At 41.0% G+C, this 72,089-nt stretch overlaps 1 protein-coding gene across 1 annotated transcript; it reads right to left on the reverse strand.

Moving 5' to 3' along the window:
• Window positions 1–330: 330 nt before the first annotated feature.
• On the reverse strand, window positions 331–48,659 carry JAK2 (Janus kinase 2). Its single transcript, XM_009899816.2, has 23 exons — window positions 48,428–48,659; window positions 40,828–40,951; window positions 40,036–40,153; window positions 39,326–39,471; window positions 37,988–38,309; window positions 35,476–35,595; window positions 31,987–32,144; window positions 30,602–30,713; window positions 28,919–29,105; window positions 27,239–27,366; window positions 26,567–26,701; window positions 24,674–24,761; window positions 22,778–22,905; window positions 21,915–22,053; window positions 20,582–20,733; window positions 18,797–18,947; window positions 17,734–17,870; window positions 16,375–16,564; window positions 14,881–15,005; window positions 9,436–9,608; window positions 8,080–8,197; window positions 6,739–6,852; window positions 331–1,332 (listed from the first exon to the last, which is right to left on the reverse strand). Exons 1-23 carry the CDS (start codon window positions 48,645–48,647, stop codon window positions 1,225–1,227), a joined length of 3,393 nt encoding a protein of 1,130 aa, XP_009898118.1. The 5' UTR covers window positions 48,648–48,659; the 3' UTR covers window positions 331–1,224.
• Window positions 48,660–72,089: the final 23,430 nt, after the last annotated feature.

The following is a 72,089-nucleotide window of genomic DNA, read 5'->3' on the forward strand; positions in this document are numbered from 1 at the left end:
CTCCTTCCAGTTCTCAGTAACTGGGATCGTGTTCTTGCCTCCTGCTGAGCGTGGAACAATTGCACTTGTAATTCTTTCTTCCAAGTAGTCTTATGCTGGGTATTACCGCAGAAAGAAACAGGTTACTTGGGCCACTTCAGTACAAAATAGACCTGATGTGGTTGTCACAGGCTGCGTCAGATACCGGGCCATAAGCATTCTTCTCAGTGCACTATAAGGTGATCACCTTAACGGCAAAGCAAGGAACTGTGAAATGGAGGGCGTTGTCTAGATTCTTTCATTCTGCTTTAAAAAGTTCTGAATTTGTAGATATGCTTACGGCGGCAGGAAATTCACAAAGACGGAGAGAATAAAAAAGTGGAATTCAAGTAACTTTCTCAAGTTCAGAAACAAACTGAAGACACTGCCTTGTAGAAAATGGCTTCATTTCTACTTGTTATCACTCTATCTTTAATTATAGAAATGGAATACAAAACTTAACTCGGGTGCAGAGTAAGAGAAAGTAGATAACATGCTTGCTTTTCCATTTTAGACTAAAATTTTCACACGAGTGAGGAGGTTTTCTGGCTCTCCAAATTAGGAATGATTTTCTCCCTTTCCCTCAAAATACTTACACGCAGCCTCTTCTTACCTCCTTGCATGTATTGCTGGCTGATAGCTGATTCAGACAGGCAAATTAAAAGTTTCTGGGTTACATAACCACTTCTGTTTTGTTATACATAGAGAAGCCATTTCTGTGTCAACAATGAAAAAAAACCTGTAAAACTGTATTATCACACACAAGCCCTTGTGCAACACACAAAACAGGGTGCCAAGTCACTATATACTCAGTGTGAAAACACCTCTAGAAGTCTCTTCTGTGCATCACCATTTCAACAAGGAAATACACTGTCTTTTCATTGTTTTACGTCATCTCTTTCTTTGCATTGCCAAGAAAGGCAAATAATGGTGTTGCAGACTGACCATATATTAGACTATTTTATTTAGAAAAATAATTTCTCTCCCTATTGAGAATGTTGACACGTTCTCAGCGTAACAAACACATCCTGACACAGAAAACCAGCGGGATTCCTCGGTATGCAGATTGAGACAGGGTATTTGCCACACAGATTTTACTTCCAGCAATGGTAAGATGCATATGTGTACATATGCCAGCTATACACAGCAGACCAAGTACATTTTGCTCTGGATTCCAACAAGTCCTCTGAAGAAGGGACAGTCTCCTCATCCACCCATGTTGTCCCTCAGATGATCCACTCGTTGAGCAAGATCCCTAAAGGTAGGGCGCTGGGTAACGTTACCGTTCCAGCACTCTTTCATGATCGCATAAATCTGGAGAAGTAGTAAAGAAAATCAGTAGCAGGTAAAAAGATGATACAAATACTTAATAGTTACTTTGACCCTGTCCAAAGAACATGCGACTTAGCTTTATGCTTCCAAGAAAGAGTGGCACAAGAGTGTGCCTAAAGCCTTGCTGCATCCGTTTAACTCTCTTACCCCAACGGCAGTGAGAAGGGAGGTGCAGCTACCTCTGCAAAAGCCCTTGGTATAAAAGGAGACTTTTATTTTTTAACACTAGCATGGACATTCACCCAGCTAGTCTTGGAAACTTTTAAGAGATTTGTGTTATTTTGCTAAGGTTTTCTCTTCTTGCTTGCTCTTATTTTTCTTGAAAAGCTCAGAATTTTTTTAAATTGCAAATGCATCACAAGTCTGACCCAAAATCAGATTTACAAAGACAGCAATTCTAAATTAAGCTTCCCCTGCAACGCTAAGATACACTTCTCCACATCTATTTTAAATTCTTAACCATTTTTCATATATGATCAGAAATAACACAGGAAAGTAGTTGTGTAAACTGAACCCACTTCTAGTAGAAGCGAATGTAAATGATTTTTGGAGATTTCCAATGTAATAGGAATTTGGCAAGATTTTTCTCTTCCCAAACACATACCTCACACCCACAGAAAGCCTGTCAAGTTCTTCACCTGTACTCCTCTCACTACATTAACCCAGATCATTATTACCAACTTCTCATACTTCCAAAAACATTTTACATGTTGCTTACGAACAATCTGCACAGCTCCCAGGCAAACAAAGTAGCAACAGTTCCTCATTTTTGAGCAAGTCTGAAGAATCCTGCATTGACCAAGATGCTTTCAACTAAAAGTCTCAAGCAATTTGTGAGCTATAGACAACTGGAAGATGAGTATCTGTGATGAATGGCCTTTCAGGATCAAGATAGGAAGGGCACAGTTTCTGACAAAAGAGAGATTTCCAGGTTGCTTTCATATCTGAAGAAATGTCAGGCATTGAGACCTTTGCATGAGTCTGGATACAGTTTCAGTAACGTGTTATCTTACCCGTATGACATTCAGGGTTATCTACAAGAAGCCAAATCTTTTCAATTCAACAACTGCTGTACTCATAACACAAGAAAGGTTACTTCAGAGACTTCTCTTTTGATTCTCTGTAGACTCTTTCTCTGCAGCTTCTCTCTCCCACCTGTACCATTGGTCCCCTTCTCTGCTGGACCACTTGACCCTGATCTCTCCTTTCCCTCCAGTTTCAAATGGATTATTTCTCAGCTTACTGCCAAGTGTCCTTGCCTTTACAAGGGACACCGCAATGGATCTGAACTAGAAGTTGCATGTTAAAAAGTGTAACCATTTTCTTTCCCTACTGACTCACCCACCTAGCCCTACCAATGGCTCGAGCTGGAGCGCACTCTGATCTGAAGAACAGACAGCTACAAGACTCAGATGTAATATGAAAGTATATTTTAAATATCTGTAGAGTACTAGCTAAAACAAAAGAAAACTGAACTGATTTGTGTGCTCTGACTATGGCTTTGCGTACACTTCAGTAGCCGAAGAACATAAATACAACTCTGAAGGCTCTGAACATACAAGAGCTGGGTCCTGTACTTAACTGTGCCTACAGTCAGCAGGTAGGTTTTGGCTGAAAATGGTTAGTAGTACATAATATGCATGACCACAGAATCACAGAACAACAGGGGTTGGAAGGGACCTCTGGAGATCATCTAGTCCAACACCCCTCCCAGAGCAGGTTCACATAGAGCAGGTTGCACAGATGGCATCCAGGTGGGTTTTGAATGGCTCTAGAGATGGAGACTCCACCACCCTCCAGGCAGCCTATTCCAGTGCTCCACCATTCTCAAAGTAAAGAAGTTCCTCCTGAAGTTTACATGGAACTTCCTATGTTCAAGGTTGTACCCATTTCCTTTTGTCCTGTCATTGGGCACCACTGAAAGAAAGACTGTTCCCATCCTCCTGACACCCACCCTTTTAGTATTTATAAGATTCCCCCTCACTCTTCTCTAGGCTAAAACACCCCAGTCCCTCGGCCTTCCCTCATAAGAGAGATGTTCTAGTCCCCTCCTCATCTTCTTAGCCCTTTACTGTACCCTCTCAAGCAGTTCCCTGTCCTTCTTGAACCAGGAGACCCAGAACTGGACATGGTATTCCAGATGAGACCTCTCTGTGGCAGAGTAGAGGGGGAGAAGAATGTCTCTCGACCTGCTTGGTAGATTCTTCTTTACACACCCCAGGATGCCATTTGCCTTCTTGGCCAAAAGGGCACATTGCTGGCTCATAGGCATCCTGCTGTTCACCAGGACTCCCAGGTCTTTTTCCACAGAGCTGCTTTCCAGCAGGTCATTCTCCTGGACTTGGACAAATACATGGGGTTATTCCTCCCTAGGTGCAGTACCCTACACTTTGCCCTTGTTGAATTTCCTACGGTTGCTCTCTCTGCAACTCTCCAGTCTGTTCAGGTCTCACTGAATAGTAGCACAACCTCTTGGTGTGTCAGCCACTCTTCCCAGTTTTGTGTCAGCAGCAAACTTACTGAGAGTATACTCTATCCCTTCGTACAAGTCATTAATGAAGGTATTGCACAGAGCTGCCCAGTACTGACCCTGAGGGAACACCACTTGTTACAGACCTCCAGCTAGACTGAGCTCTATCTTTCAGCCAGTTTTCAAGCCACCCCACTGTCCATTCATCTAACCCACACTTTCTAAGCTTTCTTACGAGCATGCTGTGTGCAATGGTGTGGAAAGCCTTTATGAAGTCAAGGTAGACCACATCCACTGCCTTCCTCTCACTTATCCATTCAGTCTTTCCCTTGTAGAAGGCTACCAGATTGGTCAGACATAACTTCCCCTTAGTGAACCCATGCTGACTACTTCTGGTAACCTTCTTCTCCCCCACATGCTTTGAGATAATGCCCAGAACAAGCTGTTCCACGACCTTTCCAGGGATGGAGGTGAGGTTAACTGGCCTGGACTTTCCTGGGTATTCCTTCCTTCTGGCCCTTTTTCAAGACTGGAGTGACACTGGCTTTCCTCCAATGCTCATGCATCTCATCTGTTCTCCAGGACATTTCAAAGATGATGGGGAGTGGCCCAGCAATGACTTCTGCCTGCTCCCTCAGTGCTTGTAGGTACATCCCATCAGGACCCATGGACTTGTGGATATCCAGTTTAACTGATCTCTAACTTAATCCTCCTCAACCAAGCAAAAGTCTGCCTTCCTCTTAACTGTCTCTATTACCTCCAAATTCAGTGAATTCTGAGGGCTGGGCTGAAAAGGAGACTCAGGGGAGACTTTATTGCCATCTACAGCTACCTGAAGGGAGGTTGCAGCCAGGTGGGGGCTGGTCTCTTCTCCCAGGCAACCAGCACCAGAACAAGAGGACACAGTCTCAAGCTGTGCCAGGGAAGGATGGATGTTAGGAAGAAATTCTTCACAGAAATAGTGACTGGTCATTGGAATGGGCTGCCCAGAGAGGTGGTGGAATCACCATCACTGGAAGTGTTTAAAAAGAGACTGGATGGGGCACTTAGTGCCATGGTTTAGTTGATTAGATGGTGTTGGGTGGTAGGTTGGACTCCAGGATTTCAAAGGTCTTTTCCAACCTGGTTAATTCTGTATTCAGCAGTAAAGTCTGAAGCAAATAAGGCATTCAAAAACTCCTCCTCCTCTGCATTCTCCATCACCACAGCACCTGCCTCATTCAACAGCGGGCTTACATTTTCTCTAGTTTTCTTTTTGCCTTCAATATACTTGAAGAAACCCTTCCTGTTGACCTTGACATCCCTTGCCAGGTTCAGTTCCAAGGAGGCCCTGGCTTTCCTTGTTTCATTCCTGCAAACTCTGACGGCACTTTTGTAATCTGTGTGGTCAGACTCTTCCTCCACATACTGTAAACTTCCTTCCTTCACTTGACCTTTTTCAGAAGCTTCCTGCTCAACCATGCAGGACTGCTGCTTCCCTGCCTGATTTCTTGCTGAGCTTGTAGGAAGTGGTACTTGAACACCAACCAGTTCTCCTGAGCACCCCTACCTTCCAGAGCCCTAATGCAGGGGATTTCTCTAAGCAGTTCCTTGAAGAGATGAAAGTTAGCCTTCCTGAAGGTCAAGGCTGCAATCCTACATTTTGTGCCTGCTACCCATGATCCTGAGTTCTCATCTTCTCATAACCATTACTGCCAAGGCTGCCCCCAAGCTTAATGTCCTCCACCAGTCCATCTTTATCAGTATTAGGCCCAGTAGTACATCTCTCCTTGCTGGCTGCTCCACCACTCAAGTCAAAGTTATCATCAATACACCAGAAGAACCTCCTGGACATGGCCTTCCCAGCAGGTATCAGGGTGATTGAAGTCTCCCATGACAACCAAGACCTGTGACTGTAAGGCTCCTTTCACCTATCTGCAGAAGCCTTATCACTTTCTCCATCCTGATCAGGTGGTCTGTAGTAAACACCCATAACACTGTCTCTCATATTAGCCTGCCCCTTAATCCTTACCCACAGGTGCTCAACTTGCTCTTCATCTGCCTCAGGGAAGAGCTGAATACATTCCAGTTGCTCTCTCCAAGACCAATCCCACCACCTCTTTCCTAAAGTGGACATTGTCATCTATGACAACATTCCAGCCATCCCACCATGTCTCAGTAACAGCAATGAGATCATGGCCCTGTGACAGCACACCAAACTCCAACTCCTCCTGCTTATGCCACATCCTGTATGCACCGGTGTATAAGCATTTCAGGAAGGCAGTTGAGCACACAGTTTTTCTCCTTGAGGAGTGGCAGAGCTATTGGCTCTCACACACTGCCACACAAGTGCTGGGCTACTGCACCCAGGTGCCTCTCTGGCAAGTCTGGTTACATTCCCATGCCCCTAATCTAGTTTAAAGCTCTCTCAATGAGTCCTGCTAATCCACGACAAACACAGGTATTCCCAAGATTGAGAATGGAAGAGGAAGAGAAGGAAAATAATCAAGATAAAGAAGTTCTTTAAACCTTGCAATCAAATGTGAAAAACCTTACACAAAAGTTGCAGACTTGAAAAGAACCCACACTTCACAGCTTTGAACAAGAACCTCGCTACACGGGACTTTCATGGAACAGGCTCTAGATCTAGACACTAATCTCACTGCCTTGATAAACTCATGCTTTTGGAACACAACTGCGTGCCCCAGTACAGCAGTCAGCCAGAACAGTCCCACTTCACATATTTAGAAAGACTACAGTCTAGGCTCCTGAGGGAATGCAGTCCAAGGAATCAGGGAAGAAAAGTAAATAGGCTCATCATGGAGATAAAACAGCTACTTCAGTAACCCAAGCAGAATGAAACACAAGTTTGCATTTACCAGGTACTCAGCCTGACCAAGCGCCTTTCAGCCTACACTAACATGAATACAATACTTCACCTCATCAGGGCATCCATCTGGTCTTGGTAGTCGTCCATTATTCTTCAAGAGCTCTATCAAGTGAAATACAATCATCTGCCCTTGTTTATCATTGCCAATCATGCGCATGAATTCCTGAGACAAAAGGCAAATTGCACAAATAATTTTTAAAGGGGGAAAGGATTCTGCAATATTCTTATGAAGGGAGACTCACTAAAACAAGATCTCCATGCACTGAAGAAGTCACAGTCAAACAGCAAACATGTTGTATCACACTGGTGTTTTAACAAACCAACCAACCAACAACTAACGTAACCTACAAACTAGATTAAAACCTTGCTCAGATTACCAGAGATGAAAAGCAAATGAGGAAGTACCTTTAACTGAAAAGTATTTGTAAGCACAACAGAAAGGAATTATCTTTCTGCCAATGTTACAAAAATTTCTTTAATGATCCTTTAAGTGAAAACATGAAACAGCTGTTGGTAGGAAGTGCAAATGGCCAAAGCTGGGGAAACAGTGTAACAATAAAGGCTAAGGCAGCTAGACTGCTTTCTCAACACTCACTGATGGAATGATAAATGCACATGTAGAGTTGACCTATTGAAACCATATTCCATCTAAGCCCATAACTTACTCTACCACTTTCCATTTCATACTCCTTCTGAAGAGGAACTCCAGGTGTCTGCAATGTTTATGTTGTTATGGAGGAAGAGCTGTCGCTGCCTTAGGAGTACCTCCTTGATAAGTTAGTCATTGTACTGAATTACTAAGAGGTACAGTGAGGTCAACACAGAGATATTCTGAGTGCACTTTTGCTTATCATCACCGATCAGCTCAGTGGCCAAGGGTGAGGACAGTTGCAGTAAATATGTAAGGCTCAACTCTCCTCTCTTACGCCTGCAGAGGACTGCTAAGTGAATCCCATTTCTAATTGGAGAACTGTTATTCATTGTACAAGTAGCATTTTTCTATGCCCACTAGACACCTGTCACTAAAGGTGCCTGTTAACAGTCTGCAAAAAGAACCCACTTCCTTTTCTTCTTGAACTTAATAAAATAACTGCATATTACCTTATTTAAATCAACTTAATGTTTCCATGTTTGTTTGGCTCAGGCTCAGGTTTGGAACAGCATTTAAAAACATGCCATGATGCAATGAAATCAATCAAATCTGGAATGCCTCTCCATGAAGGACAAGAAAGAATATTCTATAATAAAGGATTTTAAAACCTTTTTCAAATATTAGGAGTTACAGGATGGATAAGATCTTTGCAGACTATTAGACAGTTTTCAGATCTCCCTTCCTTCTCCTTAGTGTGTTGCTGTGTCTGCTTGGAAAAAACATTAGCTATGTACTTACAGCTGGTGGGCTTTTGCTCTTGTCAATGTATGTGAAGAGTTCATACAAGACCACACCAAAACTCCACACATCTGAGGCCACAGAAAATTTGCTTTCTGTCAGAGATTCTGGAGCGTACCTGCAACACAGTGAAAGGAATGTTGTTCTGAGCAGCACGCCTTTTTGGTTTTGAAGGTACTTCTTTCAAGGAGACTGACTTCTTTTCATGAATTAGTGTCTTTTGTCCATAGGTATTAGCACGTTCTCTTCACTAGTAACAAAGTTACAGCTATCACTAACTGTGTTTATTTAGGGTGGTTTGTGTTTTCAGTACCAATCAACTACTATTGAAATGCAGTTAATTATAAGTATATCCAGGTCTGTTTCTTTTTTTTTGTTCACTGAAAAAAATGTTGTAGGCACTCTTCTCATCAGATTTTGATGTGATGAAGCGTGGAAAGAAAGACAATTAAATCAAATAAGCATCATTCCGTCACTTTCAGTGAGTCTTGAACTCTGCTCCGGCTACTCCTGGGCTTAAGCTTTACAACTCCCTGTAATATCTACTAAGATGTCATTTTGTATTATTTATTCCTAAGACATGACATTTTTACAGTGCCCAAGCAAGACTAAAATAGCTTAAAATCAGATGTATGTAATTTTCTTTTGGTATCAGCTATCAGGATATAAAATGGGGTTTATAGCTGTTGTCTGGCAGCTTATTTTCTAAGGTATTTGTATGCCTTTGTAGAATGAAACTGAAGTACATATTTTGCATTCTGAGTGCAGTCTACCAATTTCCACTTCATAGTCCTTCAGTCTCCCACAAGGCCACAGAGATTGTTCTTTCCCTTTCCAAATTAAGTGCAGTCCATTGGAGTATTACTATTTTGGAGTAACTTCGACCTCCTCTGGAAGCTCAATGTCCAAATACAGACATCTGCCCAAATGGTCATCTTAGCACTTTATCCTTGCTAGGTACAGTCAGTGAGATTTAATTCCACTTAGTCAACAGAGGATCTATCCAAGAGATCTCTGATCAAAGACGTGAATGAGCAGAGTTCAGGGAACCAAAAGCATCTTGCAGAATAGGCTCTTTAAGATTTCTTTTAATATCTTCCCTGTTTCATGCTATTTATTTGAAATATTTTGGTAATTTTATGTTTTGGTGGTGTGTTTGGACTTTTTGTTTGTTTGTCCTTTTTGGGTTTTTTAGACACATTGAAAAATCCTACATCTTGTTCTTAAAGTCAAACACCATCTTCACAATGCTGGGCAACTGACTTGGCAGCTGAGATAAAAAATATGCTAAACAACTGGCTGAACCTGCCAAAACTGAAAACATAGCATGACTTCATATATCAAGAGACAACTTACCAAAATATAGGGCTTTCACCAGGTTCTTTCACTTTGTAGTATTCTTTGTCTTGTGGCAAGACTTTTGTCAATCCAAAATCTCCAATTTTAACTCTGTTCTCATTCTCCACCAAGATATTTCTTGTTGCTAAATCCCGGTGAACGTATCTTTTGGTACCCAGGTACTCCATGCCCTAGGTGTAAAATTCACAAACGAGAAGAGTTACTTCTACCATTAAGTAGCTACACTTTCCCTAAAGGGATGACTTAATCTCAAAGTTAAAACCAAACACAAAGTGTTACAAAAACTGGTGTGCTTGAACACTTGGCTCCTCTGAGGAGCTACTTTTTTCAAGTGCAGTTACTTCCCTTAACTGAAGGGAGACAAACTAAGCACCTGTCAGACCAAGTGTTTCTTCATGTAGCTGGATAATACATAACAGCTGGTCAAAAGCAGTGCTAGCTAACCCACACAATACAGGGCAGATGACAAGAGTGTCCTATTTGTCTATTCCATTCAATCTTTTTTCTTCACTTTGTACAGCTGCTTCCCCATTGCTTTATGAAACTTTAGATCATGATTCCTTGAATTTGACAACTATTCTCTGTGTGTCTTGCTTCTCTTCTGTATGGACATTTATTCTCCAACACAGTACTGCTCACTTATATTTCCATATTTCCACGGCTTGCTGTAGCAAAATATCAGTTAAAAGCCATCTTGACCTTTGCTGCTGCACCCTTGTTACCAGCACACATAATTCTTTCTGTTATAAGTGGGTGTAGTGGCATTACTAAAAAAGAAAGTCTTGCTTACATAGCAAAGCAGGCGAACACAAGCTGACACTGAACAGTGTCAGCAGATACCTGACTCCTATGTGAAAGGAAACACAAAGCATGCTGTCAGTTTCACAGCTTCCCTCCTCCAACACAACTGAAAACCAGCAGGTTATGTTAAGATCATTGCTGAATGCAAAGTTTTGAGAACCAATGTTATAATATTAATTGCAAAAAGATTTATATATATGTGGTTTTTTGGTTTGTTTTTTTTTTTTTGTTTGTTTGGGTTTTTTTTAAATGTAAGAAACTTGAAAAATAGTTTGACTCAAGTCTAATCTTCCTCTTGGACTCGTTACCTCCTTGCTCCACTTGGTGGCACCCAGGTTTGCTCGCATCCCATTCCAAAACTGTTCTGCACTAGCTGCTTATCCCATTGCTGCCCCAAAAAACACTGAGCTCACTTTTTTAAAGCGAGACTCCTGTTCTTCTGATGCAGTCTATGTAAATGCTATAACTTTCTGTTACTATTAAACAGTCTATTGGAAAAAAAAAAGGTTTATCTGATGATAGCCATTTTTCTGTTACCCTGTGAAATACTTACTGTGAGATACTTACTTGAAATGATGCATAGAATTCTGTGACACTACTCTTAACAACGGAGTTGAGTCTAACTATGTGGTATCAAATGTTTCTATCATTAAAATTCTCCAGCATGGATACCTAAAGCACTATATGTGCTAGTATGTGGAGAAAAGAATTTTTTTCTTAGTTTCCTTTCCTCTAAGCCAGCATTAACAAAATGCAGGGCCAAAAGAGCATCCATCCCACATATCATATGCATGGAGAAATTAATTTCTGTATTTGCCATTTTATTATTAGGGTTCTTTGAAGTTGAATCGAGAATCCTATTGCATGCCACCAGACAAGCTGCACCAGATGACAGTTGCACTAATTTGCAACATCAGCAGTAGGGAATACCATCTCTGAAAATGGTGGGTTTTCACCATGTATGATATAAAAATTGTCAGAACTGGAAGGGACCTCAAGGATCATCTAGTTCCAACTTCTCTGCCATGGGCAGGGACACCTCACACGAGATCAGGCTACTCAGAACCATACCCAGCCTGGCCTTAAAATCTTCAAGGGCTCCCCACCTCCCTGGGCAAACTGTTTCAGTGGTCTACCACCTCCATGGTGACGAACTTCTTCCTAACATACAATCTGAACCTACCCACTTCTGGTTTTGCTCCATTACCCCATGACCCATCACTACCTGACATCCTAAAAAGTCCCTCATCAGCTTTCTTGTAGGCCCCCTAAAGATACTGGAAGGCCACAGTAAGGTCATCTCAGAGCCTTCTCCTCTCCAGAATGAATATCCCCAACTCTCTCAGCCTGTCTTCATTAGGAGAGCTGCTCTAGCCCTCTGATCATCCTCATGGCCCCTTCTCTGGACATGCTCCAGCATGTCCAGGTATTTCTTGTAACAGGGGCTCCTGAACTGGATGCAGTATTCAAGGTGGGGTCTCACCAGTCTGGGGTGGAGGGGGAGAATCACCTCCCTTGACCTACTGGCCACAAAAGCATACCACTTTTATGTCAGGAACCCCTTCCCAGTACAGTAGCAAGGAGGCAAAACACAGCAAGCAAGCAAACACATGCATCATAACCCTAGGTATGGGTATGTCTTCATTTCTTGCAGACATTTGAGAAAAGAGCAGAAAGACTCAGGAAGAAAGACTTTTAAAAGTTATTTTAAACCAGAAAATGACAGTGACATAAATGCATAGCAGAGACATGTGGGAAGAATGGACAAACAAACATTGTGAGAAACAAAATAAGCTAAAAGAAAGTTGGAAGTGTGGTCAGCAATATGAATAAGAAAAAATCATTTGGATTCTGTTTTTGTAAGACTAGGTACTCACTATGCTTTTGATCACGTAATTTTGAAGCGACAGAACGCGGCAGACAAGAGTGAAATTTTAAAATGATGAATATAACCCATGTTGTGCAGGTCATACAGCAACCACCATGCACAGGAAGGCGTACACACTGTAATTCTTAGCACTCTGCTTGCCTTGGAAGTGAAGACACTTCCTGAAGGGCAAGATCCATTTGCAAGCGTCCCACATTCTCGCACTGTGTGTATGCGTGCGCTTGTCGCATGAGAGGAGGGTGCTTCCCACTGAAGTGTCTGCAGAAGGCAAGTTCTACGTCATTTCCTTTTGGATGGTGCTTGGTACTTAAGAAGCAGTCATTTAATTTGCTCTTTTGAATTTTCTTCACCACCTTGATGACCTGTAACATTTTGATGCTTCTTTTATGTATGTGCATGTACACACATAGCTCCCTTTCCAAAGCTTCCTGTCATACTCGCACTCTCTGCAAAGGCTGAAGTTCACCTTCCAGTACTCCTGTCAAACACTTCAGTCTCAGAGAGTAGGGTCCTGAGATATAGCAACACTGGTGCTCCCTCAGGCTTTGGTTATAGCCTGAAGACCTAAGACAGGCAAGCTTCATGGCTTCTTATGAGAGTGAATATGGCAGGCACCATGTGACCATTCAGATCATAGGCTGAAATGGCCACAGAATAAAACAGCAAGTGGTTGCAGCCTTTGCTGCAAAAATCCCTGTAGCATCTATTTTTTTTATCCACTTCCTGGATGAAGAATTGGCTGGATGGCTGCACTATCAGAGTTGTGGTCAATGGCTCAATATCCAAATGGAGACCAGAGACAAGCAGTCTCTCTGGGGGTGGTACTGGGACAAGTGCTGTTTCATATTCTTGTCAGGGATATGGACAGTGGGATTGAGTGTGCCCTCAGCAAGTCTGTGGAAGACACTAGGCTGTGCAGTCTGGCTGACACTTCGGAGGGAAGGGATGCCATCCAGAGGGACTTGGACAAGCTTTTGAGGTGGGCCCATGCCAACCTCAGCAAGTTCAACACCACCAAGGGCAAGGTCCTGCACCTGGTTTGGGGCAATCCCAAGTGCAAATATAAGGAATGGCTTAAGAACTATGCTTAAGAACCATGGCTTAAGAACCATGGGCTGCATCAAAAGAGGTGTGACCAGCAGGATGAAGGAGGTGATTCTCCCCCTCTACCCTGTTCTCATGAGAACCCACATGGAGTATGTATCCAGTTCTGGTGCCCTCAGCATAAGAAGGACATCGAATTGTTGGAGTGGGTCAAGAGGAGGGCCACAGAGATGATCAGAGGGCTGGAGCATCTCCTCTATGGGGACAGGCTGTGAGAGTTGGGGCTGTTCAGCCTGGACAAGAGAAGGCTCTGGGGCAACCTTATAGAGGCCTGACAGTACCTGGAAGGGGCCTACAGGAAATCCTATTTTACAAGTGCTTATTGTGATAGGATGGATTTAAACTTGAGAGGGCTACATTTAGACTGGATAGGTATTAGGAAAAAATTATTTACAGTGAAGATAGTGAGACACTGGAACAGGTTGCTTAGGGAGGCTGTGGATGTTCCCTCCATGGAGATGCTCAAGGCCAGCCCAGATGATGCCTTGAGCAATGTGGTCTGTTGGAAGGTGTCCATGCCCATAGCAGGGGCTTGGAACTAGATGATTCCTAAGATCCCTTCCAATCCAAAACATCTCTGAAAGATTCACTCTTATTGTCCTTCTAGGTGGTGCTGAGTGTTAGACAATTTCAGTTCTTTGCCTGAAGGAAAAGTTGTTTTCAGTTTACCAGCACTGATAGTTTATTGCAGAAATAATACTGAGACAGTATCTTATGAACAACTTCTTGTTTTGGAGACACAGATTAAAGGGGGTTTTAATCCTCTGAGTGGGTGATCACTAAAATCCTTCCTATCTGTGAAAAGACTGGTGAATATTTTCCAGCCTCACTGCATATTGCTTGCCCATCAGACAGTTTTTGCTGGAGACTACCCACCTAGCCTTCAGTGAGGTACATCAAGAGGCGAAATCAGTGGCTAAAGCTGCATGCAGCACCCAGGTATGTGTCCCAGGTTCAGTTGGTAAAAGGTTTAGAGTCAGTTCAGTTTCAATCAGGGAGCTATCAAGCTCTCTTCACCAGCTGAAAGTCTAAATGCCTAGACAGTATTCTGGCTCTGGCAGAGACTTTTCAGCCTGATTCTTGTCAGGCCTTCTCTGCAGATATTGCTGAAGGGAAGTCTGCTCTGAATATGGCAGGGCACAGCTGCCAAACGTAAGAATAACCGTGTGCTACATACCCTGAAGAACACTCGTTATTATCAGTATTTCATGCTGCTACAGTGGATTTATGGATGAATGCTTTGAGTTCCAAAAAAACAGTTACAGTCTGTCACCAACAGTTTTCCTGGGTGACTATATTAACTCTCGCAAAAAAATTTTTCAGTTGTCATTAGGGAGAATAGAGGTTTTAATTCTCCTGGACAAAATGTAAGCTAAGCAAACTATAAAGTAAGCAAAAATAAAGAAGTATGTTCTGCTTCAGCCAATAGATGGGCCAGTGTCAGCATCCTGTACTAAGATACTCAGGAGCTGTCCAACTTGAGTACATATTTGTTGCTACTTTCACTAGCATTATGTGATGCTAGCAGCCCGACACAGTACTATAAAGGATGCACCAAAACAACCAATGATGGCCATTCCAAGGCAGATGAGACAAGACCAAAGAGGTAAACATCTTCTGAAAAATACCAATCATCTGAAATGTCTTACCTTGCATATCTGAGATGCATACAGCAAGAGCTTCTTGTGGTCCAGCCTCTCCTTGTGTTTCTGCAGATAATCTCGTAAACTTCCATATGGTAAATATTCCATAATTAATCGTAGATTTCTACGACCTTATACAACAGTAACAAAAAAAAATACAATTTTTTTTTTGTCATTCTCCCATGACAAGTTCTGAAATACAAACATGTATAAGCAATAGAAAATAGTCAACACACACCCCAGGATTTTTTTGTATCTACATCACTGCAGAATTTTTCAGTTAACTGCATTTGTTCAGGAAATGCCGTTTATTTAATCAAACTATTAGCGTGGATATGCTTGCTACACAGAACATCACTCATCAGAAGTGTCTCACTAATACTTCAGATATTATTGCTAAAGCAAAGCAAAAATACCAAGAGTATAGTTGTGCTTATGCAGGACCTCCTCATTGCTGAGATGAAACTCAGAATGCTAACTGACATCAACTGGTCTGCAATTTTACCATCTTTAAAAACACAGTCTGATTTTGAACCCAAGATTTTTCTTTCTACAGTGAGATCCTGGGCAGAACCCATACTTTCAGTCACCAACTTCAACAGCACTACCAATTCTGTTCCCCAATTTTTTTCTGTCTGATCTTTTACTATATAGGTTGTAAAAGAATTGGCAATATCTACTCCAGGACATTACATTGAGCAAAAAACAACAGTTGCATTTTCCCACTTAACCTGAATTTTTTTTTTTCTAGGAAGGTGTTGCAGTTTGAGCTGGGTGCCCCCCTGGTGTGTTCACTTCCTGTGTCCAGAAGTCCAGCCCAGGGGGATGGACACAGGAAATTGTGTGTATTTCCTACCATAATTCCTTGCACCACTATAAGATCCAGTGCGGGGTCTGGCACTTCCTCTTTCTTCCTCCTCCACCAGCCGGTAACTGGGGGAGATGTCTGCTGGCTTTGGGCCTGGCTAGGCCCAAGGCCACGGGGGGATGGGCAGTCTCAGGCCTGGCCAGCTGAGACTAGCCCAGCAGAGGGAGGGGGAAGAAGGAGCCCTGAGGGTCTCGGGTGTACCCTCAGGTGGGAATGGGATGCCTCTGGGTTTGTTTTGGGATCTTTCTTTGTCACTGCGCTTTGGGTTTTCTGTAACATTCACTGCTTTCTATTTAAACTTTCATCACTTTTGCAATCCGTTTGTCTGAGTGTTTTATTCCTGCCCGTGGTGGGGAGAGGGGGCTGCCTCAACCCAGCACAGAAGGCTTTTATGTTTTAAGAAACCAGTCAAGATGGTACTGAATCAATTGAATTATGAAACAAGCTGACTGAATAAATTGTCTATCTTGTGCTGAGAAGTAGCATACAACAAACACTACTTCTTTTGATTTATACTTTCTATATTTGTTAAAGTTAGGACAAGTCAGTGATTTTCTTAAACACTTAACTCTGAATTTCTCAGAATGTGAACTTAAGTATACACTTGAAGGTCTATTTGATATAGGACATACCTGCACTGTAGCATACTCCTTTGTATTTAACAATGTTGTCATGCTGCAGAGATTTGAGTATTTCAATTTCTCTTTCAAAGTCTCTAAGGTGCTCTTCTGTGCTATGTTGCAGCTTTTTCACAGCCACCACCTCCCCAGTATTATCCTGCAGTGGGTCATACCGGCACATCTCAACACTGCCGAAGTTTCCCTAGATCACAAATGGAAACATCTGAATTAAAAACAAGTCTACATCATTATCTCTTCCTTAATGCTGCTTCACACTACCGGATCGTTCACTGCACTAGCATTATTAAGGTGACCACAATTAAGTGAAATGCCACAAAATCTCCATGAGAGAACAAGAGCTTTTTAAGAGTAAGAAATATCATTCATGAAAAGAAGCAAACAGCACAAGAGGAAACAAGGACAAGGAAGGGGGTGATGTCCATTAATCTTGTTCCCTTCTTCACTAATTTCCTTTTATACATCCAAACTGTTAGTTGTCATATTTCTCCTGCACTTGCAAACCCCCCTTCATTTAGATTCCTCCTGGCTCTTAGATCTCCTCTGTTTCTTGCTGGCTCTTCCTCCATTTGTTTCAGCATTCTACCTTCTTCCTTTTCTCTGTATTTTCTTTATCTTCGGTTAGGAACTCATCCTCCACATCTTCCTACCTTTGTGTTGTGCTATCATTTACAGTCAACAACCAAACATCTGCAAACAGAAATTTGCTTTCAGGTTTGCTTTAACTAGTACTTGGAGTCAAAGGACTATATAGCTGTCATGTCAACAAAAAAACATAAACTAGCAAGGAAACATTTTGGAAAAATGGTACTTGGTAATTATTTGCCAGCTGCATTTTGCCACCTGCCTAGACATGCGTTCACACAGCTGGGGTGCAATGACTTGCAAAAGTAGTAACCAAGTACTGATTTCTGAAGCTCAAAAAATTCATAGCCTACATGTATCTCAAATCCATTATCAAATTTAGGGACTGAATATGCAGACTTCTCAGAAGACGTGTGCAGAAAACCCCCTCAGCCCCACGAGCTCTACACAGGGCTGCTCCAGAGTATTTTAAAATGAATGTAAGGTGAGGGGAAAATAAATAGTGAGAAATGCCACTCTATATTACTGAAAAAGATCTCAGCTTTTTGGTGTGACTGGACTCTTTGTAGAGGTCAGCTATCTTTTCTCCTAATGATACTGGGAAACAGAAATTATCTAAAAAGGACCTGCACCTTGTGGTCATATATGACTGAAGTTATTAATTTCTGTAAGAGAAGTTTCAATATAAATAATGTAGGGGGTCATCAGAAAATAACTGAAAAAAGATAGTTAATTCCTAGGCAATTAGAGAATTCTGAAACATGGTACCTTGCCAAGTTGCTGCAAAAACTTAAGATGTCTTTCCTCAAATTGTGTTGGGTCCCGATCTTCAAAAGCACCAGAAAATCCAAGTGCTCCAATTCTCATATTTGGCAACATATCACTTTCTGTCAGTAGCTCATAATCTGAGAGGTAGGAGGAAGAAGAAAAAAGATAAATGGAAAAGGAGGTACAGAGAAATGAACAGGCAAGTGAAGAAACATCACCACAGCATGTTCTACCTTTCCCTGGTGTACTCCAAGCTCAGCAGAATATTAACTACCTTAATTTCTATATAGTAATATGCAGTCAAAGACTAAGATGTATTCAAAAAATGCAAATAACTTGTCTTGACTTATAACAAGAGTTGCTTTCATTTCCCAGTATTCTTTTTTTGTAGGCCTACTGTATTTCAAATTTAGCAACTGCTGTGGAATGAACCAGTATGTCAGAGGGGATAAACATAAATTACACAAAGGCTTGTGATAACAGGTGTCTTCCACTTGGACAAAGAAAGATACTGATTTATTTTATTGGGGGAAAAAGAAAAACAGTCACAAAGGGGAGGTTTAGGCTGGAGGTTAGGAGGAAGTTTTACATAGAGAGAGTGATTGCCCATTGGAATGGGCTGCCTGAGGAGGTGGTGGGGTCGCCGTCGCTGGGGGTGTTCAGGGCGAGGCTTGACAGGATGCTTGGTTGCATGGTTTAGTTGATTGGGTGGTGTTGGATGATAGGTTGGACACGATGATCTTGAAGGTCTCTTCCAACCTGGTCTGGTCTATTCTATTCTATTCTATTCTATTCTATTCTATTCTAAGATAACATACTTGGTTAAGAGACTGGAGTGTTAGGGATAGACATTAATCAAAACAGAAAACTGCTTTGAATCACAATACTGACTTTTAATGTGCTCTCTTTTTGAATAAGCTAAAAAGCAGCAACCTGCTTTCTTCTGAATTTAGAATTTCCAGAGCTGCTTTGGAGAGTGGTCGTATGTCAACGTACCAAGAAGTCACCACAGGGAAATGAACCAGTAAGGATCAGCATTTTTCTTGTTGTATCACAGACTCACCTGGAGTGAACAAACTGTTCAAGTCACGTATGATTGCTCTAAACGAAGGCCTGAAATCTGGCTCATAATCCATACAGTTGTTTATAAGGTTTGCTAGTTCTGTCCAGTTGGGGGCAGGAAGCTGGTGCCTATCTTCATAAAATTGCAGTTTCTGGAGTTAAACAGATAAAAGCCATTTTAATATACAATCATGAGGAACTGTGGAACTTCTCACCAGAGCAGCCAAAAAATGCAGCTCTCAACTTAGACTTGTCATCTCACCAAATGTACATTGAACCTATTACATCAAAAGCAAAAGCTGGCAATGTATCAAGACTGGCCTAATTTAGAGTAATCAGAAATTCCCAGGCAGTTCCTTGGGGAAGATAAGAAAACAGTGAAAGATAATGAGAGGCAATGCCCCCTTTATTAGTAATTTTATAAAAACTCCAGCAGAAAATTCTACCTGTGAGCTCACCGAGCTCCTTGAGCTCTTAAAAGCTTAATGGAGTATTATGAAAATATGTGGATTAGTACAGGAGAGGAAGGCAATTTCTGAAATCTTTTAGAGAGACCAGGTCTAGGCAGACCTGGATTGCAACAGACAAGAAATCAGATGAGGATTTGTGAGAAGATTAACAGTCCATTTACAGAAAATAATACTACAAATCTTTTTTTCATCTTTTTTTTCCAGTGTAGTAAAGGAAATAATCTCTTTGCTCCCAACCAAGGGAACAAATATGTAAGAAATGCTGGTTTTAGGGAATGTGCTCCTCTCCACACCCTGCCCCTAGTTGAGACAGAGTTGGTTTCTGGTTTAGTTAAGAAAGCCAGCTGTCTTCACCGCACAAAATCTTACAGTATTTAAGATGCTCAATTACTAGCATAATGTCAATTAAAATCCAAGTACATTGCTAGGAATACTTTTTGCTTAACGCTACACATTACTGCAACAAAAGTAACTGAAAATTAACTAAGTCATACACTGGCAATTATCACAGACTCTTAGAGATTGGAAAGAACCTCCAGAGATTTGAGTCCAACTCCCCATGCCAAAGCAGGATCAGCTAGGGTAGTCTGCACAGGAATCCATCCAGGCAGGTTTTGAAAGTCTCCAGAGAAGGAGACTCCACAACCTCTCTGGGCAGCCTGTTCCAGTGCTCCATGACCATCACTGTAAAGAAGTTTCTCCTCATGTTGAGGTGAAACCTTGTATGTTCCAATTTGTATCCGTCGTTCCTTGACTTATTACTGCGCACCACTGAAAAGAGCTTGGCCCCCTCCACTTGACACCCACCCCTCAGGTATTTATAGACATTGATCAGATCCTCTCTTGGTCTTCTCAAGACTAAACAGCCCCAGGTCTCTCAGTCTCTCTTTGTATGGAAGATGTTCAAGTCCTCTAATCATCCTCATGACTCTCCAGCAGATCCCTGTCTCTTTTGAACTGGGGAGCCCCAAAGTGGGCACAGTATTGCAGGAGTGGTCTCACCAGGGCAGAGCAGTATGGCAGGAGTGGTCTCACCAGGGCAGAGCAGAGGGAGAGAAGAACCATCCCGAAACCTGCTGGACACACTTTTCTTGATGCACCCTAGGAATTCTGTACTTTGTCCCCACAAAAATCAAAACAAACAAGAAACAAACCTCAAACGGCCACTTCAGATCGTTATTTACAAGTGCAAATGTCATTTTCCCACAGGGGTATGGGCCACACCACTTTACATGCTGATGTAGTTACACCAGGAAGAGGATTTAAATTAGAAGCACCCAAAGAACTGTTATGACTGTAGAGCCAGGAATACTTACTCGTGAAGAATCCAGTGCACTCAAAGGTTTGTCTCCTCCACTGCAGATTTCCCACAATGTAGTACCGAAACTCCATTTGTCTGTAGCCAGGCTTAATTGCTTGGGATTATCTATGCATTCAGGTGGAACCCATGGTATTCTCTCAAGAAGAACTGTGTAATCACACAAAGGAAATATCATGTGAAGATGAATAACGTATGTGATACAATACCTTCCAAGTTTTTGTTCCTGACTGAAAAAAGAACCTACAGAATACAGATAGCGGAGAACCATTAGTTTCATTGTAAAGTACGCCTAGTGTTATAAATTACTTTCATGTAATTTCCATGTTGCATTTTTCCTCCAGCTTCTGTATTTCCCCAAATGTTACCAAAGGAATGAGATGGCAAAGAGCAAGGAGTGCTTCAATAATGGCTGGCACATTTTGGTAAAGATTAGGTGCCCCAACAAGGCACCTTAAACTTTTGACACTGATTACAGTAACAAGTTAAAAGGCAGTATTGTACTGATGTAGATTTGGAGCCTTAAAATGAAATCTTGTAAGATTAATGTAAGCGTCCCATTTACAAAGGGAGACTTTAAACAGTTTATTGGAAAACAACAACACTGCATTGCTTACAGTCTTTCATATACGTTTTTTTGGGGGATATGTATAAAATTACCAAGAACAAAATGCATTCATTTTTCCAAAGTTATTAAAAAAAAGGATGAGGAACAGTAAGTTTACTCCAATTTCATTAGCATAACAATTTTGCACTCTTTTCAACACTTTTCATTTAATTAATTCTGCTATTTATAAAGTATTACAATAGCCTCAATGGCAGATGTTAATCCAGTATTTTTAGTATCATCAAGTGGCTTCAGTTATTCACCAAAAGATGCACTACAGTCATCTGACAACCACCAGGCAGCATTTTCAAAAGAGCACTTACTTTCAACTCTGAAAGCTTCTCAAGCTATAAAATTGTCTTAATAACAGGACACAAAGTCCAGCAGCTATCTGTAGACACGGTGGACTTCTTCATGGTACATTATAGTATACTAATAGTACTATCAGTGAAAAAAAAAATTAAAACACATAAGCACAGTAGGAAATAAACCCATCACACAACAGAGTTGTGGCTTTATTTCCTGTAGCTATTTGCTAATAGAGAAGATACACTCAAAACTGCTGACTAGAACCTGCAGAGTTCACTGTAAAGTGATAGATGGATGAAGGAATTTACTATTAACAGAAGTACCTTAGATAGTGGTTACCAAAAATGCCCAAAACCCCTCAAATTTATTTTTCAAGTCAGAAGCCTTAAACAAGAAAGATGACATAAGGACTTACTATCTCTTGGCAAAACCGTAATACTGATGCCAGGATCACTTAGTTTTATAAATGGAAGGTTTCCAGATTTCCTATCTTCCTCTCTGATAAGCAAGATGTTTTTTGCACAGACATTCCCATGAACAAGGCCTTTATCCTCCTACGAATAGAAAAGCGTATTTTACACACTCTGAAGCACTACATTTTAAGAGTTGAATCAAGACTCTACAGCATGAGGAAAACATCAGCACAAAAAAAGACCACAGATTAAATTGATCAAATCTCAGACATTTCACCAGACCCTCTCAGAGCTATAGCTGCTACCCAATTTTCAAGTTCAATACTATTTGACATATGTCAAACTCAGGAGAATACTGATCTATCAGTATGATCCATGTAAAAAGAATAATAGAACATTTAGACTCTGTTAAAGGGATGAGTCATCTAATCCTATATGCTGTCTCGAGTAAGGGCCCTTATGTTGAATTAACACCAAATGCACAAAAAGATTGTTACCAGCAGTTAGAACAGGACAATGTTTTCTCTGCCCAGTGGTTAACTACTAACACTACATCATGAGAGCTGCAGTGGGAACAAATGGGAAGAACCGATCGTTGGTGAGGTGGGGAGAGGAAGGAAGAATGTTTACAGGCTGTGTTTTCATTTCAGAGTAGAACATAAAATATTAAAGAAGAATAGGAAATTCAATTACACTTTGTGCAAGTCACAAAAGTCTGTCTTTGGCTATACACTCTTTGGTATATGCTTCATATATTTTAAATACACACCCCTCCCCCAGTTTCAAGAAGCTCAGCCATTCTACCTGCATTACCGCAAAACAGTTGAATTCTGCCATTAATAAAACTGAAGAATAAAGTACTTACAAGAAAATGCATGGCTAGTGCCAGCTGTTTGGCTACTTCCAGCTTCCACAAGATATTGATAATATTTTTGTTCTTTTTCAGGTATGTGTCCAAGGATCCAAATTTTACATATTCTTGTACAAGGATGTCTGATTGAAAATATTAAAATGAAGAACAATGAAAAGCAACATCAAATAATGGAATTTCAAAACAGACTGACTACTTTAGTAATACTTATCTACAGATTTGAAGCTGTAAGATCTCTGAGTGTTGCCACAAGTATTCCACCTTCTTTATACTTTTTCAGGGTGTGGATGTTTGCCTAATTTGTTCTCCAAGTTACTAGATTTAATAGTTTTGTATGGAATAGTTTTCTACCTTAATGAATCCAGAGAACATTCTTCCTCCCTAATTTCTGATAAAGTGTAGCAGTGCTCAAAATAGAGTGTTAAACAACATTCAAGTCAAATCGACATTCTTAGTCGAAAACACAATGCTTTGTTGACAAAACACACTCTTCTGGAAACCAGAGTGATATCTGCACTAAACCCAAGTGTTCATACGTATGCCATATGCCTCTCGGCAGTTATGCAATAAACAGCCCAAGAAACAACATCAGTTCCACAGTCTTCATCAGATTCAATATAACAAGATGCTCACATTGCAGTGCTTCCCATTTCGACGATAAAGACTCTGACAAGTGTTAGTATTATATTTGGTTATAACAAGCTGATTTATGTATCAAGTCCATTTTATCAACAGCAAACTTCTTACATTATGTGAAGCAATGTTCATCAATTCTGTACATGAAGTGCGTAAACAATAAAAAAATTAAAGCTGCTCTTCCTATTTCCTAGTAACTGCCTCTTACCAAAGTGTAGTAAGCCTTCAGAAATAGAACTGTCTGCAAAGGGTAACTGATCTAAAGGATTTTTAGGGGTTTTTTGTTTGTGTTTTTTAATTATACTTGATCTACCTGAAATTTTATATATAGTCCCCACGCACAGTAAAGTACAAAACCAAAAAACCAAACAAAAACAACACCCACCCCCAAAAGCCAAACCAAAACAACACCCAAAAACAAAACACCACCAAAAATTAATGGACACTTTTATGAAGAAACTGGACTAGCAAATTCTTGAGCAAACATAGTTGTGTGCCTTTTCCAGCCTCCTAAGAGAAGCAACTCCTGATACAGAATCCACCCTTCCTTTTGCAAATTCCAACTCTTAATGCAGGCAACAGTCTATATAGCATGCTTACATTGTTATGCTTCCTTTCATTTGAAATTTCTAGTCACAGACTATATTTCAGGTGCCACAAAGCAGTAAGCTAAACTGAAAATACATTCTACCTCTGTAGACAATGCAAGGACTTTACCTTTATTAAGATTTTACAGCATTTTTGTTGAAACAATGGGGCCTCAAATTTTCAGAATCTGATCTCTAAACCAAACTTCCCAATTGCATTTGTGCTCACAAAGTCAGCACAAGGGTGGGTAAGGGCAGTTTCTGTCTCTCTGAGCAGAATAAAAAAAAATTATTTTGAGTAGCCAAGCAGCTCCCTTTCTAGCTAACCACAGCTGATACAATGTAAAGATGAAATTTTTCTGGCACTTCAAAAGCTTGTTTCAGAATTTCAGCAAAACTTTTCAAAAGTGAGATTTTCAGATATAACAGACATGACTGTTACACAATTTTGCCATCTTCTTTGTTATCACCATATTAACTAGTTCTCAGACACCGAGACTAATACTACTGCAGTGTGAAGAGCACATATTGGGTGGCCAACTAGCGTGACAAGTTGTCTTGTTTTGTTTCTTTGCTGTTTTTCCCCCTGCTTTTACCAAGAACCAACGACAAAATCTAATGACAGCTGTATAAAACTAGTACAAAAAGATAATTAACTTCTACTTACTCTCTTCTCCACATACACAGACTCCGTAATTTAACACCAAATGTTTGTAAGAAAGCTGGCTCATCATACTTGCTGCCTCAAAGAACGACTTTGAGGAAGGAGAGATTGAGAGAGAACAAATGTCAGTGAAAACAAAATCCCAAAACATCAGAGATTTACAATAAATTTATTAAAATCATGTACATTAAAAACAAACCCCACAACTTTGGAACTTTCCTCTCATTGCAGAGACCCTATGTAACACATTTCATAAGTCTGTAACTGCCTCAGCTTTGGTGGTTTTTTCAAGTGTTTCTAGTTTGTTGGTCCCCTCCGCACACAAATAACTGATAATCCAACATTCCAGAGAGGTTAGAAATCTATTTTCCTGCAGGCAAGTGTATCTCAACATTTTAAAAAGGATCTTTGCTTCCATTTAGTTAACTAAGTAAAACACAAAGTCACAATGCACTCGGTTTATTCTTTCATAAAGAACCATTAAATTTCCAATTAATTTCTTCACTACGCAGTATAAAGTTAGAATAATTCTTGTCTTTTATCACTCAGCCACTACTGAAATACCTTACCCAACCTTGACAGGAAGGTTGCAGATGCTTTTATTTCCTTTGTAATTTTTAAATTCTCGTCAGTGGCACCTCTAGCTACACTTGCTTATGTACTGGTTATTCGCAGAACAAAACAAGGTCAAAATTAACACATTTTCCTTCAGGTGTCTATATTTGTATTTCTGTATTCCCAGTTCTTTCAGCAACTGATTTTCACTTATGTTTAGAATGTAAGTGTATTACTCAGCTTATAAAATGAAAATGTGGGTTCTTCATTGTTTACAATTGTCCAAGGAGTACACCTACATTGATTATGAATATTATCTGTTATCTTTTTTCCTTGCATTTTCATATAGATCCACCTTAAGTAATTTAAATGTTGAGTAAGCAATGGACAGCTAGAATAATTAGACATTTTATAAAGTTCTACAATCACAGTAAACTCAAAACTAAAAGTCAGATGATTTAGACCAGATGGAAGGAAGAAATTTTTATGCTGAGGATGGTGAAACACTGTCCCAGGTTTCCCAGAGAAGGGGTAAATACCCATCTCTGGCAATGTTTCACGTCAGAAGGTTTGGGGTTCTGGGCAGCCCCAAGCTCTAACTGCAGATGTCCCTGCTGACTGCAGAGGGCTTGGATTAGATGCAATTTAAAGGTCCCTTCCCACCCAAACCCATCTGTGATTAGTCTGTGATTCAAAATAAAAAAATAAACAACCATATAAAGTTATATTAATATATTAAACGCTTCCACGTCTTTTTGAAGTCTTTAAAGTTGAATTCTCACATACACAATCTTGGGCTCAGATGTGCTGCCATGGTATTAGTTTGTACACAAAGACACTGCAAGTTTGCTCACAGTTTCACTCAAACAGCGAAAGTCTGAGTTTTCACACGTGGCAAGTGTTTCATGAATACTTCTAAATTTTTAGGACTTGATGAAAGAATCGGTATGACTCCAAAACACTGAAAACACTCTATGGCAATAAAGTAATTTTCCGTAAGTGTTGGTCCCTCATCTGTATGTAGTGAATTCATTGGTAAAGGTAGTTCTGTAGCTGTACCACTTCTCCTGTGGTACTTGTATAGTACAAAGAAGCTGTTCTCTGTCTCAGAATGTGTTATCTCTGAATTTTCTGACTGCTGGTAGGGAAGAGGGGAAATAAAGTACATAGATGTATTTCCAAAAACCAGTCTCAAATCCATCCTTGCAATGTCACAAGGCCAAGAACGAGCTTGGCTTGAGATACAATCCTCCACCATGCAACAAATACTCATTTATTGTAAGAAATGTAATGCTCAGCATAGCATAGATAAACAATATAGCAGCCAACAACCACACTAACCTCAGAGTAGTTTCTATGCACTTTATCCAGCACTTTTAAAAGAACTTCAGTCTGATGGAGCTGGCCATAGTCTCCCACTTCTTTCCTTATACCTTTGAAAATCTTAGTGAATGTTCCCTGTCCAAGACTCTCCTCCTAAAAGAAGTATATATATGGGGGAAAAAAAAAAATCAGAAGTTCCTGCCTTTTTTGCAAAAGATCTCATGAGCCAAAGTAATTACCCAAAGTAATGCATATGCAAATCTTTACAGCTAGTGAGGCTGAGGGGACTAGGAAGCAATTGTATCAGAAACAGCTTAAATGTTTGCCTATTTTGTATTGATTCCTTAAGGATCTCAGAAAACACATCGCTGCAAGAACCAGAGAGGAAAGACTTTTAGTTAAAGATGTATTTAAACATCCCTCTAGATGTAAAGAAAACAACTCCTGTTGCAGTCTAAATGACATTTCTTATTCTTAAAAAGCAAACCAAAACGCAATTACTTATATTAATGGGAAACTCAACTAAACTAAACTAAAAATACATTTATTCTCTCTCACAAATCTAAGGAAAGGTTACAGCAAAATCTCCTAGCTGAGATAAGGCTTGTTTAAACATATTTGGAGTCTTTTTCAGCTTCTGTCTGTTTTACCCCAACCATCTGCAGTGAAAAAAGCAACAAGTGGACTTACAAATATCAAGTCCTCATTCCGGATTTTGTGAAAGACCATCTGGTTGACATTATTGTGCCTCTGTAGTGCGGGTGATGAAGGTACATCAGAAATACTATTGCTTCTGCAAACCAGGAGATTTGATTTGTCTAGGAGAAAAAAGAGGGTGGGGAAAAGAAAAACAAGGGTAAAAACCAATATTGCTTCCGAAGGATTATGAATGAGAAGCAACTCTAACAAAAAGAAGATACCACCCTGAGGTCAGTTTATTCAAAAAGCTAAACAGCATTTCATTAAGCAAATTCAAAGTCTTTTTTTTTTTTCCAGGCAGCAAAAGTACTTAGGTTGACTCTGCTACGTTACGTACTCCTACTTTTGGCAAACACTATGAAAATTCTTTCCTCCTTTTACATTTTAATTTCTCCTGTGTTTCCAGTCACAGCCGTGAATTGAAAAAGGGAACTTAAGTCACCTCCTTCTTTTATATCATGAAGTCATTCTGTTAAAAATGTGCACATTTTTCTGATGCCTCTTTAAAGCTTTTTGATATTCTTGCCCCAGAAATACTTTAGTGCCTCCTTGCCTGATAATGACAAGAACAACTATTCTTCATGTAATTTTGTAAAAAGGCTCTCCACAAAGTAGAGCTCTTAGTAAAACTAAAGCTGATAGAGACCTATTTGTGGGTATATCTGCGCACCCATGTGCAATGCCTATTTATTTAGTAACTCATACATCCGATGCATGTACATTTTTTGTTTCAATGGAAATACACTTACAAAATAATTCTCTGTAATATGAGTAAGTATTTACTTGCCAAATATTTTCTAAGCTTGTCCATCCATTGGCTAATTTCAGTAACAGTTGAAAGGGGTGAAAGTGATATCTAATAATCTCTTCTCTCAAATTTTTGTTTTAATTAGGATTTGGATAGAGAAAAATATTAACTAACTAGTACTACTTAAAAGAACCAAAAAGGACCAGATGTTACCAGAATTCATAAAGGAGAAAGAGACCATGAACATCAATGCCAGGCAAAAATATAAATTCAAGGAAAATCCTCTCCTCTGGCAGGAGGTGTTTTCCACTTACATTTTTTCATTGCTAAAAATAATTTGAAATTACCCTACGATGTGGGCCTAATTCAGTAAAGATGAACTTTCCTTATGAAGACATGGAAACACCTGTATTGCTGCACACAATCCACTGCAAATGAGAAACCATTTTGCTTGAAACTGCGAAGCTGTGAACCTTGATTCTTTACATACATAGAATAAACCAGGTTGGAAGAGACCTTCAAGATCATCGCGTCCAACCCATCAACCAATCCAATACCACCCAAGCAACTAACCCACGGCACCAAGCACCCTATCAAGTCTTCTCCTGAAAACCTCCAGTGATGGCGACTCCACCACCTCCCCAGGCAGCCCATTCCAATGGGCAATCACTCTTTCTGTATAGAACTTTTTCCTAACATCCAGCCTGAACCTCCCCTGGCGCAGCCTTTCTGGAAGACCATCTTCTAACAAAGTAAAATTTGGCAGACAGACACTAGGATGGAAATCTATGACCACAAAGATGAACAAACAACTCACACGAACATATTTCTGCTTACATAAGAGTCATTTAATGTTGATTTGTTTTATAATCTTTAATCTAAAAGTCAGAAATCTTTCTGTTCAGAAATAATCTTTCCCTTACCTTTGGGCTTTGGTGGACAGCATTTGGTGAACTGGAAAATTATGCTGTCTGAACGGACAGTTTCTGTCTGGTAGCAGGTCAACAGATCCTTGAGATTAGCAAAACTTCTCTTGGTTCCACTAAGATTATATTCTCCATTCTCGTTTTTTGTAATTAAGCAGTGCTTATAATCAGTGGTATTCTCACGCTGCAGAGATTTTTTTTAAAACAAACTGGATCAATATAGTGTATTTGAAGGCTTATTTTAATAAATAACACTCTACCAGATAGAGGAGGTATGCTTGGTATCACGCTCTCCCTGTGTAACACTGATTCAGAGAAACCATGATTCTACTGCCATCGCTGTAATTAGCATGATGATGCTAAGGAAAACAAATGTTACAAAATCTGCAAAGATGGAGCTGAGGAAAACAGGTAATGGATCCTAGGAAAAATCCTTCAGAGCCAGCAATGCAAATTGCTTTACCTTTACATCCAGTAACATCAAACCAAAATTTTGTTGCAAGTGCTAGCCCAAATGCTCACGCTCTGTGCTCTTTTGGCAAGCATCTGGAGATCTCAGATGTATTTTAATTTTTCTCTCAGCTACAGTACCATTCCAAGCAATTAGCTCCCAACACAGGTTTACAATATGCACTGAATTGTTTTTACATTGAGTCTTGAAAAGATCCCATTAAACATTTTTAAAGAAGAGAGGCTCTTAACAGTGCTTTCATGGTCCTTCATATCAACAGTGTGGAAAATGTTTTGACAAATTCTGAATCCAAAAAGCCTTCTACAAGCTTCCCAAGACTGACTCAGAACAACAACAAAATAATTATGGCTAGGTCACTTAGTAGGAGACTTAATTCACAAGCCTGATTGACTCTATGCTTGCTCAGGGACTGATCTCTTAAAACTCGCTATCAAACACCTCACCAGAGGACATAAAGTTTCTGTGAAACTGATCTTAAAATGGCTGTTTACTTCTCCATTCACACATCAACATTATTTTGTCACTTTCAGAGATGTACATATTGCTGAAAGTATTTGGCAGGCTCGCTAGCTGGCTACAAACCAGTGTGAAACCCCATGAATTACCTTCCCTATTTAAAAACCTGTAAATAGATCTGTTAATGAAGAAGAAGCCCTTCCTTGAAAAAAGACCATACAATTATGTAACAGAAATATTAGAGCACTGTATTATCACCAACTGCAGTCTCGCAGAGCAGAGGTACATCTGTTCCTTTAGCTACATATCAGATCACCAAAAACTGCATACTCAGTCTAAAGGAGCCTTGTTTGGGATGGGGAAGGAGAGTATGATAGACTGGCGGAAATTCAACTTAAAAACCCCCACACCACACCTCAAAAAACCCCCAACCTGCAAACCACTCAATAGCCCAAATATTTACTACAGCCCTAAGAGCCACGTCACCAACCCGACAACTCTCAAGCTCTCTTCCTTCCTATCTTGTTCTCCTAGGCATATGGTATGTGTCACTAGCAACTATCCACCAAACAAGTGTTTGGAGATTTTAACAAGACCCTGAAAGCTGTCTGATCTGAAAGAAGTAGCTATGAAATATACACATCAAACAAACATTCTGACAAGAAAATTCAGAATAATTTACTGATTATGCCATGCTCATTAATATAATGCAATGAAGATTACATAGGTACTATGTAAGGCAAGATACAAACCTCTATAGCAAAGGTGAGGAAGTATTTTTTAAAGTCTTTAGGACTGCAGCGAAGAACGTAGAAACCAGTCTGATTACCCGCTTTCTTCAGCTTATTGATAGCAAAGTCCATGCTACAGCACAAAGAAAACATTTAATATTGAGTCATTTCAAAATCCAGGCCTATCAGAGATCAGCCACTGAGCACTATTATCAGATGTCTAAAATAACAATTCAAACGCTGAAGTTTTAAGCTGCCTTTCAGTTAATCTTTTTGTCTCTTTATTTTCCAGTATTTAGAGTGGCTCCTTATGCAGAGAAAGCAGCATATTAAAAACTATTAACACTAAAACCACCACAATTATTTGTTTGATGAGAAATCTTACAGTCTGAAAAGGTATTTTTCCCCCTCAGCTTATGATACGACTTTCAATGTCCTAATAAACAAGCTAAATTAGCAAAATATTTGCATGGGTGACAAAGGTCATTTTAACTTGGGACAGAAATTACAAACAAAGAGGACTTAATGATTTCTAACCATCTCAAGGAATGATGAATAGAATGGCTTAGGAAAGTCTAGGCTAATTGCACATCCTTCTAAACAGTCCTAAAGAAGGGTAAATTCACAACATTAATCATTAGTGCAAGAACTGTGATTGGAAGTGCATAAGTCTGCATCCCTCTCCTCCTTTCTATCCTCTGAAGGTTACAGTAGCTATTTTTTCTGTCACTGGGAAATCTATGTAACTATTCTGCATTATATGAAAAGGCAGAGTTACTTTCATGCAACTGATCCTGCATATACCATTTGTCAAGCTTTCTGCAGCTAAAGCAAACACCCATTTATTCTGCCTAACAAAATATTTCTAGCCTCCTGTGTTTGTTTCTGCAAATGATAAGAATATTACATGAGCGATTAAAAAAAAGAACAAACAAATAAACAAGTCAATGAAGGCACTAAATTCTTCTTCTGAAAAAACAAACCCACAACAACAAAGCAAGGAGACAACATTCCTTAAAAACTGGTTAACAGTTCACTACAGTTCTGGCTGAAATACTTAAGAGAGAGTTAGCTGAATCTGCCTTTTTTTTCTTTGGCAACACAGATTATTAAAGGCTGTGGGGAAAACATGAGATCCTCTGTTTACAACACTATATGTTGCTACCATAATTGTAACTATAATTCTGTAAAATCAGCACCATGACTTCTCTGCCATTTTCCTTTTACAATACTTCAAGGTACTGAATTTTGTGATACAAAAATAAGAGGGGGAAAAATACAAAGAATTTTATGTTACATAAATAAAATAAATACACATTTTAAGATGCCCATCACTGCCCACAATAAACTAAAATTATTCTTTCAAAAATAGTATTGCCTTGTTATATTGCTAAACAATTGCTTACAAAATTGGTCCATGGCAGTTGCTTTGGATGTTTTCGAGGACTGAGGGTGGTGCTACTTCTTTACAGAGATAATGGTGAGCATCCGCAGTTAATCTGTAATATCCATCAATTAATGATACAAAGGAGAGAGCTTCTCTTAATGACTGAAATTCAGCCTCCTGTTAAATTGCCGGGGGGAATGGGTTGAGGGTGGGAAAGAGAGTGGGGTTTGGTTGGAGGGACAGGGAGGTAGAGAGACAGAGACAGAGAGAGAGAGAGAGAATTTCTGTTTTTAATAGGCAACACAATTTCTGGATATGGTAATGGTAAAAAAGATGCATGCATGTATTAAAGGTATTCTGATTGATTTTCACTACTGTTTGTACAGTTCTGCATTCCCTGTGCCGAACAAATTTGCCCATGACACTGAGGATATACTTAGTGTCTTCAAACTCCTTACTAAGAGAGGACCTGGAAACAACTATCTTTCCAGTTGCTTCAACACAATCAGAAACCCCACACAAAGAGAAAATCAGCTATCTTAATCATTCCATGTATCCTGTAACTGTGTACAGTACATTTCTGTAATGAATTCTACCAGCTGTGTAACAGGTTAAACTAAGTCCCAAATTCTAATTTACATATCCACTAATTCTGGTCTGTAAACTGTCCACAAACAAACCATAAGCAGAACAGCAGCTACTGCACTTTCCCCCTGCTTTGCCTTGCTTTTCAGTAGCTGTTTTAGACAAGCTGTTGGATAGTCACTTTTACCCTAAGAAGCATATGGAGCCAGGTACCTAACTAACACCATTGAGAATTTTTAAAGAGAATGTTGATAGCTCAAGATTAAGGAAGCCTCCTCCACCAATCAGAAGTATCATTACGCTCTCAGAATAACAGAGGCACATCACAGGTATTCCAGCTACTCTTGTGTTTGAACAACGCCTTGAAAGAATTTCAAATTCATTATTTCACTTGGGTCAGAATAATTCTCATTATCAGCACAGGCTAGGGGATGAGTTGGCAGAAAGTAGCCCTGCAGAAAGGGACTTGGGAGTTCTGGTGAATGAGAAGCTGGACATGAGCCAATAGTGTGCACTTGCAGTCCAGAAGGCCAATTGCATCCTGGGCGGCACCAAAAGAATGGCCAGCAGGTCAAGAGAGGTGACACTGCTACTTTGCTATGGTAAGACCTCTCCTGCATTACTGTGCCCAGCTCTGGAGCCTTCATAATAGGAAGGATGTAGACCTGATGGAGTGGGTCCAGCGGACCACAGAGATGATCAGGGGTTGAAACACCCTTCCTACAAGGACAGGTTAGGGTTGTTCAGCCTGGAGAAGAGACAGCTCCAAGAACACCTAATAGTGGCCTTCTAGTACCTGAAGAGGACCTACAAGAAGGCTGGAGAGGGACTGTTTACAAAGGCCTCTAGAGATAGGATGAGGGCCAATGGTTTTAAATTAACAAAGAGCAGATTTGGAGTGAATGTTAGGAACAACTTCTTTACCATGAGGGTGGTGGAACACTGGAACAGATTGCCCAGAGAGGTAGTTGAGGCCCCATTTCTGGAGATATCAAGCTTGACAAGGCTCTGATCTATCTGATCTAGTGAAAGACATTCCTGTTCACTGAAGGGGGGGGTTGAATAGATGACCTTTGGGGGTCCCTTCCAACCCAAACCATTCTACGATTTCAGGAAACTAGTGTGAATCAAAATTCCACTATAAATGGCAGTAAACCAAATGCCTTTTCTAAAAAAAAAACACATCAATACCTAGACAATAATACTAGTTAATGCTCACTGAAGCATTTTTTAATTTTTAAAAATTATTTTACAGCAAATAAGTACACAAGCTGTACACAGCTTTTACTCCAGTCATCCAAATGCCAGAGATGGGAAGACCTGAAGGCCAACATAGCAATCGTGGAGATAAATGAAGAGACAACTTGAACCAGGTTTGTGTGGCAAGGTTTTGGTAGCTGGAAGGCCTACAGAGATGGCTTATGTGAGAAGCTGCTGGAAGTATCTCCCATGTTCAGTTCAGATAATGCCAGCTGACTCCAAGATGGGACCTAGACCTACTGCTGGGCAAGGCATCAATAACAGTGGTAGGGCCTCTGGGATAGTAAGACTTAGTTGGGTGGAAAATATCTGTGTGATGGCAACTTCAGCTGGAGAGAGGAGTGAGAATATGAAGAGAAACACCACTGCAGACACCAAGGTCAGTAAAGAAGGAGAGGGAGAAGGGGATCAAGGCGCTGGAGCAGATTCCCCTGCAGCCCATGAAAAAGACAGTTACACCTGCTAAAAAGGTTGACTCAAGTACAATATTGAGGAAGGCTGTTGCTCTCCAGCCCACGGAGGTTAATAGGGGCAAAGATATCCTGCAGCACATGGAGTACCCCAAGCCGGAATAGGTGGATGCCGGAAGCAGGCTGTGACCCCCATAGAAAGCCTGCACTGGAGCAGGTTTTCTGTCGGGACTTGTGACCCCAGCAGGGATCCATGCTATAGTGGTCTGATCCTGAAGGACTACACCCTGTGGAAGGGATTGACAATGGAGTAGCTCATGAAGGGCTGCATTCTGTGAGAAAGACCCATATTGGAGAAGTTTGTGGAGGGCTGTCTCCCATGGGAGAGAGTGCACACCGGCACTGTGGAAGAGTGTGACAAGAGCTATACAGATGTGTAATGAACTCCATTCCCTGTCCTATGGAGGAAGGGATGAGGTAAAGGAGTGAAGTTAAGCCAGGGAAGAAGGGAGGTGTTGAGGATAGAAGGTATTCCTAAGATTGGTTTTAATTCTCATTATCCTACTCTTATTTGATTGGAAATACATTAATTTCCCAAGATGAGTCTGGTTTGTCAGTGGTGGTAACTGGTGAGCCATCTCTCCATGTCCTTACTTCAATACATGAGACTTTCATTACATTTTTCTTCCCCTGTTCATTTCAGAAGGAGAAGTGATAGAGCACCTTAAAGGACACCTGGCATCCACACAAGGTCAACCCAACACACAACTGTGTGACAGCTACACCTGCTAGAAAGGTTGATTCAAGTACAATGCTGGAGTTCAAATTGAAACAACTTAACTTTTAACATACATGTATAAAATCAAGCAATGACATGAATTTTATCACAATACAAATTTTCTGTGCAACATGATTTCTTCAGAGAATTTTAAAACCTTTTCAGTGTTGTGGTCACTGGCAGACAGCTTGCCATGATGGCATGAAGATAGCTAACACCACCAGCTCAGGTTTAAGACTCTAATAAAGAAAATACCCCCAGCTAGAAATGTCTATTTCCATTTCAATTCACAGAGCTCTGGAAAAAAGAGACCTCTAGTGTTCCTGCACATTTTTACTGCTGAAATCCATTTAGTTTTTCCTGCATGCTTAATTAACACAATAATTTGTTATACCATACTAGAAATACCAGAGCAGCCAATCTGCTCAAAGCAGCATCTATTTGGAAAAAAAACAACCACACAAAGTAAACAGACCAGATTCTTGCTGTCTTGTTTGTGAATGGTGACGATTCTTCTCTCACTGGAACCTTCTTGGCTTGCTTGTTTAATGCTCACATCAATGATATCAGGAAAATCACAGTATGTTTGCAAATCCTGCAATGAATATTGATCATATAATAATCAGCAATAACACAAATAGCTACAAAAATCACCACTTAATTGCAGCAATAGAATTCCTACAACTCTGAACTTGGAAGCTAGCCACAAATAGGACCATAAACTGTTCAATACACCGTTACAAATGCAGAAAGGAATTATGTGATTACAGAGCCATACAAGGAGCATCCATTGAAAAAATGCACAAAGATGCAGGAAGTTGTGAATGGAAATGACCATATACAAGTGGCTGGCTTTTCTGTGTGGTTTTCTTGGTTGTTGTTTTAAGGTTTCGTCTTGATTTTATTTATACTTTTTCTTGGTGTGTGTTGTTTTTGTTGGTTTTTCATTGTAGGTATTTCTTTGCTCTGTAGTATTTGGTGAGGATTAACAATCAAAATTAACATTTTCATTATTTTTGTGAGAGTGTTTTTTCTTTAGTGAATTTATTTACCTCCTGATTAAAGAGACTTAAAAAGCCTGTGACAAATCCAAAACATTTGGAGTTTCATTTAGAGCGATACAAGCTGCAAATTTTGCCACCAAAAGAAAGTATGAATGAAAAAAGGATCTCAGAGGATAAGGTCCTCCCATCAGCTATGGTCATCACTAAGTAACTTGTAGCATCTATCCCAATGACATGGGAAAGTCCAGGCAAGTCTTCCTTTGACAGCAAGTTCAGGTGGGTTTTGACACTGTGATATTCTGTACCACATCCTTCAGTCTTTACCAAGTCAAATTATTATGTCACATAAATCACACTTTGCTTTGTTTTCCAGTACAATTTCAGATGTTAAGTAACATCCTCAAATAAAGATAAATTTATCTGTCTAAAAATCATACTTTCAAACCAGGCAGATTTTATTCAGGTTAAAATGCTTCATCTAAACAGCTGGAAGCATATCCTAACACATAAATAGGTGTAATTATCAAGGCTGTAAGTGGGTATCAGCTAGACTTTATGGACACTGAAGTCCCTGGAGCTGTGTTTGTTCATCTGGTTGCTGGAAATGTGAACTGGCAAAACAAATTTCTTCACAATTTAATTTATATGTGTTGTTTCTGTCCTCAGTAATCAGTAATAGTTAAAAAATTGTTTCAATTCAGTATCTTAATAAAATTTCATCAATATAGTTTGATGAAACAAGAGTTATGATCACATTTAAAAGCAGCCTTACTCATTGCCCAGAGAAGTTGTGGATGCTCCCTCCCTAGAAGTGTCCAAAGCCAGACTGGATGGAGTCTTGAGCAACCTGGTCTAGTAGGACGTGTTCCTGCCCACAGCAGGGGGTTTGGAACTACGTGATCTTTAAGGTCCCATCCAACCCAAACCATTCTGAGTCTACAATGTACCAAGTTTTCATAACCAGTTTACTCACCAGTAAAACTATATGCAGCCTGGTTGCCAGGCACAAAACACTGCAGTATGCATCAAACTAGAAACTGCAAAATCTGCCAGCACAAGTGGCACTTATAAACAACTCAGAAGAGATGGAAGGCTGATACATAACAATTACGCATAACATAACTGGACCTAATGTCTCTAAGAACAACTCACTTTAAAAATATGGGTATGTAATCAGATGTTATTAACTATTAAGAAATAATAATTGTGTTTTTATACATTATTACAGCACACTGTATGTATACAACATTTTGTAGCCTGGCCTTGACTGCCATGCATCAAAACTATTAAACTAATGGATGCAATCATTTTTGATAACTGATAAGTGCTCCACTTAGGCTTTAATTTTGCCTTTGGAACATTGCACGCTCTCAATGTATACCAAAATGAATTTGTATCATATTCTGGCAAATTCAATAAAATGAATAGTCAGGTTGGGAAACTGCACAAAAGAAATAATATTGATAAAACGTAGCAGCACATGATTAACTCCTGAACGCTACAGTCATGGAAACATTGCTTTACATTTGCTAGCTCAGAACCTGGTAGGAGTTTAACTGCACCAGGAAAGAGGTATAGGGAAATTTATCTGCTTTTTGAAGTCCTTAAAATCCTGCTGTCAAAGAGAATTTGAGGAATTCATGTATTTTACCTACACCTGGGGGCAGGTTCATTACTTTTCAGGGATGTTTTTTGTTTGTTTTGTTACAGTAATGAAGGTCCGAGACTGACTTTTTCGTCTGTCAAGCACAGCGGTATTGCATGCTCAGGTACTGACTTTCTTTCAATACTTCAATTAATAATTAATTTTAAACCCCTGTATAACTCAATACATTTCTGTGAGCCTCAGCCATATGGAAACCGTATCATCACTGTGAAGTAAAATCCACCTGTCAGATTTACCTGATGTAAATCAGAACTTCTAATACCAGCTAATCACTCTGCCACGCGATGAACTGCAGAAACATTACAATAAAGAATTACCTGCTCTGCAAGTGTCTCACAGTCTTTAAGTTTTCCTCTTGAGCACTGAATTCCACCATTTCCAGTTATTACAATGGTTGCAAAACTTTCCTCTCCAGAAGGATCGCCACCAGGCTCTTTTACTTCAAAAACCTCTGAATAGAAGGCAGACTGAAGGTTTTCCAGATTTATGAGATACTTAAGTTTCAGGTTTCTGGCAGTAGCTTTGCATTGGCCGAACTGTTGTATAAATTTGCGGAACCTGTATCTTATTCTTTTTCGTGTCAAAATGTGGTAGTCTTGGATTTTAGCTCGCACACATTTAGGCAAAAACGTTTTGTAGCTGTGAATACACAATCAGCAGAAAACCCACTATTTTTATCCATTAAATATAACAAATAACTGGTTCTGTGCTAAACAAGTTAAAACGAAAATACTTTGCTCCAAACAACCTTTTTATTTTTTTTACTGTAGAACAGCAAGGATCCCTTCCTGAGTCTGTAGCATGTATTTTCTTTTGTTTTCCATTTTCCCCCCTCAGTTTCAACATATATTACATAATGCAATCTCCATAGATCCAGACATGCCTGCACTAGTCATTACTGAAGCTATAAGGTAAGGAAACAAGTTACACAGTTGCTCCGTTTGGGGTAGAAGTTGGAAAGAAGATACTACACCAACAGGGGCAACTACATGGACAGATTTCCTGGCTTGAAAATAGTGGTGCTAGAATACAACACGGGTTGGTTCTCTCTGAATTTTCAGTATGACAGTCATATTTCGTGTCAAGAGGCAAAAGACTGAACGGTCACCTGCAATGAGCTGGCCAATTCATTGCCTCATGGTTTTCACTCTTCCAGCTAGGTTCCATTAAAAGACAAACATGAAGCATGAAGCTGGGCCACATTTAACTCACCTGGAGAGGATACTGATTATGTTGAAAAATCAAACCGAAGTGATAAACTCAAGCAAGCTCAGCACACATCTGCCCAAGATAGCTAAGAGCACAGGACATGGCAGAAGAGGCATAAGGGAGTGTGATTTGTCCAGCTTGGAGAAAATAAGGCTTCAGACCCTGATCTTACAAGGGGATTGGATGTGATGACTTCCAGAAGTCTCTTCTACCTCTTCTACCTACAGCTGACATTCTTTCTCACATAAGCATCTGCTGCCTTAGCTCTTATTGAAAGAATCAAATTCATGCACCCAAAAACATGAAAGGCCATGACACAGACTTGCTATTACTTACTAGTTTACATACAGACAAATTTATAGAATTAGTATGCTAAAATAAATCGTGCAAAAATATTTGGTTTAGATATCGAAGAGATGTGATACAGTTATGAAGTATAGAGTCACCTCATTGAATTGTAAATAGCCAATGGCGTTTGATCCTTTTCTTTGGCCACTCTCATCATATCCAAAACAGCCATTCCAAGGCATTCTTCTTGAGTCTCATGAGTAACAGGCATCTGTATCCACCCATCCAAAAAATCAGCTCGCCACTGTGAGAGAAAACAAGACAGCAAATTAAATCTGTAGCACTCCTGCTCATTAATTAGAGTTTTTTCCGGGTATGGCAGGTAGGTGGATTTTTGGTTTTGTTTGTTTGGGATTGGGATTTTATGGGAGGAGGGTTGTTTGGTGGTTTGTTTTTTTTAAGACTGCATTCTTGTGAATTAACCTCTTCATCCACAAAAACTGCACATAACAGGTGCCCACTACCACCACTCTTAGAAACACTGTTTTCAAAACATTTTTGTTTCAAATCTTGGAAAGGTCCACATGGGGAGGATGTTGCTCTACATTGTGTCAGTCCAAAATTTAAGTCTCACTGAGACACTTCCACACGGAAGTGGCATACGAAAAGGGCCTTGCACTCCCTGCTCTCTTCATAATTGACATCTGACCTCACCAAATACACATGACATAGAATTTAACTTTCATCTTGAGTGGGCTTCAAGCTATCAAAATAGCCTACACAGCTGCCATCAGACAACACGAAAGGGAAGAAATGCTAACAACTTCTACCAACCTGCACTAAAAAATAATCATCAATCAAATCATACCTGTGCAAATAGGTAAGACATGACAAGATCATCAAGAACAGGGCTCTCTGCACCTCGAAGAATGCCATACCGATATGCTCTGTTAGTGCCATTGCAATACCAGTGGGGAAAATAAAACCTGAAAGGAAATATTTAAGCTAACATTAATAAACAGATACCTTCACTTACCAATACCAGGTGGTATACTGTACTGGTAGCTGTACAAGAACAAGTTGTTCTGCAAGTTTATCCTCGCTTATCAGAATACAGGGAATTGTGTTACAACTTTCCAGTTTCCTTCAAGACCGTTCCTAAAGAAACACTCAAGCCACACTATGCAATGCAAATAAATAAAATCTTTTACATATGCAAAATCAAGTGTAGCTTTTAGATGTCCACATTCAAAACTCAGTTTTGAGAAAAAAGGTTCTGTTGCAGATGTATCTGACTACACAGGATAATAATTCTGAACTTCAGAACTGCCACTAATTTCAAACAGGCAAGCTCAGGGGAGATGATTTGTATCACTATTAGGAAAAATATTAATTTTATTTCTGATGTATTTTCTGTTGTTGGTTACCTACTTTGAATATGTAGTTTTCATTGTTTTTTCAATGTGACACAGCAAACATATAGTATAGAGGCAATAAATACAGTAAGTTATTCAAACCTGCTCTGATAACTTTCATTCTTTTACCTATTTCTTATCCAAATATCACCAACAATCTGTCCATAACTTCTTATATAAAATATAGTTCAAATACCTATCATTTGTCTTACCACCACAAGCACCTAACATTAGATTTAGGTTACCTTATCCGGTAAATTAGGACAAGTCTGGTTGCTTCATCAACGTGGAAGATGTGATTTGGGGGATACCACATTCTCTCCACTTCATTCATGAGTGCAAACATGTTATGATACACTGGCATGATACCTAAACAAAGAAAAGAGAAGAAAACACTTATAAGAAACAGATTTTTGAAAGATATCAGCCTTATTGTGGGTTAAAAGTAGCAGACTGGCCTATGTTCTCCAAACTTTCATTGCAGTGCTCTATCACCGTCAGCAGCATTGCAATAAGCACCCTATAACCTGCAGATCCTTTTGGTGGTTTATTTTCTCATTCTTCCCTTTGTTCTCTGTTCACCTGTTATTCCATACTCCACTGTTAGATTACAGTATTGTTAAATAAACTAAACTGGAAAATACCTCCTTCCCTCAACAAGTCAGGAATGTGTTGTAGTTGGAGACTAACAGGCCAGCAGCAAAGCACCGCACAGCTGCTCACTGACTCCTCCCCATCCCGCAGGAAAGGGTAGAAGAAAATACCAAAAAGACTTGAGGGTCAAGATAAAGGATAGGAAATGACACAGACACCAATTGTGGTCATGAGGAAAAGACAGACTTGATTTTGGTAAACTAAAAAAATCTGTTTAGTTTAAACAAAACCACTACCAATTCACCTGAATTAGAGCAGGGCACTGACAAATACAACTAGATCTTAAATACAACCTTCCTGCCCAGGCCCTTCTCTTCTTCCTGAGCCCAGCTCTGCTACCTCCTGCTCCACAGTGGCACAAGAGTGGCAGAGAATGGAGGCTGCGATCAGTCCCAGTGTGCTCTGTGTTATTCCTGCTGCTCCTTCCTCCTCATGGGTAAAACTCCTCACAGTCCTGCCCTGTGGCAACACTGCATCCCTCCCATGGGAGACAGTCCTCCATGACAATTAGCCTGGAGAAGAGAAGGATCAGGGGTGACCTCATTGCCCTCTACAACTACCTGAAAGGTGGTTGTAGACAGGAAGGGGTTGGTCTCTTCTCCCAGGCAACCAGCACCAGAACAAGGGAACACAGTCTCAAGCTGTGCCAGGGGAGGTTTAGACTCGAGGTGAGGAGGAAGTTCTTCACTGAGCGAGTCATTCGTCATTGGAATGGGCTGCCCAGGGAGGTGGTGGAGTCGCCGTCCCTGGAGGTGTTCAGGGGGAGATTGGACGTGGCACTTGGTGCCATGGTCTAGTTGTGAGGTCTGTTGGGACAGGTTGGACTTGATGATCCTTGGGGTCTCTTCCAACCTTGGTTATACTGTGATACTGTGAATTTCTCCCACCAGCACTGGTCCCTTATATGATTCATAATTCTCACAAAAATGGGCTGCCTCAGAGTAAGGTTCCCAGAGTCATGCTCTTCTTTGGGATCAGTCCCCTGCTCCAGTGTGGGGTCCTTCACAGTTTATGGACTGGATTCTGCCCCACTGTTGGTCTCCAAGAGCTGCAAAGGCTCAGCCTGCCTCTTACCACAAGCTGAAGGGGCATGACTGCTCCTCCTTCCTCACTGACTCGGTGTCAGTGTCTGCATGATTGTGTCTCTCACATTCCACACACTCTTCTCCAAAACAAAAGAAAGCCCACAACAAAGGGACTAACCCAACGGGTCTTCCTTCTCTTAAATATATCATTAAAGAGGTGCTGTCTGGCTCAGTCTTGGCCATGTAGGAGCTGGGGGAGCTTCTAGAAGATTCTCACAGAAGCCCATGCCAGCAGCCCCTTCCCTCTGTTACCAAAACCCCTCCAGGCAAACCTGACATTGATTGTTTTAATGAGTATGGACAAGCAATTCCACTTATCACGAACTATGGAAATCAGCTGAGCATTGGCTCTTAAGTGGCACCAGAATTTTAATCAGGCTTTGGGTCTCCCAGCTGAAAGTACAGCTTAACACAAGGCAGAAGCTGCAGCACCATACTATGCTGCAATGCTGTGCTTCCATGCAATGCCAGTACCACAACTTGGAAAGCACTGCCAGCACAAAAGGATGAACTTTAACCACTGACCAACAAAGGAAGAGATACAGTTCCAGAGGTCAGAAAGTAGGATTAAAATTACAGTGTGAAAGTCACAGTAGCTCATAGCAAAAGAACACTATGCTTAACATTAAAGACACTTTGGGGGGAAAAAGGAAAAAAAAAATTGAAAAAACCCAACAGATAAATTAACAAAAGCAACTTAAAATGATATTGAGAGACAAAAGAACTATGGGAGAAGGCAAAATACCCACAATTCTGCCCAAATACTTAGAATGAAATAATTAAAATTCACACAAAAGACCAGAAAGGGATGGACACACACACACACACAAATTTCTTTCATCATATCTAAAGTGCATGTAAGAATGAGTTAGAAACAACTCATCAACTCCACATATAAAACTGCATAAACTGATGGAACAAAAAGCAATCCAGTCTCATATAACAACTGAAATACAATACAAAACGGGCTTTGTCTTTGTTAAGAGCCAGTAGCAGGGCTACAGGCAGGAGGTCTAATGTGCAGATGTCGAATTAAACTGCTGAAATCATCTGACATTAAACTAAAGCTTACCAAAAATACACCGAAACTACAGGACCTAGCACATGATTTTCAACAGAAAGGGACAGGAAATTACAGAAATGGAAAGCACTATGTAAGGCAGTCAAGAAGAGAAACCAAAACCAAGCAAAACTTCCAAGGGAATAACCCTGAAGTGACTAATAACTGAATGATTGGCTGTAAATCCAGATTTGGCACACTTATAGTGCAGTAAGGCACATTTGATCAGTTAGAGTTTTGACATCAAATTAATTCCATCTTACAGAATTAAAAAGAAATCCATCCCATGGGTCTCATTTGATGAGTAAAGTGGGGACAAGTACATTACAGATCAGTTGCCTACAAAGCACTTAGAACTGACTTAACTGTTTTAAGGCACTGGTGTCTGTTCCAAATGGCCTTGACTGCTTGATAGCTTTATAAACTAATTGTAAACACATAAAAAATGGCTTAACAGTGAAATTTAATTTGAGAGAGCAGAGAAAATGAAAGGATTTAATTTTATGTGATGAGAAAACAAATCTCTGATACTGAATTGAGAAGACATGTCTAACATAATTCTGTAATCTCTAGAACAATTTTCCCATCATATTTCATTTTCACCACCAGTTATTTCCTCTAATACTACTTCCTCTCTTTGGCTGAGAGTAAAGACTTCTCTTGGTTTTGGAGAGGCTTTTATGATTTTTCACATGGCAATTAACAGGTAACATACAAGAGCTGAGCCATGACACTAACTAGCTAACTCAAACTTAAATTCCAGACACTTCATCTCTTCATGCATTTCTGGTTAGAAAATATGATATTCAAGTTCAGAAAGTTTTTCACATGAAAATATGAACCTACTAAGATTTTAATATTACTTACATTTTTAAGAAAAACAAAAAGCCACTTAAAAATAAAATTAGAAAATACTGTCTTGGGTTGAAATTACCCCCCAACATAAAATTGCCAGACCAGCTCAGCTGAAAGCAAATGAAGCTACATTTACAAGCGCACTACAATCTAGAAATATGAAATACAGTGAAATGTAGAAAACAAACAATATTTACATGTATTTACATTTTATAAACAACACAAGTACCCCCTGGACATAACCAGGGGGTTACCGACTGCTAACCCCTCCCTGGTCCCTTCCCCCACCCTATAGAAGGGAGAAAGAAAGAGAAGAAAAGCAAAGCAGAAAATAGTTTGTTTGTACTTAGCCACAAGAAGAGTCTTCACAGAAGAGTAATTGGCTATTGGAATGTGCTGCCCAGGGAGGTGGTGGAGTCACCATCTCTGGAGGTATTCAAAAAAGGATTGGATGTGGCACTTGAAGCCATAGTTTATTTAGTCATGAGGTGTTAGGTATTAGGTTGGATTTGATGATCTCTGAGGTCTTATCCAACCTGGTTGATTCTATGATTTTAAGAGCGCACTCAAGGTCAGCAACAGCTAAGCAAACGCACCAGCTAGTACCTGCTAGAGCAAGGAAACCGAGAAGAGAGAAAAAGTTTATACAACTAGCGTTATGTTAGTTTTTAAACCAATGAGATTATTTAAACCTTATCATTTTTCTTTTGCATCCAATGGTAATTTATTTACATCCTACCACTTTCCTACCCAATCTGTGGAAAATTTTCCTAGGCACAGCCAAAACCTGACACAAATACATAGATTTTTGCATGCATGCCTCAAGCTGGCATACAACTACAGAATAATATTTAGACAGACTAATACCTGTAAGGCAGATACATGCCATATACAACAGATCAAATTCAGCACAGCCTGGAAAACCATCAATTGTGTGAACTATGTGAAAGGAACATAACAAGACTGTCTCTGTGACTGCTGATGCTTGCTTATATCCAGTCATAGAATGGTCCAGGCCTGAAGGGTCCTCTAAAAGTCACCTAGTCTGACCTCCCTGCAGTCAGCAGGGTCATCTGCAACTAGACCAGGCTGCCCAGGGCCTCCTCGCGCTTCACCTTGAGTATCTCCAGGGAAGGGGTCCTAACCTCCTCCCTGCGCAGCTTGTTCCAGTGTTCCACTACCCTCACAGTAAAGAACTTGTTCCTAACATCCAATCTAAATCTGCTCTTCACAGTATCACCGTATCACCAAGGTTGTAAGAGACCTCAAAGATCATCAAGTCCAACCCGTCACCACAGACCTCATGACTAGACCATGGCACCAAGTGCCATGTCCAATCCCCTCTTGAACACCTCCAGGGATGGTGACTCCACCACCTCCCTGAGCAGCCCATTCCAATAACAAATGACTCTCTCAGTGAAGAACTTTCTCCTCACCTCGAGCCTAAACTTCCCCTGGTGCAGCTTGAGACTGTGTCCTCTTGTTCTGGTGCTGGTTGCTAGAGAGAAGAGACCGACCCCTTCCTGGCTACAACCACCTTTCAGGTAGTTGTAGAGAGCAATGAGGTCTTCCCTGAGCCTCCTCCAGGCTAAACAATCCTCTTCTCCAGCTTAAAGCCATCACCCCTCATCCTGTCACTGCAGGCCTTTGTAAACAGTCTCTCTCCATCCTTCCTGTAGACTGCCTTCAGGTATTGGATGGCTGCTATTAGGTCTCCCTGAAGCCTCCTCTTCTCCAGGCTGAACAATCCCAGCTCCTTCAGCCTGTCCTCACAACAGAGGTGCTCCAATCCCTTGATCATCTTGTGGCCTTCCTCTGGATCTGCTCCTTCAGGTCTCCAGACCTGCACGCAGTACTCCAGGTGAGGTCTCACCAGAGCACAGTAAAGTGGCAGAATCACCTCTCTGGATCTGCTGGCAACACATCTTTTGATGCAGCCCAGGATGTGATTTGCCTTCTGGGCTGCAAGCACACACTACCTGCTCATGTTGAGCTTCTCATCCATCAGCATCCCTACGTTCTTTTCCTCAGAGCTGCTTTCTAACACCTCATCCCCCAGTCTCTATAGATAGCGAGGACTGTTCTGGCCCAGGTGCAGAACCCTGCACTTGCTCCTATCGAATTTCATGAGTCCTGCTTGCCATTCATTCATACTTGGATGTAAGCAGCTCTGCTATCAAAAGCTGGTCAGATCACAGAGAAGATTCATTACCAAATGCATTGTATTTCAGACATGCCTACTACCTGAACCACTCTCTTTATGAAGTATTCTGATTCACAGCTGAATCCCGAAAGCAGTCTTGCCAACATAAACATTACATGACTGTGTAGGCTTTGCAGACCTAGGTGTTATGCTGTACAACCACAAAACCTCCTGGAAGTAAGCAGAAAATACTAAGAAGTGGTAAATCATCGTTTAAGTGGTAATAACTGATTTGAAAGAGAATGAAAACCTGCAGCCATTTCAGCTTCTCTCACTAATTTGGAAAGAGATTAAATTATAAATTCCCTTGACAAAAAGGTTGTATGATACTGCTGTAGTAGTTACCAGGCAGAAACCACTTTGCTTCAGCTCTACTCATTTTATTTATACAAATCCCTCCTGATATACTTCAGAAACTCTGGTGAAGAATGCCAAAACAATGCAAAACCAAACACAACTTGATAAGGAGTACTACTCATAAAAGAAGTATTTTTAAAACAGTTAAAAGGATACATCTATGAGCTAGCTACCAGCTATACTAGCAAAACAGAAACTGGTACCCCAGAAAGCTAGAAGCCTTAAGAAGGATTGGTATGGTCTGACTAAACAGGCAATATACTACACTACTATTTTGTTGCTAAATTATTGTGTGATTCAGTGTTTACCAATATGCTCAGAGCTCTGTTGATGGACAACAGGAACTGGAACACTCTACTGAATGATTAATTAGAGGACAATCTATTTCTAAAGAAAAACATAACAGGAATCTAAATCTTTCTCAGCAAAAATATATGGCAAGACTTGTGGTAAATGTGGAACATTTCCCAAGTCTCAAAGAGGGAAATTTGATGCCAAGAAAAAGTTCAAATTATTAAAATCAGGTAACCATGAAGACCCTGTTTTGAAACAAAGGCAACCAGGTCAAAGGGTCTATAAAGAAGAAAGTGCTAACTTAGGGACTAATCACAACAATTGCTGGCAGAAGCCATGGGTACTGTACTCAGAAGTACAACACTTTGGGTAGGAACAACAACAAAATGCAAGAGTGAGCATGGGCATACTGATAAATCATAAAACCAAATGTAACCTTCGGTTACCTTAAGCTGGTGATAGTATCATTGTAATAAAAAACCCTACACCTTCAAGCTAGAGAAGCTCCCTACGCCTACGAACCCCTTACCCTTGGAGCATGCACAGCAATTTTAAGATGAAGAAAGAATTAAGCTACCCACTGTCCAGACAAAAGGTATTATTTTCAGGCAAAGAGAATACATTTTGTTGTATAAATACCTGCCACAAATTTCAACCTGGGTGCTAGCTTTGTGGAGTTACCAGCTAGCATCCTTTTCTGCACAGAACTGGAATAAAACAGGTATCTTCACTCTGCATATTGATTGGTAAAAGGCCCAGATTTGGGAAAACAGCATGAAGTCTTCAGATGATACCACAGGAAACATGAATAATTGGATTAGTGGGTTAGCAGGAGCCAGATTTTGTATGTTTGTGATGTGAGTGGAAAGAAAATCATACATGGCCTGGGCTGCACATTTACCTAGGAAAGTGCAGATAGTGCAGAAGACAGCGAAAAAATTAAACCAGTTATGACACTCAAGTTAAACTAATCAATTTAAGTTTCAGCAAAAAGAAGATCTGAAGATATTTTTAAATTTCTCCCTAAGGTTAGTGATAAGGAAAGGAGAAGAAAAACTTATGAACAAACCTCTGAAAACTGAAACAAGGAAAATTCAAACCAGAGCAAAAGCTAAATGAACTACCACAGTAGTTACTATTGCCATGAATTCAGACTAGGTTGAGAGATTTGATAGGACAGGGACATGCTCATGAAAGAGGGTAGTTTTAGGCTAAATACCAGGAAGAAATTCTACAGTGAGGGTGGTAAGATACTGGAACAGGCTGCCCAAGGAAATTCTGGATGCGCCCTCCCTGGAAGTAAGCATTCAAAGGCAGTATGTGGGGCATATACTTACCACAGGCTTTACAGCAAACAGCACAAATCTCTTCTGCAACATATTCTCCAGGTGGAAATTGAAGGTAATCACCTCCTGTCTTCCCAGGAGAATGATAAAGGTACACTTGAAGTGATGATTCCATCTGCATGGGTTCATTGGCATTCCCTTGGAAGTCACCATTCTGGTGGGCAGTAGAAGCTGCTGTACCTTCTGCATTTGTCATTGTAAGACAGGCCATTGTCTGGTTTAGTTCTGTTCAGTGCATTTGCCTAAAAGAAAAGTAAGGAGCACTTCTTGACTAACTGTATTCAATTTTGCTTGTAATACTCCTATTATTGAATGTACTGTTCTGACAAAAAAAACCCACTGACAGCTATGGATGAAAGAATGGCTCAGTGTATTTACTATAAGTTGAGTTTCTCTTTGATATGCTACATTGCCCTGTTCTGAAAAACAACAGACACTACAACAGGAAACCAAAGATATAAATGGGGAGTCCACCTACAGGATTTATTATCTCAGTGGATTTCAGAGTGTGTGTTCACCTGTTCAGTTGAAACATGCGAGTTTAACCTGAAAGCCAAAGTACTCCCTTTAATAACATCTGTGCAACTCATTATATCCCCAGATTAAACAAAAACATTGCACCGAGAACTCAGAAGACAAAGCAACTAGCTAGGTCACAAACTGGCAGTGATGAAGAGAAGGGTAAGAGTATCACCATTCATCAAGTTTTAGTTCTAACCACATAGAGGTGCCGAGGTGAGGATCTAAAGTAAGCAGATTTCCAAGATCTCCTCCTTTCAGACTAATCATTTAAGTCTATTCATAAGGAGCTTGAGCTAAAAATCCTTTCTAATAAATATAATCAAAGAAAATAAGAGACTGATAAATCAATATATTAACCACAGGTATATCTGAATTTTTAATTTCTTAAGAAGTAAGATTGACAGCATGTTCCAAAAGCCAGAGGAAAAACACCTTTGCTCTTCTGCAACTTCGTAATGATTTGAACCAGTATAATCCATGCTTATGATATAAGTTTGACCACAGTTTAGAAGGCTTGCTTTAATTAAAACTGATCACAAGTAACTACCACCAGCAATTAATAATTTTGTATTTTGAAAACACACAAGAGGTCTGAACAAGACACCAATTATAGAGATTCAGTTTTTCAGAATTGTAGAGTGGTTTGGGTTGCAATAAGTTTTCCCTGGGGCCTTCTTTTCTCCAGGCTGAACAATGCCAACTCTCTCTAGACTTTCTCCATAGGAGAGGTATTCCAGTCCACTGATAATTTTGTGGCCCTTCTCTGGACCCACTCCAACAGGTCCATGTCTTCCTTGTGCTGGTGATATCAGATCTGGACGCAGTGCTGTAGGTGGGGTCACATGAAAACAAAGCACAGGAGGAGAATCACAACCCTCAATCCGCTGGCCATGCTTTTTCATATGATCAGTTGGCTTTCTGGGCTGCAAGCACACATTGCCAGCTCATGCTTCGTTTTTCATCTACCAGTATCTTCAAATCCTCATTTGCAGGGCTTCTCTCAACCCGTTAATCCTTCAGTCTATATTGACGTTTGGGATTATTCCAATACAAAATGAAGACCTTGCACTTGGCATTGTTTAACTTCATGAGGTTCACATGGGCCCACTTCTCAAGCCAGTCAAGGTCCCTCCAGATGGCATACCCTGCCTCATGCTTTTCAGGTGTGCAGCTCAGTTTGGCATCACCCCTAAACTTGATGGGAGTGCACTCAGTCATTAATGGAGATACTGAACAATTACTAAAGACATGAAAAAGTTACTGTTTAATGTATAAATATGTTTATTGTTTTGCTTGGAGTGCAGCTGTCAACATCTTTTGTTTATACTGAACTATGATGCTTTGTCATATGAGAGCTCTTTGGAACATGATTTTTCAAAATTTTCTGCTCCTAATTACAACTAACGAGGAAAGAATAAGCATCCATTTGTGGGACTAAGGGTGACTTGTGGCACAGAAACAGAGCACAACAGTTAAGTCAGCAGTAGAAATAGCCTAAATACCTTAAAAGGCAGAAAACATTAACTTCATGAGCTATGTGATAGGCAAAAATCTTAAATTGCACATACAGGATAAAACTATGCTACCATGACAGTAATTCTGGGAGAAATTATTTTTTTAAAGTATTAAAAAAAAAAAAAAAAAAGAGAGAGAGACACCACTGCCAAGAGAAAAGGGCATTATTCTATTTCCCAAACTAAGCAACACACCAAGTCAGTGTACCACAGACACAAATCTGAATTCCTAGGTGCAAGTGTCACTCACTATATTCCTTGGTCCCTGATCTAGGGGGCAGATGAATTCACAATGCCTCCACAATTCACATGGAGAAGATTTTTGCTTCCAGCTGCAAAAGCAGCACACAGGTAATACCTAAGTGTTCAACAAAGGACAACCAAACAAACATTTCTCTCAACCTATCAAGAAATGTTTCTTAGAAGAAAATAACCACCACATGACTAGAAACATCACATTCAAAACATTTTTCACTACCTCTGTCAACAATATTGAAGACATAATGTTTATGCTCTGATACTTGCTTATAAAAACATTCACTGTTTTAATCCCTGGAGGAAGACTTCTTACTTCAACTAATACAGTAATTTTTCTAAAATATTATAATATTACCCTTCTGTTGAAGGCACACCTTCATGGTGACAAATCCTCTCATCTTGGTGACTTGGTATTATGTCTATCCAACACTGAATGGATTATTTACAGAATTAACTGAAAACCTGGACAATTTAAAAAATGAACTGAACAGACATCCTTGTGCTAGCTCTCCTTCATAAAGTTTATATCATAGTACCATAGTATCAGTCAGGGTTGGAAGGGACCACAAGGATCATCTAGTTTCAACCCCCCTGCCATGGGCAGGGACACCCCACACTAGATCAGGCTGGCCAGAGCCTCATCCAGCCTGGTCTTAACAACTCCAGGGACGGGGCCTCCCTGGTCAAGCCGTTCCAGGGCTTCACCACTCTCGTGGTGAAAAACTTCCTCTTCACGTCCAGCCTGAATCTCCCCACCTCCAGCTTCATTCCATTCCCTGTAGTCCTGTCATTACCTGATATGCTGAGAAGTCCCTCCCCAGCCTTCTTGTAGGCCCCTTTCAGATACTTATTTGCCATTTCAAAAACCTTCATAATGCTCTCCATGTTTCTATATAAAAACTCAACTAAAAAAAGACAAAAAGGAGGAATCTTGCTTAATCATACCTAAAACCATGAAATATCTACAAAAATGCAGTAATTTCAAAGGTTCCACGTGACAATGTGAAAAATCTCCAGAGGCACTATTTGTGTAATTGTGTCACCACTTCGATTTAAATAATTTCCAAGTTTGCCTTTTCTGTTGAAGTGCTGATGGATGAAAGCAAGAAATACCCACAAATAATTTTTTCCACTGAACACCAGAAAATGCATTTTCCTGGTCTTACACATCGAAGTAAATCGGCCGTTCTATGGACAGGGCTTCACATGAGCCGTACTTGAAACACATGGTCACAACTCACCAGTGGTATGAAAGAGCTCAACATTAACAAAAGATTAATCATTCCCTGTATTTCCCTAACCACCATTAGCAGCATCTACAATATGCCATATTTGCATGCAATTCTTAGTTGCTGTCTGCACCTCTGATGCACCTAACCGAGGATTAACTTTTCCAGCCAGAGGGCTGCACAAATTCATATGGTTCTTTTTAAGTCATCCAGGAAAAGCTTCATTAATGAAGTTGAAAATCCTCAGTTATGCAGTACATTTCATGGAAATGTGGACAACAAACAAAATCCTCATGATTTAATAACATGCAGCATTCATGGCCCCATCCAGAACATTTTTTGTCTTCTTACAGACATTTGGAGGTATGGGCTCTACCAGTTTTTTAAAAATCTAAACTCTCTTCTTGAAAATAATCTTCCCTCCAGTTTATTCTTGGGTTGGTTGGGTGTTTTGTTTTTTTTGGGGGGGGGGGTGGTTTGAGGGTGAGGAAATGGGGGGGAAGGGGAGAACTGAGTTTCTATGGAAACCTGCAGAGCTAGGATCTTAAGACATGCCACTCCAAACATACAGCTTTGGAGGTTCAAAAATCAAAGCATTCTCTCCATTCTCTCACCACAGTTAAAACCTCGACTGTTAATTACCTTTTACCATTTGGCAAAGCACTGTATGAAACATGGGAGTGATGGAGCCCTTTAAAGTAGCACATCTCAAGTCACTCACCTGCTGCTGGTATCCACAGGAGGTCAGACACAGAAGCAGTGGTGGAACATAGTGTATCTGCAATTGAAATACATGTATATTTTTAAAAAAGCTAATGGCTGTGAACTCAGAATGCATAATTATTTAAGAATTCAAATCCGTATTAGGTGCAGAGTGTGATCAACTCCTGTCTCATTTGCCCAAATTCCTGCTGCCTTTGCCAGTAACTTTTCAGTTTGCTTTTTTTTTTTTTTTTTTTTTTCTTAAACCACATTTTTGGTAGAGACTCCTCCTCAGTTCTGTGAAATTGGTGCATGACACAAACACCTGACTTACAATACAATTGCCAGTATCACTATTATTATTTTTTGCACTCACCATGTTTTTCTTTTCTGTGAATACAGCATCATTTTAAGAAAAGTGTTGACGGCATTGTATGAAGAAAAGTTAAATGGAAAAGGAAAGTCATTACAAAAAGAGGCATGGTACGCTCACTCCATGCGGTAACATCCCCTTTAGCCAGAACAACTAGGCCTTCTTTGAAAAGTGACAACATTCAATTCAAGTAGAAGTTAACATCAAGCTCCTTGCAGCAGGAAGGACAAGGGCACACCCACCCGTGTTCTCTTCGCACATTTCTGTGGTTGCAGTAAACACTATTTGAAAGCGCTTAAACACAAGAACAGCTTCCTGCATCAGTGAAAAGACTATAAATTCCCTGTTGTGATGATGCCATCACAGGAGAAGGCCTGACAAGAGAAACAAAAATTAATTTTCTCAAACTGAATAAAGGGAAAAAACAAAGTAGATGTTCAAAGTGGGCAAAATTCAGAATGGGAGAACTATGCAAGTTTTACACTTGATTCTTCAGACAGAAATCTATCTCCCTGAAGAAGAGAAAATTAAATCAACATAATTGTCTCAGCACCATGTGCTGTGTCCATCATTTCTCAGGGCCTCTATAAAAAGGAATCTGTATCAATGAGCAATAAATTCAGTTTCCCTTCCCACAGAAGTTATGGCAATGACTAGTGTTTCTCTCCTTGCAATACTGCTTTTAGAGACAAGCAGTTTTACCTCGTTTGGACAGCTGTATATTTTGTATGTATCTCTACATATGCTAGTTCAAATGCTGTCTAGTCATCTAAGTAAGATCTGATCCAAAGCCAATTTAAGTTTTCCAAGCCTGTACTGAAGTGCTGTAGACAGGAAGGGGTGTTGTCCAGGGCAAAGCAGTCTATCACTGACCTAAGCACACATTCCATCCACACCGATCTGAGAGCACTGGCTTCAAAGGAAGCCCAAAATCACAACCTGCTCACGCAGGTTTTGTACCAGGAAGCATTACTAAGTATTTTGAAAGTACTGTTCCATGTCTAGGACTGCCTTGTATTAATCATTCTCAGTTGGGTTCTTGACTTTAAGCAAAACTGCAATGGAAGTCACCTGACTGTGGCTAATTACGTAGTTTTCCCCTTAACGCCTGATTAATTGCATAACATCATTAAGCTGCTGCTGAACTGATGAGACAAACCAGGTTAAGCCCAGTGGAATGCAAGTTGCAATATTTTGAATAAGCTCAGTGACACTGCAGCTTGCATTTAAAATGCCAACATTGGATAAAGCAGCCTATTACCAAGTCTGTCCTTTTTTTGCATGACCAAAGGAGAATGACCATTTGCTCATGAAAGAGCAGCTCATAACTCTGGACAAAAAATAAGAAAATATGGAGATTAAAAACTCCAAGCTGAACAGATTCACTATGGTTCTTTAAGAGAGAGTCAAGTAGGTTTTATTCTGCAAACATTTATAGACATACAGGATCTGCATCAATACCTTGTAAAGCTGTTCAGTTTACATACTTCTAGGCTCAGTAGGTCTCACCTGATAACTTGCTCTTTTAGCAGTGCTGTTGCAAAGAATGTTGTTACCTACATTCCCAGCTCTACCAATCCCATGGTGTACCATGTTGCCAGTAACCTAGCTCTCTCATTTCCTCATTCCCTCTCATTTGTTCACATCTACATGAGCATACTTTTCTCGCATTTCAATGCCCAATTTGAAAATGAAACTCAGTCAAAACAAATTATTCTATCTCATCTGCAAAGAGCAAAATACAGAATTTGTTAGGCAGAGGAAGTTCTGCAACCTGAAATAGTCACTTCTCAGCATGCCTTTATGATTCCTATAAATATAGTCCATATTTGCTACACCTGTGTTCCTCACTACCTCGAACACTCAATTAATAAGAGATGAGAAAGATTAATACAGCATTTTCTATTAACATGTAAGGCCTTGAAGACAGGTTGTCTCCCAACAACTCAACATCTTTATTGTCAGTAGACCAGGACATCTTGTGTTCTTGTGTAAAATGCAGATGACAAAAAATACGCACTTTCAGTCTGGTTACATACACAAGTTCTTTCTGGGAATTTGAATGACATTGCAAACTCAATTAAGAAAGCCATCCCAGGTAGTCTTAGGTAGGTGGCTAAGAGTGTTCCTCCACTTTGCTCTGGTGAGACCCCATGTGAAGTGCTGTGTCCAGCTCTGGAGTCCTCAGCACAGACCTGCTAAGAGTGGGGCCACAGAAATGATCAGAGGGCTGAAACAAGTCTCCTCTGAAGAAAGGTTGAGAGAGTTGGGGCTGTTCAGCCTGGATAAGAGGAAGGTCCATGGAGACCTAATTGTAGACCTCAAGAAAGGTGGGGACCATGTTTTTTATTAACACAGGCTGTTGGACAGGGATAATGGTTTTTAAACTGAAAGAGGATACATTCAGACTAGATATAACATAGACAATTCTTTTACAATGAGGGTGAAACACTGGAACAGGTTACCCAGAGAGATGGTGTACACCATGTCCTTGGAAACATTTGAGGTCAGGCTGGAAGGGGCTTCTGAGCAACCTGATGTAGTTAAAGATGTCCCTGTTCACTGCAGAGGGGTTGGATTAGACGACCTTTAAAGATTCCTGCCAACTCAAATCATCTATGACGGTAGGTAAAAGACTAGAAAAGTCTCACAAGAAGTTCAAACCAGTCTTATATTACCCAGTAGTAATGGAAGAACACCAGTAAATTCTTAAGAGTACTGTGTCTTTTTTAAAAGCCACCAAAAGAGGGATGACCAATAAGGCAGACATCCTGGTTGGAGTCCGTTACAGACCACCCAACCAGGATGAAGAAGTTGATGAATTATTCTATAGGCAGCTAGAGGCTGTCTCAAGATCACCAGACATTGCTCTCATGGGTGACTTCAACCTGCCTGATATCTGCTGGGATCTCAACACAGCAAAGAGGAGGCAGTCTAGGAGGTTTTCAGAGTGTATGGAAGACAGCTTCTCATCCCAGTTGCTGTGTGAGCCTACCAGGGGTGAGGCTTTGCTTGACATTCTTTTTACCAATAGAAAAAGTCTGGTGGGAGATGTGGTGGTTGGAGGCTGTCTGGGGTCCAGTGACCATGAAATAATTGAGTTTTCAATATGCAGTCAAGCTAAGAGGGGCAGCAACAAAACCTCCACTCTGGACTTCTGGAGGACAGACTTCAGGCTACTTAAGGAACTAACTCAGAAGGTACCTTGGGAAACAGCCCTTAAAAACAAAGGGGTCCAGGAGGGCTGGAGATACTTCAAGAAAGAACTCTTGAAGGCGCAGGAACAGGCCGTGCCAATGTGCAGGAAGATGAGCTGCTGGGGCAGACGGCCAGCCTGGATGGGCAATGAACTTCTGAGCAAATTAAGGGGAAAAAAAAGAGGGTGTATCATCCTTGGAAGGAAGGAGAGGTAACCCATAGAATGTTTAAGGAGGTTGCTAGGTCATGTAGGAAAAAATTAGAAAGTCAAAGCCCATTTAGAGCTTAGACTGGCCTCTGCTGTGAAGGACAACAAAAAATCCTTCTATAAATATATTAATAGCAAGAGGAGGGGCAAGGACAACCTCCACTCCTTGGTGGACATGGAGGGGAACATAGTACAAATGTTGAGGAAAAGGCTGAGGAACTTAACACCTTCTTTGCTTCTTTGCTATTTAATAGCAGGACAGGATAACTTCTGGACAACTGGCCTCCTGAGCTGGCAGATGGAGTCAGGGAGCAGAATAGTTCCCCTGTGATCCAGGAGGAAGTAGTTAGAGACCTCCTTAGCCACTTGGATCCCCACAAGTCCATGGGACTGGATAGGATCCATCCTAGGGTGCTGAGAGAGCTGGCAGATGAGCTGGCCAAGCCGCTCTCCATCATTTTTCAGCAGTCCTGGCTCACTGGAGAGGTCCCAGATGACTGAAAGCTGGCCAATGTGATGCCCATCCACAAGAAGGGCCAGTTAGATGACCCAGGGAGTGCTGGTTGATAGTAGGCTGAACATGAGCCAGGAGTGTGCCCAGGTGGCCAAGAAAGCCACTGGCATCCTGGCTTGTATCAGGAATAGTGTGGCCAGCAGGAGCATGGAAGTCATTGTACCCCTGTACTCCGCACTGGTTAGGCCACACCTTGAATGCTGTGTCCAGTTCTGGGCCCCTCAATTTAAGAAGGATATTGAGACTCTTGAACATAGCCAGAGAAGGGCAATAAAGCTGGTGAGGGGTTTGGAGCACAAGCCCTATGAGGAGAGGCTGAGGGAGCTGGGGTTGCTTAGCCTGGAGAAGAGGAGGGTCAGAGGAGACCTTATTGCTGTCTACAACTACCTGAAGGGAGGCTGTAGCCAGGTGGGAGTAAGTCTCTTCTCCCAGACAACCAGCACTAGAACAGGAGGACACAGACTCAAGCTGCACCAGAGGAGGTTTAGGCTGGACGTTAGGAAGTTCTTCATAGAAAGAGTGATTGTCCATTGGAATGAGCTGCCCAGGGAGGTGGTGGAATCACCATCACTGGAGGTGTTTAGGAAGAGACTGGATGGGGTGCATGGTACCATGGTTTAGTTCATAAGATAGTGTTGGATGATGGGTTGGACTCAAGGATCTCAAAGATCTTTTCCAACCTGGTTAATTCTATTCTGTTTCTTTTCCCGTCTAAACTGGAGGCCTGTGGCCAGTGGTGTTCCCCAGGGATCAGTATTGGGTCCAGTTTTGTTCAGCATCTTTACCAATGATCTGGATAAGGGGATTGAGAGTACCCTCAACAAGTTTGCTGATGATACAAAACTTGGGGGCGGTGAGACATCCTGTCAGGCTGTGCTGCCATCCAGTGAGATCTGGACAGGCTGGAGAGCTGGGTGCAGGCAAACCTCATGAAGTTCAATAAGGACAAGTGCAGGGTCTTACATCTGGGGAGGAATAACAACATGCACCACTACAGGTGCTGGATAGCAGCTCCACCTTGTACTCCTAGTCCAAGTTCTCCACGGGACAGCAATGAGCCCTTGTGGCCCAGAGAGCCAATAGTATCCTGGGGTGCACCAAGAAAAGTGTGCCCAGCAGGTCTAGGGAGGTTCCTCTCCCCCTTTACTCTGCCCAGGCGAGACCACACCTGCAACTGTGTCCAGTTTTGGGCTCCCAAGTTCGAGTGAGCCAGGGACCTGCTGGAGAGAAACCAACAGAGAACCACAAGGATGATTAGGGCACTTAAGCATCTCCACTATGAAGAGAGACTGAGAGGCCTGGGGCTGTTTAGTCTTGAGAAGAGAAGGCTGAGAGGGGTGGGTGTCAGCTTTGGCAGGGGTGTTGGACCTGATGATCTGTGGAGGTCCCTTCCAATCCCTAGTGTACTTCGATACTGTGAAACCCAAGAAGAAGAAAACTCAGTCGTCATCTACTTGTAACTACTAGGGTTAGTTTGTTTGGTTTGCACATCAGTATACTTAGTCATCAAAATTCAGTTTGAATATACAGACAAATGGCATGCAACTTAAATTTCCCATAACATGTAGCCAGTATGGCCTGCTATGGTATGAAAACTTAAAACAAAAAAAAAAACAGTCTTAAAAGGTAACATTAGCATTCATATTCTACATATGACATGCAGCATTCCTTGCATGTCTGCTCTGGCTTGTTTTGGATATCCAGGTTTATTTTGGTAGGGTTTTTTTAAACACAAAGGAACATTCAAATGCATATGTGTTTGCATATTGACAGACAATAAAGTACTGTATTTTTTTAAATGACAGGAGGTGCAGATGTGCCACTGCTCCTTAATGGATCAAGCAGAGATTCCTGATAGAATAGAATAGAATAGACCAGGTTGGAAGAGACCTTCGAGATCATTGTGTCCAAGCTATCATCCAACACCACCCAACCAACTAAACCATGCAACCAAGCACCCTATCAAGGCTCCTCCTGAACACCTCCAGTGATGGTGACTCCACCATGTCCTCAGGCAGCCCATTCCAATGGGCAATCACTCTCTCTGTGTAAAACTTCCTCCTAACCTCCAGCCTAAACCTCCCGTGACGCAGCTTAAGACTGTGTCCTCTTGTTCTGGTACTGGTTGCCTGGGAGAAGAGACCAACATCTGCCTGTCTACAACCCCCCTTCAGGTAGTTGTAGAGAGCAAGAAGGTCACCCCTGAGTCTCCTCTTCTCCAGGCTAAGCAACCCCAGCTCCCTCAGCCTCTCCTCACAGGGCTTGTGCTCCAAACCCCTCACCAACTTTGTTGCCCTTCTCTGGACACACTCCAGCAAGTCAACATCCTTCCTAAACTGAGGGGCCCAGAACTGGACACAGGACTCGAGGTGTGGCCTAACCAGTGCAGTGTACAGGGGCACAATGACTTCCCTGCTCCTGCTGGCCACAGTGTTCCTGATGCAGGCCAGGATGCCATTGGCCCTCCTGGGTGCCTGGGCACACTGCAGACTCATGTTTAGCCTACCATCGAGCAGTGCCCCCAGGTCCCTTTCTGCCTAGCTGATCTCCAGCCACTCTGACCCCAGCCTGTAGCACTGCATGGGGTTGTTGTGGCCAATGTGCAGAACCCAGCACTTGGATGTGTTAAATCTCATGCCCTTGCACTCTGCCCATCTGTCCAGCCTGTCGAGGTCCCTCTGTGGAGCTCTCCTACCCTCTAACAGATCAACTCCTGCCCCTAGCTTGTTGTCATCTGCAAATTTACTGATGATGGACGCAATCCCTTTGTCCAGGTCATCAACAAAGACATTGAACAGGATGGGGCCCAACACTGATCCCTGGGGGACACCACTAGGGACTGGCTGCCAGCTGGATGTGGCACCATTCACCACCACTCTCTGGGCTTAGCCCTCCAGCCAGTTCCTAACCCAGCACAGAGTGCTGCTGTCCAAGCCAGGGGCTGACAGCTTGGCCAGGAGTTTGCTGTGGGGGTCGGTGTCAAAGGCCTCGCTGAGGTCCAGGTAGACTACATCCACAGCCTTCCCCACATCCACCAGGCGGGTCACCTGATCTTAGTAGGAGATCAGGTTGGTGAGGCAGGACCTGCCCTTCCTAAACCCATGTTGGCTGGGCCTGATCCCTTGGCCATCCTGCAAGTGCTGTGTGATTGCACTCAAGATGACCTGTTCCATAATCTTGCCTGCAGCTAATGCTTCACCAACAAGTCACAGCAACAGATTCACGTCTCTTCACTGTGTATTCATGAGAAAACACTCTTCTGACTAACTTCATCGAAGTATTCAACAATACCTTTAAAAATGCTAAGCAATATGAGACCTGAGAACATTTTCCATTGCTTAGACAAGAGATGCCTAGTTTACACATAACCAATGTGTTAAATAATCTTCTGTTGTCTTTTCCCAGGTAATATTTGCTTTGACTTTAAAAACCACTTCCACAAAAATACAAAAACTTGTCTTAAAATATATTTAAACATGTTTTGTAGAGAAGGATGGCTTCATTTTTCATGGTCCTTCTAACCAATTCTGCCTGTTGTGGGATCTACACATTGTACTGCCATAAGGTAAAGCCAGTGACCCAAGAAGACAACTGCACATACAAGGAACAATTTTACAAGGTCAGGTGACTCCAAAGGAATTTTCCTGCTGTGATGGATTGAGCTGAATCTGCTGCTGTTATTCATACCATGCTGCACTCATGTCTGCTTCAAAAATGAAAGTGCTGACTGGAGAAAAATATTATGGGGCTTGACGTTCAGATTGCAACATGGGAGGCTTCCTGTTCTGGTTACTGCTTCTGGGTTCCAGGTTTTGGGGTGTGGTGTTTGGGTTTTTTTTTTCCTGCAGGCACGGCAGTGGAAAGAGTGGGAGCTGGGCAGCTGCTGGCTTTAGTTTTCTGCTTTATGCTGCTTGGTTTTCTGTGGGTTTTTTGTTTGTTTGATTTAGTGGGGGGCGTTGGGTGTTTGTTTTTGTTTTGTTTTCTCCTCCCTGTGTATTTCACTGAGCTTCTTCTGCAATTAGGCCAAGATAAGGTAATCATGCATTGTATTACTAGATTTAATTCAATTATTAGCTAAGGTAATTACACATTGTCCTTACGATAGGTTATGCTGTATTAAATGCTTACCTTTCTCTCAGCCCTGAGTTGTGTGTTACTATTCCCCTCACTGTTGTGCTGGGGGAACAGGCAGGTTAGCCCTTGCACTAAACTGTTACGCCTGTTTTGTCAGCTGTGTGTTAATAACACACAGGATTGTTATATCTCAAAATCTGAGTGTACATGCCATCAGGCAGATACAGAAGAAAGAAAAGGAAAATGGCAGATTGAGATATCAAAGATAAAATATATGCCAAACAAACAAAGGCAGAGTGGAAAAGTAAATATAACATTTGCTTACAGTTTTCACTTGGCAAACCACTGCCAGCACGTTAGCGAAAAGAGTAATGATCCTGGCCTGATCCACTTGCATGACATACAGGGACTAAGTGGATAGAAGCTGTTATGTATGAGGATTTTAACTTTTCCATTCAGATTAGAAGTGGAAAAAAAAAAAAATTCTAAATTCTTCACAAGCTCTAGCTTATCTCAGGAAGAAAGTTACCACAGTGCATTGTTGGGAAAGTGGAATGCATACCAATAGCAGGAAATCTCATCATCACTGTAACCTGCCAAGTAGGTGAAGAAGGTGGGCCAGAAGGAGGAGCCAGGGAATTCCAGGCCTGTCAGCCTGACCTCAGTGCCAGGCAAGATTATGGAACAGGTCATCTTGAGTGCAATCTCACAGCACTTAAAGAATGGCCATGGGATCAGGCCCAGCCAGCATGGATTCAGGAAGGGCAGGTCCTGCCTCAACAACCTGATCTCCTTTTATGATCAGGTGACTGCCTGGTGGATGTGGGGAAGGCTGTGGATGTAGTCTACCTGGACTTCAGCAAGGCCTTTGACACCGTCCCCCACAGCAAACTCCTGGCCAAGCTGTCAGCTCCTGGCTTGGACAGCAGCACTCTGCACTGGGTTAGGAAGTGGACACAGTCTCAAGCTGTGCCGGGGAGGTTTAACCTGGATGTTAGGAAGAAGTTCTTCATAGAAAGAGTGATTTGCCATTGGAATGGGCTGCCCAGGGAGGTGGTGGAGTCACCATCACTGGAGGTGTTTAGGAAGAGACTGAATGGGGTGCTTGGTGCCATGGTTTAGTTGATTAGATGGTGTTAGATGGTAGGTTGGACTTGATGATCTCAAAGGTCTTTTCTAACCTGGTTAATTCCATTCTACTCTAACTAGAAAAGCAGTCAAATCAAAGACCTGCCCAAAATCAAAAGCTCTGGCTCATTTCCCTCCGAACTTGGGCAAAAGTTGCTCCCCATCTTCAAAACATTTCAATTTCACAATGCTGATAAATTTCAGTAAAAAAGATTATTTCATCAGAAAATTTCCAAGCAATTCAAATGGGTACCCAATTGCTTTGGCAAAGACCCTCTCCCAAGACAGCTGCATCTGGTGATCCTTAGTTCATTCAGAGTCGCCATTATCCTTACAGCTTTATATGCACAGAGGATATGGGAAAACTAAGCACAACTGGTCAGAAAGAACTTTTTCATTAAGTATGTGAAAACCATCACCAATTTCCCATGATTTCCTTACACATCTCTCATTCTTCTGAAGTGATGCAATAAAAGATGGTAACAATAAAATTAGGACTAAGTATGTCACATCCTATTAGCCTTTGCTTTGTGAACTGCAATAAAAACTTGATTTTGTTAGTTCAGACCATGAAAATAAGGGTTAATTAGTGAAGCACATGTCCTCATTAAATGGTTATTTAATTCCTTTCAAAAAAACCCATGAAAAGTTAATTTGCTCTGTGAGCACTTGAGTCCAAGGATTAGTCGCTATTAGTCTCATTCTGCCTCGTGGCTTTTGGTTACCAAAAAATGGAAAACAGCTATCCTACACTGAACAATTAAAGCACTGGGTTCCATGTAAAAACAACAAGCAGTGATTTACCATGAAATTGGAAGACAATTAAAAAAACTGTTAAAATAACAAATCACATTTCAAAAATGGAAAAAAATTATTCCAACTCACCACCGAAACAGAAAAATATTTTTCTATTAAAAGGCATTTATGTTAAAAGAAATAAAAAAGTTAAAAGAAATATTGAAAGTTCAAACAAAATCACAAAGTGCAACGGCAACATAAGCAAAGTAACCTGACAAATTGCTTGGCCTTCTTAAACACTGTAAGACTGAGATAGTGGGGAGGTGATGCTGGAGGACACTTCTGAAGAAAGCAAACTTCCTTTTCCAAATCCAATTCCCAGCATTACAATTGTGTGATGGGTTATGTCCATCCTGAGAGGCAGGGGGTAGGGATTGTGAGAGCCCTGCTCTCCCCAGGGATTAAGGAAACCTGATGCAAGTGGACTTGGTTCCTTCCATCCCCAGCCGGGAAACCAAGTCAGCCTGTTCCACTCCTCCTCCCTGTCCAGCAAAACTATAAAGGGGAGGGTACAGCAACCATTTTGCTCTCTTTTGCTTCTGCCTTGCCTATCACTGCTGGCTCCCTGGTTCTCTGCCACGTGGTCAGGCCTGGTCTTTCTCCGTGCTGCATCCCCCTTTCTCCAAAGGACTGTTGGTTTTGTATATCTCCCTATCCATCCTTGTTCCTTACCCCTGTGAACCCTTTCTGGTTTTTTATATATACACACACACACATATATATGCACACACATATGTTGTTTAAAGAAAATTTTACCTCTCTACTTCAAATCTGACTCCAAATTAGTAGATTTACCTCCTCCCCTATTTTTTCCCTACCCCCCCTTTCTTTCTTTCCCCGCACCCCCCACCTTCCTTTATGTCTCCCTATTCTTTTCCCCTTCCCTTTTCTTTCTATTGGGAAAGAGGAAGGGGGAGCAGGGAAAGGATTCTCAGTCTTGCCCCCCATCTGAGCTCTTAAATTCCAGTTAAGGCTCAAACCACAATAAATTGAAAAAAATATTTGTCACAACATAAACTAGTAGTTGTTGCTACATTACTGCATGGCCAAAGAATAACATCAGCAGTTGCAAAACAGATGCCAGTTTAACAGATGCTGTCAAGAACCAAGCAGGCTACACTAAGCTTGCAGAAGTCATAGAACATTTCATGTTACAGTCTGAGAGTGAACAGAGGCACAACAGATATCAGTTGTATCACAATGGAAAAGGTTTCAAAACAGTCACTCTTCTCTCAGCCTTCAAAGATCAGTTATTTTTCCTGTGGCAGGCAGGGTTTAATATATGCCTTCAACAGTTTAACTGTGGAAGAAAGAGAATAGCCAAGACCCACCACTTGCTGTACTTCGGTACTTTTGGAGGACGTCAGACCTGCAACTAAGTTCTCTATCCTCACCAACTACTGGAGTGCTCTGGAGCTCCAAGTCTGTCGAAAAGGTATCTCCTAGGAAACAGTTTCATCAAGCAGAGTTGTATCCCAGTAGACATGAACAGTTTCTCACAGAAAACATTTTTCTGAGGAAAACCATTCTTAACCCTTTCCAATTGCCATTGGCTACTAGCATAAACTGCTGCTCTTGCAGTTGCTCAGGAAGCCTTTCCCAAGACCTGGATTTAAAGTTAAAACCCTTTTCAACTTTCCTTCTGAATTCTGTCATCTCCCTTTTTCTGTCCCCTTATCTCACTTCCCCAGTCTGGCAACTTCCCTCCTCAGAGGTTAGTAAAACTACTGCCTCTACAGTAACTGTCATATGTGTTTACACTGTGCACAGAAACTCAAGAAGGACAAAGAACTAGAATTTTCTTCCCCTGAACCAGGAGCAAATTATGTGGTGAGGGGTGAGGGCAGTGACACCACGAATTTCCTACAGGAATGTGTAGGAGATACACAGAAAGAAGCAGAAACAAAGTAAAGGGGAAAAAAAAAAAAGGTGTCAAAACAACACTTACATTTAAACCCCTTAACTTTCCCCACCATGGATTGCCACTGACTTTTATTGTAGGGCTTTTTGTGCTCTAACACAGTTTGGGTATAGCAGCATTTAAAAAAAAAAAATCACAAAAAGATGGAGGGGAAAAATGGAACAAAGCATAAAAAGATTCTGATTACTGGTCAGGTTTCACAACAGCTTATGAAAAAAAAGTGTTACTCAAACCCCAAAGATGCATTAAGGAAATTTGCAGTCACCCTACAGATAGTGAGAAACAACTGAACAGAACAATATTGCTATGCCTTTTGCTGCATTTTGCAAGATTAAAAAAGCATCTCCAGTTTCAAAAATCAGAATGTAGAGACCGAGACCACTGGTCTCTGTCAAACTTTCAATCTCTAAAGGTAGAGAGTTATAAGTATACTTTTATAGCTTGTCACACTAAATACCACAGACAATATAATCACAACTCCAGCTACTATTTCTGCATACAAAAGTGATAAAACCCAAAAATATCCACTGTGTTCTTCTAAGTATTTTTAAATGGCCCTTCTAATGCTCCCATTTTGTGGGTTCTTCAGGTTTTTTTCCTCTCCCAGTTTTTACCACTTGACATAAGCAAAGAGTAAAGAGGTCTTGGATGAGAACATTACATAATATACTGCATGACAAGCCATGTGTGATCTTCTTCACTGTGACATTTTTCAGTGAAAAATACAAGGGGTGGAACAGGCAGTAAATCTGAAACAGAGTCATCAAAAATGTAAAAACACCCAGATGAGATGACCTTTTTATCTCAGCTTTTACAGTATCAGAATAAAATCAGAAAACATGTACTTCGACAAATTAGCTCTTTGCAGGAGTAACTGTCACCATGTAAACAGGATAACATTTAGGTTAGAGTGAATCAGCAATCTCTACCAAACAGGCAAGAGCAATAGATGACAGCATCCCCTTTGCACTCTCCAGTGCCTATCCTGCTTTTTCAGCTTCAGTTTAGAAATTTTGTGTCAATAGGCCAGACCAGATTCAAATTTCATATATGTATTTTCTCCTCAGGACGTGGGAGTTTCTAAAGGATTTTGGTGGTGATGCCCAAATGTCCACCCCCTCTCCTTTTGGAAAAGTGCTTTAAGTTTTGTTGTTGTGAAGCTAGCTCTTTACAACAGCAATGGCAGAAACTTGTAACACTAGCATTTAGAAGTGCTTAACTTCTAGTTACTTTTGCTTGCAGAAAAGGTGTTTTCATGCAACAGTAATCTGTATAAGATGTCGTACATTTTTATTTAAGTTTTCTTAAGTATTGCAGGAGCAGCTGAAAACTAGGTGAGACTAGAGCCTAAAGTTCTATGTCAGCTAACAGTTCTATGTCAGCTAACAACAACAGAAAAACTCCCTTAAAATAACAAATCAAAACAAACAAAAGAAAACAGAAAAAACCCCAACCAACCAAAAAAACCCCAACAACAACCAAACCCCCAAGACCTCCCTCCTTGCTTCCCAGCTTAGGTCCAGCTTTGGCACAGTGATGCACAGTTGCTGTGTATGAAACACATGATGGTTACAAATCCCTACAGAATCAGGGCCTGGTCACATAATGCAATACAAAAGAACAAGAAAAAGACCCTCTCAGACATTCAGGCAACAATCTCATGAGAGTGCCACAGATATATTTAAAATCGAGTTATGTTTGTAAATGAAATTTAATACTTATACCCCAAACATCAAAACTATATAAAGCCTATAAAATAACAATTTAGAGTTCAATTACCATATATAGAAATATTGCAGTTTGTTATTCTTTGATAGAAGGGTTGAAGTGTTTTTTAAGAAGGAATACTACTTTTTTTCTTTTTTTAATGCTATTTTAATGGTTTATATTGTTGAATAGGTTACAATAACAATGTTGACTTTTTATCATCATAATTCAGGAAAATGCACTTGCTTGATAGTTTACTTAATGCTTGCGTAATCATCAATGGCCCGAGAGCTCTCTACTTGCTCCCTATCTGAAACACCAGCCAGCTTTTGCAAAGATACAGCACTATGTGCTTTGCCAAGATCACGTTATCTCTAGAAATGCAGATAGTCAGAAGGAAAAAAAAAAAAAAAGGGGCAGCCAAAAACCCCTAGGGCTCTGGAAGTAAACAAATGGTCACCATAAAATGCACCATTAGCAGAGATTCTGCAAAACGCCAATAAAAATGTCTGGGAAAAGGAGAAGTTAAAACGACAGTATCTTCACAATGTAACCTTGAAAATATTTTATGTTCTCCTGCACATTAAGGATGAAAAAAAAAAAAAAAGAGAAGAAAAAAAAACCCTAAAAGCAGAGGCTGGTGCTTTCCTTCCCCCCTGGAGATGGGTCACACAGTATCACTAAGGTTGGAAGAGACCTCGAGGATCATCAAGTCCAACCTGTCACCACAGACCTCAGGACTAGACCATGGCACCAACTGCCATGTCCAATCCTCTCTTGAACACCTCCCGGGACGGTGACTCCACCACCTCCCTGGGCAGCACATTCTAATGGCTAGCAGCTCTCTCAGTGAAGAACTTTCTCCTCACCTTAAGCCTAAACTTCCCCTGGTGCAGCTTGAGACTGTGTCCCCTCGTTCTGGTGCTGGTTGCTTGAGAGAAGAGACCAACCCCTTCCTGGCTACAACCACCTTTCAGGTAGTTGTAGAGAGCAATGAGGTCAAATTATCATGTTCTATGTCCAGTACTTACAGAACTCTGTTTTGAGTAAGATGAGGCAATTAAATTGTATCTTTTCAAGAGAAAGAAAATATCAGCATTTAAGATACACTTACAAAGTGTATCTTGCATATTTTCCTCAGCTCTGAAGAATGCCAATATTTTTTTTCCCATGATTCCTGATACTTCCTGATCATTAAAAAGCAGTGAAAACCTGCAGGAACCTGCAGAGTGTGAGAATTGTGCCCCAAAAGATCGAATAGCTCCATCTGACTGCCTCATGTGGGCTCAAGGAAAAAAAAAAAGTGTCATGGAAAAACAAATCATGATTTAAATAGCAGATAAAAAATCTGTAAAATAAACACCTGTTTGAAAGACAACATTTTTGTCTCTTAGAAACAAGAACACCGAAGTACCCCTACACTCAAGAGAGCAGTAGATTCTGTAACATTTGCTCTTAAAACATCAGGAGTAGATAGACTGCTGCAAAACAAGCTTTAGATAAACCCCTGGGACCACACTTGGTGGAGGAAGAAAGCTGAAATGCAACTCACCTATGATACAAAGAAGATATGATAAGATACCCTGTTCCTTCCTGGATTTCAAAACGTGCTTCCACAGACTGTGGTACTATCAGTTCCTTTACGAGCAGGCATTATAAAATGAAAATGAATCATTTACAGCGTGACAATACTTTTGCACTGCTGTTTACAAGAGCTACATTACAAAATTCCCACTGAACAATTACTCAAATATTTGTTAAAGTCTGATGACAGAAAACAAAACAAAAAAATATAAAACACCCTCTGAGAAAAAACAAACAAGCAAGCAAACACCAAACCAAACCCCCGGTAACCAAAACCACGTGTTTCTCAGTGCATAAAACAAATTCCTTTGCCTCTGAGCCCTTAAATCTAAGCCGTTTATGGACACTTCAGTCTTGGGTGAGTTCCCACTACAGTAATGCAAACCAAGCCACACGAGTGTCACTGAATTATCATTTATATTAGGTGGGGGTGTTGACCTGCCCAAACACAGGAAGGTTCTGCAGAGGGATCTGGACAGGTCGGATTGATGGTCTAAGACCAATTCTATGTGATTTAACAAGGCCAAGTGCCAGGTCCTGTACTTGGGTCACAACAACCCCATGCAATGTCACAGGCTTAGGGAAGAGTGGCTGGAAAGCTGCTTGGTCCTGGGGATGCCCATGGATAGCCAGCTGAACGTGAACCAGCTGTGTGCTCAGGTGGCCAGGGAAGCCAAAAGCATCCTGTCCTGTTTCAGGAAGTGTATCGAGCAGGAGTAGGGAAGTGATCATGCCCTTGTACTCAGCTCTGGTGAGGCCACACTTCAAGTACTGTGTTCAGTTTTGGGACCCTCACTACAAGGACACTGAGAGAAGGGCAGTGAAGCAGGTGAAGAGTCTAGAGAATAAGCCTTCTGAGGTGCAGATATGAGAACTGGGATTGTTTAGTCTGAAGGAGGCTGAAAAGAGACCTCATTGCTCTCTACAACTACCTGAAAGAGTTTGTAGTGAGGTTGGTGTTGGTCTCTTCTCCCTAGAATCAAGAGAAAGGATAAGAGGAAATGCCTCAAGTTGTTCTAGGAGAGGTTTAGACCGGATATTAGGGAAAATGTCTTTCCTGAAAGAGTGGTGAGGCATTAGAACAGGCTGCCCAGGGAGCTGGTAGAGTCACCTCATGGATGAGTTCTGGGACCAGGCTTGTTCAACATCTTTGTCGGTGCCATGGACAGTGGCATTGAGTGCACCCTCAGCAAGTTTGCTGAGGACACCAAGCTGTGTGGTGCAGCAGAGACACTGGAGGGAAAGGATGCCACCCAGAGGGACTGGGACAGGCTGGAGAGGTGGGCACAAGCCAACCACATGAGCTTCAACAAGACCAAGTGCAGGGTCCTGCATCTGGGTCAAGGCAATCCCAGGCACAAATACAGGCTGGGCAGTGACTGGCTGGAAAGCAGCCCTGAGGAGAGAGACTTGGGAGTGCTGGTGGATGAGAAGCTCAACATGAGCTCTCAGTGTGCACCTGCAGCCCGGAAAGCCAATCAGATCCTGGGCTGCAGCAAGAGAAGTGTGGCCAGCAGGTCAAGGGAGGTGATTCTCCCCCTCTACTCAGCTCTGGTGAGACCCCACCTGGAGTACTGTGTCCAGTTCTGGAGCCCCTATTACAAGAGGGATATGGACATGCTGGAATGTGTCCAGAGAAGGGCCATGAGGATGATCAGAGGGCTGGAGCACCTCTCCCATGAAAGAGTTAGGGCTGTTCAGTCTGGAGAAGAGAAGGCTCCGAGGTGACCTAATTGTGGCCTTTCAGTATCTGAAGGGGGCCTACAAGAAGGCTGGGGAGGGACTTCTCAGGATATCAGGTAGTGATAGGACTAGGGGGAATGGAATGAAGCTGGAGGTGGGGAGATTCAGGCTGGACATGAGGAGGAAGTTCTACACCATGAGAATGGTGAAGCTCTGGAATGGGTTGTCCAGGGAGGTGGTTGAGGCCCCGTCCCTGGAGGTGTTTGAGACCAGGCTGGATGAGGCTCTGGCCAGCCTGATCTAGTGTGGGGTGTCCCTGCCCATGGCAGGGGGGTTGGAACTAGATGATCCTTGTGGTCCCTTCCAACCCTGACTGATTCTATGATTCTAAATGTTGAAAAAAACCAGACATGGCACTTTGGGACATGGTATAATGGCCATGGTGGCATTGTGTTAAAAGGTGGGACTTCATGACCTTAGAGGTCATTTCCAACTGAAACGATTCTGTGATTCCACTCCGTGTCAGAACTCATACTGTTCAATCTTGCCTACAGGTAGTATTTTCCCACCCACTTTTGAATGGAAAATTCAAATCTATCTAAGGTGATATGCTCAAAACTTAGGATACTCTAGAGAATCTCTAAGGGACAAAACCAGACAGGCGTTATCCTAAATCAATCTCAAACTCACGAACCCCTTGCTTCCTACGGAACTTTTCAGCACCACACATTTTTCCTTGCAGCCTCAGCTCAAGCATTCCAGACCTTGTTTCTAGGGTTTGGAACAAGCATTTATTTGCACTTTGCAGGGCAAAATACTAAAAGATTAAGTATTCTAAGCTACTTAATGTGTGGCTAATGAAGAGATGGCAAAAACAAGTATAGCCATGATACAATTCAAAACACAGCTAGGCTCCCTCAGAAGGCCTGTTAAATATAGTGCTGTGTCTTTGGCACTTATTTCACTGAAAACAGTCACTTCTAATTAGATATGTTGGTGCTAAGTCTAGAATATGCAAGTGAAATACACTGTATCACAGCCAAGTTTTTTCATAGTTTGTAAACTACACCAAATAATGCATGTCACCATCAATGCCAGGGGGTGTGTTGCTCAGTACCTCATAGGTGACCAAGATATCCCTCATGCTTTCAACAGAAACAAGGATTCTTAGTCACTCTGTGGTACTCACCCAGCTTAAGGGCCTTACTACACAAACTTAATGCCTCTGTATTATTCCAAGCGGTAAATAAATCAAATTCACAGAAACAGGTTGTTGTTATTCTTCCAGTTCCATTTATCACTGATGGGTTCTAAAAGAAGTGAAGGTTATCTCATTTAGCAGATGCTCCCATTCCTCTGAAAACTGAGGACATAAACATACTGTCATAGACAATATTGTCATCTAACACTTGACCTCATCAACCTTACTGGCATAAACAGCACACATCACCATTATTACACTTCAGTGCAGCATAACTGGGACAGACTGGCCAGTCACTTCAAACAGAGTCAGATTATAACTGCTTATTTTACTTCAAGCATTTGCCTAAACTACAAGTACCTGTTTGAAGTACAGCTTTTTTACTTAATAGTATATGGTTTTTACAATCAGTAAAATATCAGGTTTACTATCAGTAGGCATCACAGTACGACACAGTTCATCAAACTGATTTTGTGACTATTAACAGTTTCCCTAGACTACAAGTGTGATGAGCTTGAAAAATTAATTTCCTTTCCATACACCTATACATGACATGAATTTCTTACTGACCACTCCCCAGATTCAACTGTCTAGTGTACAGGAAAAGAAAACGGCAGAATGATGCTCACTTAAGTTCACAATTAATTATTACCATTTAATACTTTCATTATTGCAATAGCTTTTGCTTGAAGCCTAGTGGCCACTGGAGACATACAAGACAATGCAACAGCTTTTGACAAAATCCCTAACAGACTGATATTCTCTACTAGCACAGAGAGAGTGTAAATAATTAATTAGTACTTACAGCTGTGCAACTGAAATAAATTTAACAAAGGTAACAATGTATTTCAGACAGCTCATCAGAAAGCTACCTTGTTGCATGCATTTTGCACTACAGCCCTTGCCTAATTACATTCTTTAAATTCTATTCCAATAAAGACTCAGAAGAGGTGTGTTTCTTGATTCAAAAGCTGAGCTCCTAAATAGCTGCTTTCTTCCAAATGAACCCCCTTCTCTGGTCTTTAATGTTACTTGATTC

Source organism: Dryobates pubescens, chromosome Z (assembly GCF_014839835.1).
Source record: "Dryobates pubescens isolate bDryPub1 chromosome Z, bDryPub1.pri, whole genome shotgun sequence".
Taxonomy (NCBI): domain Eukaryota; kingdom Metazoa; phylum Chordata; class Aves; order Piciformes; family Picidae; genus Dryobates; species Dryobates pubescens.

Coding starts and splice junctions, on each gene's coding strand:
- JAK2 (XM_009899816.2), bottom strand. CDS start 48,647: ATGGCCTGTCTTACAATGACAAATGCAGAAGGTACAGCAGCTTCTACT. Junction 30,714..31,986: donor AACTGCCATGGACCAATTTT/GTAAGCAATTGT, acceptor TTTGTGCTGTAG/CATGGACTTTGCTATCAATA. Junction 6,853..8,079: donor AGAGCAAAAGCCCACCAGCT/GTAAGTACATAG, acceptor CTTTTGTCTCAG/GAATTCATGCGCATGATTGG.